Source organism: Nomascus leucogenys, chromosome 2 (assembly GCF_006542625.1).
Source record: "Nomascus leucogenys isolate Asia chromosome 2, Asia_NLE_v1, whole genome shotgun sequence".
NCBI lineage: Eukaryota > Metazoa > Chordata > Mammalia > Primates > Hylobatidae > Nomascus > Nomascus leucogenys.
The window spans coordinates 76,523,535-76,588,351 of record NC_044382.1 but is presented as its reverse complement, the minus strand read 5'-3'; the positions used below and the strand labels follow the sequence as shown (position 1 = coordinate 76,588,351).

General features: G+C 47.5%; 2 protein-coding genes and 1 non-coding gene across 3 annotated transcripts; 2 read left to right on the top strand and 1 right to left on the bottom strand.

Annotated features, from left to right (window-relative positions):
* The first annotated feature begins 30,140 nt into the window (after positions 1–30,140).
* Positions 30,141–30,244, top strand: LOC115831997. Its single transcript, XR_004027479.1, has one exon. It is a non-coding gene; the product is annotated as a small nucleolar RNA U13 (small nucleolar RNA).
* A 7,656-nt stretch (positions 30,245–37,900) lies between these two features.
* Positions 37,901–63,280, bottom strand: LOC100582820 (eukaryotic translation initiation factor 3 subunit C). The gene is made up of 21 exons (XM_030799026.1): positions 63,125–63,280; positions 62,856–62,986; positions 60,868–60,933; positions 60,536–60,725; positions 60,188–60,313; positions 59,944–59,998; positions 59,706–59,815; positions 59,197–59,324; positions 50,334–50,493; positions 50,106–50,209; positions 49,181–49,322; positions 48,861–48,986; positions 48,632–48,725; positions 46,856–47,046; positions 46,406–46,630; positions 41,459–41,822; positions 38,916–39,075; positions 38,752–38,817; positions 38,576–38,663; positions 38,312–38,474; positions 37,901–38,218 (listed from the first exon to the last, which is right to left on the bottom strand). Exons 2-21 carry the CDS (start codon positions 62,954–62,956, stop codon positions 38,136–38,138), a joined length of 2,742 nt encoding a protein of 913 aa, XP_030654886.1. The 5' UTR covers positions 62,957–62,986; positions 63,125–63,280; the 3' UTR covers positions 37,901–38,135.
* Positions 51,760–53,105, top strand: LOC100605093 (histone H3.3-like). Its single transcript, XM_012505323.2, has one exon. It carries the CDS (start codon positions 52,184–52,186, stop codon positions 52,592–52,594), a length of 411 nt encoding a protein of 136 aa, XP_012360777.1. The 5' UTR covers positions 51,760–52,183; the 3' UTR covers positions 52,595–53,105.
* Positions 63,281–64,817: the final 1,537 nt, after the last annotated feature.

Sequence of the window (64,817 nt, the reverse complement as noted above, 5' to 3'; positions counted from 1 at the left end):
TACCAGAGATTGGGAAGGGTAACGGAGGCGGGGAAAGCAGAATGGTTAATGGGTACAGAAATATAGTTAGATAGAATAAATAAGATCTAGTATTTGTTTGTAATGACTTCTGGATTAAGCATTTTAAAAAAGATCTTAGCTGGGCATGGTGGCGCACGCCTGTAGTCCCAGCTACTCGGGAGGATGAGGCAGGAGGATTGCTTGAGCCTGCTGGGAGGTCAAGGCTGCAGTGAGCAGAGATCACGCCACTGCACTCCAGCCTGAGTAACACAGAGCGACCCTGTCAAAAAAAAAAAAGAAAGATTAAAAAAAAATTACTTGATAGCACAACAGGGTGACTACAGTCAACAATAATTTATTGTACGTTTAAAAATAACTAAAAGAGGGCCGGGCGTGGTGGCTCACACCTGTCATCCCAGCACTTTGGAAGGCCGAGGCAGGTGGATCACTTGAGGTCAGGAGTTCGAGACCAGCCTGGCCCACATGGTGAAACCCCGTCTCTACTAAAAATACAAAAATCAGCCAGGTGTGGTGGTGGGTGCCTGTAATCCCAGCTACTCGGGAGGCTGAGACAGGAGAATTGCTTAAACCTGGAAGGCAGAGGCTGGGTGTGGTGGCTCACGCCTATAATCCCAGCACTTTGGGAGGCCAAGGCAGGTGGATCACGAGGTCAGGAGTTCAAGACCAACCTGACCAACATGGTGAAACCCTGCCTCTACTTAAAATACAAAAATTAGCCGGGCGTGGTGGCGCACACCTGTAATCCCAGCTACTCAGGAGGCTGAGGCAGGAGAATCGCTTGAACACACAAGGTGGAGATTGCAGTGAGCCGAGATTGCGCCATTGCCCTCCAGCCTGGGCAACAGAGCAAGACTGTCTCAAAACAAACAAACAAACAAACAAAAAACCTGGAAGGCAGAGATTGCCGTGAGCCAGGATCTCACCACTGCACTCCAGCCTGGGCGACAGAGTAAGACTCCATCTCAAAAAAAAAAAAGGCTGGTTGTGGTGGCTCACGCCTGTAACCCCAGCACTTTGGGAGGCTGAGGTGGGCGCATCACCTGAGGTTGGGAGTTTGAGACCAGTCTCACCAACATGGAGAAATCTCTACTAAAAATACAAAATTAGTTGGGTGTGGTGGTGCATGCCTGTAATCCCAGCTACTTGGGAGCCTGACGCAGGAGAATCACTTGAACCCGGAGGCAGAGATTGCAATGAACCGAGATCGCGCCATTGCACCCCAGACTGGGTGACAAGAGTGAAACTCTGTCTCAAAAGAAAAAACAATGGCCGGGCGCGGTGGCTCAAGCCTGTAATCCCAGCACTTTGGGAGGCCGAGGCGGGCGGATCACGAGGTCAGGAGATCGAGACCATCCTGGCTAACACAGTGAAACCCCGTCTCTACTAAAAATACAAAAAAAAAATTAGCCGGGTGTGTTGGCGGGCGCCTGTAGTCCCAGCTACTCGGGAGGCTGAGGCAGGAGAATGGCGTGAACCCGGGAGGCGGAGCTTGCAGTGAGCCGAGATCGCGCCACTGCACTCCAGCCTGGGGCACAGAGCAAGACTCCGTCTCAAAAAAAAAAAAAAAAAAAAAAAAAAAAAAAAAAAAAAAAAAACAAAACAAAACCTAAACTAAAAGAGTTTAATTTGATTCTTTGTAACACAAAGGATAAATGCTGGAGGTGCTGAATACCACATTTACCCTGATGTGATTATTATGCATTGTGTGCCTGTATCAAAATATCTCATGTACCTTGTAAATATATACACCTACTAAGTTCCCACAAAAATTAAAAAACTAAAAAAAGAGATAGTTATCCTTCATACAAGGAAAGTTCTCACTGTTTCCCCAAAATGAGACTTGCTGTCATAATGGTCATTGCACCAGTTGCTGGCTATTTTAATTACTTCTCAAATCAAATCATAGTCTTGAATATTCTGCTACCTAAACGCCAAATTGTAGAGCTAACCTACAATAACTTGTATAAAAAATAAAGACGAGGAGAGAAAAAAAAGAAAGCTCTTTCCGCCATCTTCCCCTGCCACCAAAATGGTGCATATGACTGTCCTGGCTGATGCTCTCGAGAACATCGACAGGCTGGGTGCCGTGGCTCACGCCTGTAATCCCAGCATTTTGGGAGGCTGAGGCAGGCAGATCATGAGGTCAAGAGATCAAGACCATCCTGGCCAACATGGTGAAACCCTGTCTCTACTAAAAATACAAAAATTAGCTGGGCGTGGTGGCGCACGCCTGTAATCCTAGCTACATGGGAGGCAGAGGCAGGAGAATCGCTTGAACCCAGGAGGCAGAGGTTGCAGTGAGCCGAGATCGTACCACTGCACTCTAGACTCTGTCTAAAAAAAAAAAAAAACATCAACAATGCCAATGCCAAAAAGAGAGGCAAAATGCCAGGTTCTTATTAGGCCGTTCTCCAACGTCATCGTCCGGTTTCTAACTGTGATGATGAAGCATGGTTACATTGGCGAATTTGAAATCATCGATGATCACACAGCTGGGAAAATTATTGTAAACCTCACAGGCAGGCTAAACGTGGGATCAGCCCCAGATTTGATGTGCAAAGATCTAGAAAAATGGCAGAATGATCTGCTTCCATCCCGCCAGTTTAGTTTCATTGTACTGACAACCTCAGCTGGCATCATGGACCATGAAGAAGCAAGACGAAAACACACAGGAAGGAAAATCCTGGGACTCTTTTTCTAGAGATGTAATACATATTTACAAATAAAATGCCTATGGACCAAAAAAAAAAAAAAAGAAGGCTAGCATGTACAAATAAAGACATGAATATATTATGCCAAAAGGGGCCAGGTATGGTGGCTCACGCCTGTAATCTCAGGACTTTGGGAGGCCAAGGTGGGCGGATCACTTGAGGTCAGGAGTTTGAGACCAGCCTGGCCAACATGGTGAAGCTCCATCTCTACTAAAAAATACAGAAATTAGCCAAGCATGGTGGCACATGCCTGTAATCCCAGCTACTCGGGAGGCTGAGGCAGGAGAATTGCTTGAACCTGGGAGGCAGAGGTGCAGTGAGCCAATATCGAGCCACTGAACTCCAGCCTGGGTGACAGAGTGAGACTCCGTCTCAAAAAAAAAAAAAAAAAAAAAAAAAGCAAAAAGGAAATATGACAAGCTTCCAAGATCCTAATTTCTGTAATTGGTCATGAGCCCATAATTGGTAACTATGGTTCCTTCTGTAAGTATCCAAAAATCCTTGGGCTCCAATAATTGGGCTTTTTACCTGGTAGGATGAGGCAAAGCTTCATTCCTGAAGGGTCCGCATTGTCCTGTCTTCTTTTAGTTACTACAATTTTTCAGTAGCATGTACTATTGGGCATAGAAATAGTAAGAGGCACTCCAGAGAAACCCAGGGTTCAGACACACCATGCTTTCCCCCATGGTATGGCAGCAACCCAGTTTCCTCCTGGTCATAAGGATCAATAACTCCAGCCAGTAGAGTAACCCCATTTTCTGCGGTTGGTTCAGTGGCCTAAAAAGTCCAACATGACCAGGTGGCAGTCTCATTTTCCAATTCAATGATATCATTGTTGTGTCCCTGATGGAAGAATTCCTCCCTTGAGGACTAAGGCTTCCAAGTCAGCAGAGCTCAAACTTACCAAGACAAGAAACAAAAAATCTACAACGGGTTATTTGGTAGAATAGTGAGACTAGGCAAGGTGGTTCACACCTGTAATCCCCACACTTTGGGAAGCTGAGATGGGAGGATGGTTTGAGGGCAGGAGTTTGAGAACAGCCTGGGCAACATGGCCAGAACCTGTCCACGCCCCCATCAAAAAAAAGAAATACAAAAACTAGCCAGATGTGGTGGCACGCACCTGTAGTCCTAGCTACTTGGGAGGCTGAGGCAGGAGGATTGCTCGAGCCCAGAAGTTCAAGGCTGCACCACTGTACTCCAGGTTGGGTGACAGAATGAGACTTTGTCTTTAACAAAAAAAATTTTTTTGGTCAGGTGTGGTGGCTCACACCTGTCATCCCAGCACTATGGGAGGCCAAGACAGTCAGATTACTTGAGGCCAGGAATTTGAGACGAGCCTGGCCAACATGGCGAAACCCCATCTCTACTAAAAATGCAAATATTAGCTGGGTGGCCAGATGCAGTGGCTCACGCCTGTAATCTCAACACTTTGGGAGGCCGAGGAGGTTGGATCACGAGGTCAGGGGTTCGAGACCAGCCTAACCAACATGGTGAAATCCTGTCTCTACTAAAAATGCAAAAATTAGCTGGGCGTGGTGGCGCATGCCTGTAATCCCAGCTACTCAGGAGGCTGAGGCAGGAGAATCACTTGAACCTGGGAGGCAGAGGTTGCAGTGAGCCAAGATAGCGCCATTGCACTCCAGCCCAGGAGACAAGAGTGAAACTCCATCTCAAAAAAAAAATAAGCCAGGCATCAGCCGGGCACAGTGCCTCACGCCTGTAATCCCAGCACTTTGGGAGGCTGAAGTGGGCAGATCACAAGGTCAGGAGGTCAAGACCATCCTGGCCAAGCTGGTGAAACCCCATCTCTACTAAAAGTACAAAAATAAAATTAGCTGGGTGTGGTGGCGCGTGCCTGTAAACCCAGCTACTCGGGAGGCTGAGGCACTAGAATCACTCGAACCCAGGAGGCAGAGACTGCAGTGAGCCAAGATGGCGCCACCGCAATCTATCCTGGTGACAGAGCGAGACTCCATCAAAAAAAAAAAAAAAATTAGCCAGACATGGCAGTCAGCTACTTGGGAGGCTGAGGCACAAGAATCGCTTGAACCTGGAGGGCAGAGGTTGCAGTGAGCTATGGCACTCTAGTCTGGGCGACAGAATGAGAGTCTGTCTCAAAAAAAAAAAAAGGCCGGGTGCGGTGGCTCACACCTGTAATCCCAGCACTTTGGGAGGCCAAGGCGGGAGGATCATGAGGTCAGGAGATCCAGACCATCCTGGCTAACACGGTGAAATCCCGTCTCTACTAAAAACACAAAAAAATTAGCCGGGTGTGGTGGCGGGCACCTGTAGTCCCAGCTACTCGGGAGGCTGAGGCAGGAGAATGGCGTGAACCTGGGAGGTGGAGCTTGCAGTGAGCTGAGATCGCACCACTGCACTCCAGCCTGGGCGACAGAGCAAGACTCTGTCTCAAAAAGAGAAAAAGAAAAGAAAAGAAAAAAACAGTGAGAAGAACGAGATCTAATATCTCTCCTTGATTCTGACTTATATTCTGGCTATGAGAGAAAAAGCACTACATAACGGTCTCTCATTAAGACAGCAGTGTTGGCCAGGCAAGGTGGCTCACGCCTGCAATCCCAGCACTTTGGGAGGCCAAGGCAGGCGCATCACCCAAGATCAGGAGTTCGAGAGCAGCCTGATCAACACGGAGAAACCCTGTCTCTACCAAAATATAAAATTAGCCAGGCGTGGTGGCGCATGCCTGTAATCCTAGCTACTCAGGAGGCTGAAGCGGCAGTATCTCTTGAACCCAGGAGGTGGAGGTTGCAGTGAGCCGAGATCGTGCCATTGCACTCTAGACTGGGCAACAAGAGTGAGACGCTGTCTCAAAAAAAAAAAAAAAAAAAAAAAAAAGATAGTAGTGTGCATGCTATAAAAAAGAATCCCAGCCTCTGTGTGGGGAAAAAACCCAAACCATTCTTTCTGGGATGTGGTCTCTCAAGTGATGCCTTAACTGAGTCTTTTTTTTTTGAGATGGAGTCTCGTTCTGTTGCCCAGGCTGGAGGGCAGTGGCATGATCTCGGCTCACTGCAACCTTCACCTCCCAGATTCATGTGATTCTCCTGCTTCAGCCTCCAGAGTAGCTGGTATTACAGGCATGCGCCACCATGCCCGCCTAATTTTTGTACTTTTAGTGGAGATGGGGTTTTACATGTTGGCCAGGCTGGTCTCAAACTCCTGACCTCAAGTGATTTGGCCTCCCAAAGTGCTGGGATTACAGGCGTGAGCCATCACATCTGGACTTAACTGAGTCTTTAATAAGTCACTGCACCATACTAGGGGTCATGTTGATTTCTTCTGCTATCTAAAGATACCACATGTGAGGCAGCAGCTGCAATTGGAGTCACCGTCTAAATGAGTTTCCCGTAGTCCACAGTCATTCTCTAAGATCCATCCAACCAGCATATGCCCAACCCCTGTCCATTCAAGCCTCTTTTTTTTTTTTTTTTTTTTTTTTTTTGAGACACAGTTTTGCTCCTTTGCCTAGGCTGGAGTACAGTGGTGCGATCTCAGCTCACCAAAGCCTCCGCCTCCCAGGTTCAAGCAATTCTCCTGCCTCAGCATCCTGAGTAGCCGGGATTACAGGCGCCTGCCACCACGCTCGGCTAATTTTTGTACTTTTAGTAAAGATAGGGTTTCACCATGTTGCCCAGGCTGGTCTCGAACTCCTGACCTCAGGTGATCCACCCTCCTTAGCCTCCCAAAATGCTAGGATTACAGGCCTGAGCCACCCCACCTGGCCCCTTTCAAGTCTTTGAGGGTGGCACTAGTCTCTGCAATTCTCCAGGGATGTGATAATGCTTCTGGTTAACTGTCTTTTTTTTATTTTTTTTCTTTGAGATGGGGTCTCACTCTGTTGCTCAGGCTGGAGTGCAGTGGGATGATCTTGGCTCACTGCAACCTCTGCCTCCTGGGTTCATGTCATTCTCCTGCCTCAGCCTCCCGAGTAGCTGGGACTACAGGCGCCCGCCACCATGCCCGGCTAATTTTTTGTATTTGTAGTAGAGATGGGGTTTCACCGTGTTAGCCAGGATGGTCTCGATCTCATGACCTCGTGATCCACCCGCCTTGGCCTCCCAAAGTGCTGGGATTACAGGTGTGAGCCACTGCGCCTGGCCCTCTGGTTAACTGTCTTGACAGGAAGTGGAAGTTCCAGGGACTTTCCCTTAGCCCTTTCCACCATGATTCGCTCACTCCATGGGTGGGAGAGCCAGTGTAGGGATTTGTCAGTTGCCATAGATGGCTGTTCCTATTATACTCTCAGGAATTTGGAAATAACCACAGGGTGGGACCATAGATCAACTGAGCCCTCTGTGAGTTCGGGCTGAACTAAGACTCCATCTAGCACTTGACCATCTATCTTTGAACCCCTACTTTTAGTGATGAGCCACAGTGGCATTTTGGATCCTCAGGAATTGACATTAATTTAGAGCCAATGTCTAGGAATCCTCAAAAGTTCTGGGTATTTTCTTCTCCCTGATGCACACTCTAGTAAACAGGGCATATAGTTCCTCTCTCTGGGAGAACCAAACTTCTCTCCAATTAAGTGACTCTGGATCTATGCTGACTTAGGTCTAAAATCTGGGCAAGAGACTACGACTCTTCACAGTGGCAACTCAACTTAGGTTTTTGGCTACTAGAGCAAGTTTTTTTTTTTTTTTTTTTTGAGATGGAGTCTTGCACCTGACCTCAGGTGATCCACCCACCTCAGACTCCCAAAGTGCTGGGATTACAGGTGTGAGCCACCATGCCCGACTTGATTTTGCATTTTCTAGAGCAGGGGTTGGCAAATATTTTTTGTAAAGGGCCAAATAGTAAATATTTTAAGTGTTGTAGGACAACAGATAAAAAGTAGTATATTATGGCCGGGCGCAGTGGCTCACACCTGTAATCCCAGCACTCTGGGAGGCCAAGGCGGGCGGATCATGAGGTCAAGAGATCGAGACCATCCTGGCCAACATGGTGAAACCCAATCTCTATTAAAAATATAAAAGTTAGCTGGGTGTGGTGGTGGGTGTCTGTAGTCCCAGTTACTCGGGAGGCTGAGGCAGGAGAATCGCTTGAACCCAGGAGGCGGAGGTTGCAGTGAGCCGAGATCATGCCATTGCACTCCAGCCTGGGCAACAGAGCAAGACGCCGTCTCAAAAAAAAAAAAATTAATATATTATGTAGGTAATTTCCATAATGAGAGAAAACACATTTTTTATTGTTGAAATTAGAAGTATAATAATTGAGTATAATATTTAAAATACAGGTCTATTTAAGAGAAGAATGGAATTATTTTTGTGTGTGTATAACATTTTGCTTAATTGCAGTTCAAAGTTAGTGTTCCCAGGCCGGGCATGGTGGCTTACACCTATAATCCCAGCACTTTGGGAGGCCGAGGCGGGCAGATCACTTGAGGCCAGGAGTTTGAGACCAGACTGACCAACATGGCAAAACCCAGTCTCTACTAAAAATACAAAAATTACCCAGACATGGTGGCGCATGCCTGTAATCCCAGCTACTGGGGAGGCTCAGGCACGAGAATTGCCTGAACTCAGGAGACAGAGGTGGCAGTGAGCCAAGATCATACCACTGCACTCCAGCCTCGGTGACAGAGTGAGACTCTATCTCAGAAAAAAAAAAAAAAAAGAGCAAAGTTAATGTTCCCTATCATCAAAATCTATGACAAATGTTTATCTGTTAATTCTAATCTGTAATGAGATTTGGCAAAAATAGTTTTTCCTGCAGACAGGTATTGCCAAATACAGATAGCAATCCACAAGCATATGATGTCACGAGCACATTCATCATTTGAAAGGCATTTATAGAATTCTATTTGGATTCTGGCCAGGTGCAGTGGCTCACTTAATCCCAGCACTTTGGGAGGCCGACGTAGGTGGATCACTTGAGGCCAGGAGTCCCAGACTAGCCTAAGCAACATGGCAAAACCCCCCTCTCTACTGAAAATACAAAAAAAAATTAGCCAGGCATGGTGGCATGTGCTTGTAATTCCAGCTACTTGACGCACAAGTATCATTTGAACCTGGGAGGCAGAGGTTGCAGTGAGCTGAGATAGTGCTACTGCACTCCAGCCTGGACACCAGAGCAAGACCCTGTCTCAAAAAAAAAAAAAAAAATTCTATTTGGATTGGATTTTTCTCTTGGTATTTGCCTTTTAGCATGTCACTACATTGTGGTTTAATCACTTAAGATATGTCTCAATTTCACTGAGTTCCTAAAAATGCTACTGGAACTGTAGTTTGAGATTGGAAATGTAGCTCCTAAAAATTTATATGGGAATGGACATCTTGCTCCTTGTTTTAACTTTTGATATTATGGGCTGTGTATAAGGCAGCTTGACATCGCTTGTGATTCAAACAATATGCCATCAACAAAGTTACTTTACAGCAGCATATGTTAAACATATATGTGCTGTTTTGCCTTATAATTTTAGGTTGAATTATTAAGAGATATTATCAAGACTGCTTCAAAAGCTAGCTACCAAAGCCTCTCGGTGTTTGACAGCAGTGGTTATGTGTGGTTCTTCTTTTTTTTTTTTTTTTTTTTTTTTTTTTTTTTTGAGATGGAGTCTCGATCTGTCGCTCAGGCTAGAGTGCAGTGGCATGATCTAGGCTCACTGCAACCTCCACCTCCCAGGTTCAAGCGATTCTCCTGCCTCAGCCTCCAGAGTAGCTGGGACTACAGGTGCCTGCCACCAAGCCTGGCTAATTTTTTGTGTTTTTATTAGAGATGGGGTTTCACTGTGTTAGCCAGGATGGTCCTCAAGTGATCTGCCCACCTCGGCCTCCCAAAGTGCTGGTATTACAGGCGTAAGCCACTGCACCTGGCCCGGATCTTATTTAGAAAAATTTCAGGCCGGGTGCGGTGGCTCATGCCTGTAATACCAGCAATCTGGGAGGCCGATGCAGGTGGATTACCTGAAGTCAGGAGTTCGAGACCAGCCTGGCCAACACAGTGAAACCCTGTCTTCACTAAAAATACAAAAAAAATTAGCCAGGTGCGGTGGCGGGCACCTGTAATCCCAGCTACTTGGGAGGCTGAGGCAGGAAAATCCCTTGAACTCAGGAGGCAGAAATTGCAGTGAGCTGAGATTGCACCACTGCACTCCAGCCTGGGCGACAGAGTGAGACTCAGTCTCAAACAAAAAAAGAAAAGAAAAGAAAAAAAAATTCAACCCCAGCCCGGAGTTAAAAACCGTATGGCTGTGTGTGGTGGCTCATACGTATAACCCCAGCACTTTGGGAGGCCGACACAGGCAGATTACTTGAGCCCAGGAGTTCAAGACCAGACCAGGCAACATGGCAAAACCCTGTCTCTGCAAAAAATGCAAAAACTAGCCAGGCGTGGTGGCACATGTGTATAGTCTCAGTTACTTAGGGAAGTAACCTTAGGTGGAAGGGTCACCGGAGCATGAGAGGCAGAGGTTGCAGTGAGCCAAGATCACACCACTGCACTCCAACCTGGGTGACAGAGTGAGACCCTGTCTCAAAAAAACAAAACCATAAAATTTAGCACTGCCAAGACATCAAACTGCTGTATGGCACGGCAAGTCAGGATATTCAGCTTGTATTTCTAACAAAAATTTATGGAACTGATAGTTAAATCCACACAGGCAAATGAAGTTCACAGTTGACAGTACTGGTTCAACATCTTATGACAGATTCAAAAATGTCTGCAAAGTACCTGCTGATGAATCATATAGTTAATAACCATAGGCTTTTTTTTTTTTTTTTTTTTTTTTTTTGAGATGGAGTCTCCCTCGTCGCTCAGGCTGGAGGGCAGTGGCGCGATCTCCACTCACTGCAACGTCTGCCTCCTGGATACAAGTGATTCTCCTGCCTCAGCCTCCTGAGTAGCTGTGATTACAGGCATGTGCCACCATGGCCGGCTAAATTTTGTATTTTTAGTAGAGATGGGGTTTCATCATGTTGGCCAGGCTGGTCTTGAACTCTTGACCTCAGGCAATCTACCTGCCTCGGCCTCCCAAAGTGCTGGCATTACAAGTGTGAGCCACCGTGCCTGGCAACCATAGGCTTTAAACACCTTACATTTGCACAAGCTTTGTAAATTCGTCCAAGAAAGGCTTTTTCTGCTCCATATATATATATATATATATATATATTTTTTTTTTTTTTTTTTTTTTTTTTTTTTTTGAGATGGACTTTCGCTCTTGTTGCCCAGGCTGGAGTGCAATGACAAGATCTCGGCTCACTGCAACCTCTAACGCCTGGTTCAAGCAATTCTGCCTCAGCCTCCCGAGTAGCTGGAATTACAGGCGCCTGCCACCACGACTGGCTAATTTTTTGTATTTTTAGTAGAGGTGGAGTTTCACCATGTTGGCCGGGCTGGTCTTGAACTCCTGGGCTCCGGTGACCTGCCTGCCTCAGCCTCCCAAAGTGCTGGGATTACAGGCATGAGCCACTCCGCCTGACCCAGATATTATTATTGTTTTTGTTACTCTTACTATTGCAAAAACTCGCTCCCAATTTATGGCTTATCTTTGCATTCTATTAAGTGCCTTTCTTTCCCCCCCAAGATGAAGTCTCGCTGTGTTGCCCCAGCTGGAGTGCAGTGGTGTGATCTCGGCTCACTGCAACTTCTGCCTCCATGGTTCAAGTGATTCTCCCACCTCAGCCTCCTGAGTAACTGGGATTACAGGTGCCTGCCACCACGCCCAGCTAATTTTTGTTTTTTTAATAGAGACTGGCTTTCACCATATTGGCCAGGCTGGTCTCGAACTCCTGACCTCAAGTGATCCGCCCGCCTTGGCCTCCCAAAATGCTGGGATTACAGGCGTGAGCCACCGTGCCCAGCCTGGACCACATACATTTTAGAAACGGTACATTGATTTGTATTCTACTCCCTTTCTAAAATCACTTATCAGTTCTTGGAACATTTTTGTAGCTTCCATCAGATATTCTACACATAGATGATAGTGTCCTTGGTGAAAAAAGAGAGTTTACTTCTCCCTGGGAGGGGAAATTGTCTCCCGGTTTCTCCATCTTGGAAGCAGGACTCCTCCACACAATTACATTTTTGTTTTCCATTTGCAGCAAAATCAGTCTTTGGCTACAATAAATAATCGATACTTTCGGGGCTTACCTGAGAATCTTCCTGGTTCCCAGATTGTGACATGCGCTGAGAGTTTAAACCCAAGTTTGTCGGTTTTTTTTTTTTTTTTTTTTTTAGATGGAGTCTCGCTCTGTCGCCCAAGCTGGAGTGCAGTGGCGCAATCTCGGCTCACTGCAAGCTCCGCCTCCCGGGTTCACGCCATTCTCCTGCCTCAGCCTCTCCGAGTAGCTGGGACTACAGGCGCCCGCCACCACGCCCGGCTAATTTTTTTGTATTTTTTAGTAGAGACGGGGTTTCACCGTGGTCTCGATCTCCTGACCTCGTGATCCGCCCGCCTCGGCCTCCCAAAGTGCTGGGATTACAAGCGTGAGCAACCAGGCCTGGCCTTTTTTTTTTTTTTTCAGACAGAATCTTGCTCTGTCACCAGGCTGGAGTGCAATGGCACAATCTCGGCTCACTGCAACCTCTGCCTCCCAGGTTCAAGCAATTCTCCTGCCTCAGTCTCCTGAGTAGCTGGGACTACAGGTGTGCGCCACCACGCCCAGCTAATTTTTTAGTAGAGATGGGCTTTCACTATGTTGGCCAGGATGGTCTCGCTCTCCTGACCTCGTGATCCACCTGCCTTCGCCTCCCAAAGTGCTGGGATTACAGGCGTGAGCCATCATGCCTAGCCAAGCTTGTGGTTTTCTTTCTGGAAGTGATGCAGTGCACTGAGAAGAATCCGTCCCACACCACGGCCCTTACAGTCATCGTTATTGACATCACAGTCAAGTACAGCAGCCACTTGGGCTCCCGGGGCATGTGCTGGAGTTGGTACTTCATAAAGACAAGCTGTAGGCGACAGTCTGATTAACTCGATGCCACAGCACGTCACAGATTACTAACGTCCAGTTCCCATTCCCTTGGAGCTCAGACAAAGCTCAAACCCAAGGGCATGGACAAACCAGTCCCCAAATGCTATCCTTGTGGATCTATCTCCAGGCACCCCTCTTGTAATAATGCTACATCGATCAGGATCCAGTCACAAGGCAGAAACCACAGAGTCATTTAAACAGGGAAGTTTTAACAGAAGAACAATGAACTATTTACAGGCGATTGCAACTAAGTGTGAATCAAAGAGAACTCTAAAAAACACCCATAGGGCCGGGCGTGGTGGCTCACGCCTGTAATCCCAGCACTTTGGGAGGCTGAGACAGGCAGATCACAAGGTCAGGAGTTCAAGACCAGCCTGGCCAACATAAGTGAAACTCTGTCTTTCCTAAAAATATAAAAATTAGCTGGGTGTGGTGGCACACGCCTGTAGTCTCAGCTACCTGGGAGGCTGAGGCAGGAGAATCGCTTGAACCCGGGAGGCGGAGGTTGTAGTGGGCCAAGATCATGCCACTGCACTCCAGCCTGGGTGACAGAGGGAGACTCTGTCTCAAAAACACACACACACACACACACGCACACACACAAACAACAACAACAACAACCAAAAAACACCCAAAGGGTGAGGGAGAGAGCCCAGAGAAAGAACAAACCTGGAAGGGGGTAGCCTCATTAAGGCTCGGGCTCAGACCTCACTGGAGAGAGGTGGCTGCAGCCCACTGGACGGTGAGGTTGGCTGGGTTGCCCCAGGTCACAGCTGGTCCACAACCAGCTGGCCGAGGCTGGTGGCCAGGGTACCACAAGCAGAAACCCCTCCCACTGGGGTTCTGGGTTGCCAAGGTTGTCAGGCTGGGAACCACGCACTGGGGCTGGCAGGCAGGAAGTTGAATGCCACTGTGTGTCCGGTGCAGGGCTGCCTGCCACGGGGATGGGAGAGAGGGGGAACCAGGACAAGCCCCTTCCTGCTGTGGCGTCCCTCCGGCGCCCTCTACTGGCAAAGAAGAAATGTTTGCCAGTTCCACATCTGGTAGCAAGCGGTGCAATGAATGAATGGATTTGGAGCTGGGAGGCAACAGATAGAAAACTGGCACCAGTACGTGCTCATGGTAAAAAAAAAAAAAAAAAAAAAGAAAGGCAAGTTTTGTTTCTCTTTCTTTCTTTCTCTTTATCATTTTGAGAGAGGTTCTTGCTCTGTCGCCTAGGCTGGAGTTCAGTGACATAATCTGGGCTCACTGCAGCCTCAAACTTCTGGGCTCAAGTAACCCTCCCACCTCAGCCTCTCAAGTAGCTGGGACTACAGGTGTGTACCACCATGCCTGGCTAATGTTTATTTATTTATTTATTTATTTTTAAAGATGAGGTCCTCACTATGTTGCCCTGGCTTGTCTCAAACTCCTGGGCTCAAGCGATCCTCCCACCTTGGCCTCTCAAAGTGTTGAGATTATAGATGTGACCCACCACACCTGGCCGCAGTTTCATTTCAGAATGTCCTTGTTGAAGCAGTAAAAATGATCAATTTTATTAAATCTCAACCGTTGAATATATTTCTTCTTAATATTCTGCGTGTCAAAATGAGAAGAATGGATAAAGTGTTTACATTAATCATAAATCCAATGGTTACCTCTGGAAAGGCTCTCAGAGATGGAGTTGTGGGATGAACCAGCCACCACCTGTCATGGAACACCATTTACACATGGAAGAACCAAGAACAATTTATTATTATTTTGAGACGGAGTCTCACTCCGTCGCTCAGGATAGAGTGCAGTGGCACAATCTTGGCTCACTGCAACCTCTGCCTCCCGGATTCAAACAATTTTCATGCCTCAGCATCCCGAGTAGCTGGGATTACAGGCGCACACCACTACACTCCGCTAATTTTTGTGCCTTTAGCAGAGATGGGGTTTCACCATGTTGTGCTGGGATTATAGGCATGAGCCACTACGCCCAGCCAAATTATTATTATTCAGACTTGGGTAGCTGGCAGACGTTGTTTCAAAAATGAACTGAGTCGGTCACATCAAGAAAAACAACCGACAGTGCTACCAATGATGAAATTCTATTTTTTTTTTTTTTTTTGAGACGGAGTCTCGCTCTGTCACCTAGGCTGGAGGTGCAGTGGCACCATCTCGGCTCATTGCCAAGATCTCGGCTTGTTGCAACCTCCATCTCCCAGAAGGGTCAGGTGATTCTCCTGCCTCAGCCTCCCAAATAGCTGAGATTACAGGCGCGTGCCACCACACTTGGCTAATTTCTGTATTTTTAGTAGAGATGGAGTTTCACCATTTTGGCCAGGCTGGTCTCCAACTCCTGACCTCAAGTAATCTTCCCGCCTTGGCCTCTCAAAGTGCTGGGATTACAGGCGTGAGCCACTGCACCTGGCCGAAATTCTACTTTTTTTTTTTTTGAGACGGAGTTTCACTCTGTCGCCCAGGCTGGAGTGCAGTGGCACGATCTCAGCTCACTGCAAGCTCTGCCTCCCGGGTTCACGCCATTCTCCTGCCTCAGCCTCCCCAGTAGCTGGGACTACAGGCGCCTGCCACCGCGCCCGGCTAATTTTTTGTATTTTTAGTAGAGACGGGGTTTCACCGTGTTAGCCAGGATGGTCTCGACCTCCTGACCTTGTGATCCGCCCACCTCCGCCTCCCAAAGTGCTGGGAATACAGGCGTGAGCCACCACGCCCGGCCTCGAAATTCTACTTTTTAAGTGAAATTTAGAACTAAAAAATACAAAAAAAAAAATCTGTTTTCATTAGCCTGGCGGCTGCCTACTACTTAAAGATTTTTTTTTTTTTTTTGAGACGGAGTCTTGCTCTGTCGCCCAGGCGGAGTGCAGTGGCGCGATCTCGGCTCACTGCAAGCTCCACCTCCCAGGTTTGCACCATTCTCCTGCCTCAGCCTCCCGAGTAGCTGGGACTACAGGCGCCCGCCACCACGCCCGGCTAATTTTTTGTATTTTTAGTAGAGACGGGGTTTCACCCTGTTAGCTAGGATGGTCTCGATCTCCTGACCTCGTGATCCACCCACCTTGGCCTCCCAAAGTCCTGGGATTACAGGCGTGAGCCACCACGCCCGGCCTCTTTTTTTTTTGAGACAGAGTCTTGCTCTGTTGCCCAGGCTGGAGTGCAGTGGCTCTATCTCAGCTCACCACAACCTCCGCCTCCTGGGTTCAAGTGATTCTCCTGCTTCAGCCTCCTGAGTAGCTGGGATTACAGATGCCCACCACCACGCCTGGCTAATTTTTGTATTTTTAGTAGAGACAGGGTTTCACCATGTTGGTCGGGCTGGTCTTGAACTCCTGGCCTCAGGTGATCCACTCACCTCGGCCTCCCAAAGTGCTGGGATTACAGGAGTGAGCCACTGCGCCCAGCCAGTTTTAATGTGTTTTATTTTATTTTATTTTATTTTATTTTTTTTTTTTTGAGACGGAGTCTCGCTCTGTCGCCCAGGCTGGAGTGCAGTGGCGCGATCTCGGCTCACTGCAAGCTCTGCCTCCCGGGTTCACGCCATTCTCCTGCCTCAGCCTCTCCGAGTAGCTGGGACTACAGGCGCCCGCCACCACGCCCGGCTAATTTTTTTTGTATTTTTAGTAGAGACGGGGTTTCACCGTGGTCTCGATCTCCTGACCTCGTGATCCGCCTGCCTCGGCCTCCCAAAGTGCTGGGATTACAAGCGTGAGCCACCGCGCCCGGCCTAATGTGTTTTATTTTATTTTATTTATGTTTTTTTTGTTTTTTGAGATGGAGTTTCGCTCTTGTTGCCCAGGCTGGAGTGCAATGGCATGATCTTGGCTCACCACAACCTCCGCCTCCTGGGTTCAAGTGATTCTCCTGCCTCAGCCTCCCGAGTAGCTGGGATTACAAGAAGCATGTGCCACCACGCCTGGCTAATTTTGTATTTTTAGTAGAGACGGGGTTTCTCCATGTTAGGCTAGTCTCAAACTCCTGATCTCAGGTGATTCACCCGCCTCAGCCTCCCAAAGTGCTGGGATTACAGGCATGAGCTACTGCTCCCAGCCAGATGGACTATTAATTATTAATAGACACTTCCTGGCCAGGCATCGTGGCTCACGCCTATAATCCCAGCACTTTGGGAGGCCGAAACGGGCGGACCATGAGGTCAAGAGATGGTGACCATCCTGGCCAACATGGTGAAAACCAGTCTCTACTAAAAATAAAATTAGCTGGGCGTGGTGGCATGCGCCTATAGTCCCAGCTACTTGGGAGGCTGAGGCAGGAGAATCGCTTGAACCTGGGAGGTGGAGGTTGCAGCGAGCCGAGATCGCGCCACTGCACTCCAGCCTGGTGACAAAGTGAGACTCCGTCTGAAAAAAAAAAATTAAAATAAAATAAAATAAACACTTCCATCCATTTGTCTGAGACCTTCTATCTCATATGCAGGCAATTCTAAGAGAGGTTGGGGTTACGAGGAAGTTGAGGGCAATGGTGAGAAGAACCTAAAAGCTTAGGAGTGGTTATTCCCAAGAACTCTCATCTTGTGGACAAAGGAGGGTTGAAGAAATAGAGCCTTTGATTCTATTTTAAAAGGCTCAGGGAGGCCAAGTGAGGTAGCTCATGCCTGTAATCCCAGCACTTCGGGAGGCCGAGGTGGGAGAATCACCTGAGGTCAGGAGTTCGAGACCAGCCTGGCCAATATGGCGAAACATCATCTCTACTAAAAATACAAAAATTAGAGCCAGGCACGATGGCTCACGCCTGTAATCCCAGCACTTTGGGAGGCCAAGGTGGGCAGATCACCTGAGGTTGGGAGTTAGAGACCAGCCTGACCAACATGGAAAAACCCCATCTCTACTAAAAATACAAAATTAGCCGGGCGTGGTGGCGCATGCCTGTAATCCCAGCTACTCGGGGGGCTGAGGCAGGAGAATTGCTTGAACCTGGGAGGCAGATGTTGTGGTGAGCCGAGATCGCACCAATGGGGCAACAAGAGCAAAACTCCATCTCAAAAAAAAAAAAAAAAAATTAGCTGGGTGTGGTGATGCACGCCTGTAATCCAAGCTACTAGGGAGGCTGAGGCAGGAGAACCATTTGAACCTGGGAGATGGAGGCTGCAGTGAGCCAAGATCACGCCACTGCACTCCAGCCTGGGTGACAGAGCCAGACTGTCTCAAAAAAAAAAAAAAAATGGCGGCGGGGGGGCGGGGGGCTTGGGAAAAGTGATGAGAGAAACCTGAGGCCTGACAGGTGCATGAGGAAATCTCACCTGTGACTGAGAAGAGGGTCGTACTGTGCTGCTCTGCGTTTTGCAGGCCATGCTGCATTTTTTTTTTAAAAATAATTTCAACCTTTATCTTACTGTTTTCTTGAGATGGAGTCTTGCTCTGTCGCTCAGGCTGGAGTGCAGTGGTGCAATCTTGGCTCACTGCAACCTCTGCCTCCCAGGTTCAAGCGATTCTCCTGCCTTAGCCTCCCAAGTAGCTAAGATTACAGGCACCTGCTGTCATGCCTGGCCAATTTTTGTATTTTTAGTAGAGACGGGGTTTCACCATGTTGGCCAGGCTGGTCTTGAACTCCTGACCTCAGGTGATTCGCCCGCCTCGGCCTCCCAAAGTGCTGAGATTACAGGTGTGAGGCACCCACCGTGCCCGGCCATATTATTATTATTTTTTGAGATGGGGTGTCGCTTTTTTGCCCAGGCTGGAGTGCAGTAGCTCGATCACAGCTCACTGCAGTCTCACCCCCGCAGGCTCAAGCAATCCTCCCACCTCAGCCTCCTGAGTAGCTGGTGCTATAGCACGTTCCACCACACCCTGCTAATTTTTTGTAAAGGTGGGGTCTCTCTATGTTGCCAAGGCTGGTCTCGAATTCCTTGGCTTAAGCCATCCTCATACCTTGGCCTCCCAAAGTGCTGGGATTACAGACGTGAGCCACCGAGCCTGGTCTCCCAGCTTTTATTTTAGGTTCAGAGAGGCGTGTGTGGGTTTGTTACCTGGGTATACTGCATGATGCTGAGGTTTGGGCTATGAATGATCCTGTCATCCAGGTAGTGAGCTTAATACCCAACAGTTTTTCAACTTTTACTCTCCACTGTCCCTCCCCACTCTAGGAGGTCCCGGTGTCTATTGTTCCCATCTTTATGTCCATGTGTGTATTCAATGTTTTTTGTTTGTTTGTTCTGAGATGGAGTTGCGCTCTGTCGCGCAGGCTGAAGTGCAATCGTGCGATCTCAGCTCACTGCAACCTCCACCTCCCAGGTTCAAATGATTCTCCTGCCTCAGCCTCTCGAGTAGCTCGGATTACAGGCGCCTGCCATCATGCCTGGCTAATTTTTGTATTTTTGTAGAGACAAGGTTTCGCCATGTTGGCCAGGCTGATCTTGAACTCCTGACCTCAGATGATCCGCCTGCCTCAGCCTCCCAAAGTGCTGGGATTACAGGTGTGAGGCACCGCGCCCGGGCAATGTGTACTCAATGTTTAGATCTCATTTATAAGTGAGAACACACAGTCCTCGGTTTTCTGTTCCTGGGTTAATTTGCTTAGGATAATGACCTCCAGCTACATCCATGTTGGAGCGAAGAACATGATTTCATTCGTGTTTATGGCTGGGCATGCTGCATTCTTTCACTGCTTGCTGAGCATCAGCAGGGAAGCATTGCCTTGGGAACAGAACTTGATGGGAGGCCTCCTTGGGACCTCTCTCCTCCTCCGCCTCCTCCTCACTCTCCTCCTTCCTCCTCTTCTTCCTCCTCCTCCATAAATTGGACCAAAACATATCCTGCTGGGGACCAAAACATATCCGCGGTGGCTCAAGCATGTAACTCCAGCACTTTGGGAGGCTGAGGCGGGTGGATCACTTGAGGTCAGGAGTTTGAGACCAGCCTGGGCAACACGGTGAAACCCCATCTCTACTGAAAATACAAAATTGCCTGAATCTGGGAGGTGGAGGTTGCAGTGAGCCAAGATTGCGCCACTGCACTCCAGCCTGGGTTAACAAGTGAGACTCTGTTTCAAAAAAAAAAAAAAAAATATGGCCAGGTGCAGTGGCTCTCGCCTGTAATCCCAGCACTTTGGGAGGCCGAGGCAGGCAGATCACGAGGTCAAGAGATTGAGATCATTCTGGCCAACATGGTGAAACCCCATCTCTACTAAAAGTACAAAAATTAGCTGGGCGTGGCGGTGTGTGCCTGTAGTCTCAGCTACTCAGGAGGCTGAGGCAGGAGAATCGCCTGAACCCAAAAGGCAGAGGTTGCAGTGAGTCGAGACTGTGCCACTGCACACCAGCCTGGTGACAGAGTGAGACTCCCATCTCAAAAAAAAAAAAAAAAAAAAAAAAAAAAAAAAATATATATATATATATATATATATATATATATATATAAAATAGGGGACCAATTTCAGCAGCATATTAAAAGTATTTATTTTATGCGGCTGGGCATGGTGGCTCATGCCTGTAATCCCAGCACTTTGGGATGCCGAGGTGGGCGGATCATGAGGTCAAGAGTTTGAGACCAGCCTGGCCAACATGGTGAAGCCCCATCTCTATTAAGAATACAAAAATTAGCCGGGCGTGGTGGCGCGTGCCTGTAAATCCCAGCAACTCAGGAGACTGAGGCAGGAGAATTGCTTGAACCCCGGGGTGGGGGTTGCAATGAGCCAAGGTTGCGCCACTGCACTCCAGCCTGGACGACAGAGCAAGACTCTGTCTCAGGAAAAAAAAAAAAAGTATTTTATCCATGAACAAGTTGGATTTATTCCTGGAATGCAAAGATGTTTTAACATATGAAAATTAATCAGTCATATACGACATTAATAGAATAAAGGGAAAAATCTTATAATTGTCTCAGTTGATGCAGAAAAAGTATTTGGCAAAATCCAATACTCTTTCAAGATTTAAAAAAAAACACTCAGCCGGGCACGGTGGCTCATGCCTGTAACCCTAGTACTTTGGGAGGCCGAGGCAGGTGGATCGCTGGAGCTCAGGAGTTCAAGACCAGCCTTGGCAACATGGCAAAACCGTGTCTCTACCAAAAACAAAAATTAAGCTGGGTATGGTGGTGCATGCCTGTAGTCCCAGCTACTTGGGAGGCTGAGGTGGGAGGATGGCTTGAACCCAGGAGGTGGAGGTTGCAGGGAGCCATTATCAGGCCACTGCACTCCAGCCTGGATGAGAGAACCAGACCCTGTCTGGAAAAAATAAAATAAAACTAGAACTAGAAGAATTTTCCTCAACATGGTAAAGGCCATACATGAAAAACAGAGTTAACCTCATATTCAATGATGAAAGACTGAAAATTTTCCCCGTAAGATCAGGAACAAAACAAGAACCACCACTTTGGCCACTTCTATTTAACAGAGTATTGGAATTTCTAGCCAGAGAAATTAAGCAAGAAAAATAAGTAAAAGGTACCTGAATTGGAAAGGAAAAAGTAAAATTATCTGTACTTGCAGATGACATGATCTTATACATGGAAAACCCTAAAGCTTACATACATACACAACTTAGAGCTAATAAATGAATTCAACAAAGTTGCAGTGTACAAAGTCAACACACAAAAATCAGTTGCATTTCTTTATGCTAACGATGAATAACCCCAAAGAGAAATTAAGAAAACAACTCTATTTAAAATACCATGCGGCCGGGTGCGATGGCTCATACCTGTAATCCCAGCACTTTGGGAGGCTGAGGTGGGTGGATCACCTGAGGTCAGGAGTTCAAGACCAGCCTGGCCAACATGGTAAAATCCAGTCTCTACTAAAAATACAAAAAATTGGCCGGGTGCAGTGGCTCACGCCTATAATCCCAGCACTTGGGAGGCCAAGGCGGGCAGATCACCTGAGGTCGGGAGTTCGAGACCAGCCTGACCAACACAGAGAAACTCCGTCTCTACTAAAAATACAAATAAAATTAGCTGGCTGTGGTGGCACATGCCTGTAATCCCAGCTACTCGGAAAGCTGAGGCAGGAGAATTGCTTGAACTCAGGAGGCGGAGGTTGCAGTGAGCCGAGGTCGTGCCATTGCACTCCAGCCTGGGGCAATAAGCGCAAAACTATATCTCAAAAAAAAAATATATACAAAAAATTAGCTGGGCGTGGAGGCGGGTGCCTGTAATCCCAGCTACTTGGGAGGCTGAGGCAGGAGAATTGCTTGAACCCAGAAGGCGGAGGTTGCAGTGAGCCGAGATCGTGCCACTGCAATCCAGCCTGGGCAAAAAGAGCGAAATTTCATCTCAAAAAAAAAAAAAAAAAAAAAAAAGCCATGAAAAGGAATCAAATAGGAATAAATGTAACCAATGAGGCAAAATATTTGTAACTGAAAACTACAAAAAATTAAAGAGACATAAATAAAAAGATATCCTATGTTTATAGAATGTAAAATTTATTGTTTGTTTTTTGAGACAGTCTCGCTCTGTCGCCCAGGCTGGAGTGCTGTGATGCAATCTTGGCTCACTGCAACCTCTGCCTCCTGGGTTCAAGGGATTCTCCCGCCTCAGCCTCCTGAGTGGCTGGAACTACAGGCACGTGCCACCACGCCCAGCTAATTTTTTTTTTTGCATTTTTAGTAGAGACAGGATTTTACCATGTTGGCAGGGCTGGTCTCGAACTCCTGACCTCAAGTGATCTGCCCGCCTCAGCCTCCCAAAGTGCTGAGATTACAGGCGTGAGCCACTGCGCCCGGCCCGAATGTAAGATTTAATATTGTTAAGATGACAGTACTACCCAGAACAATCTACAGATTCTTTTTTTTTTTTTTTTTTTTTTTGAGATGGAGTCTCGCTGTCGCCCAGGCTGGAGTGCAGTGGCGTGATCTCGCCTCACTGCAGGCTCCACCCCCTGGGGTTCACTGCCATTCTCCTGCCTCAGCCTCCCGCATAGCTGGGACTACAGGTGCCCGCCACCTCGCCTGGCTAATTTTTTGTATTTTTAGTAGAGACGGGGTTTCACCATGTTAATCAGGATGCTCTCGATCTCCTGACCTCATGATCCGCCCGCCTCAGCCTTCCAAAGTGCTGGGATTACAGGTGTGAGCCACCTCGCCTGGCCGGCAATCTACAGATTCAATGCAATTTGTATCAAAATCCAAATGGTATTTTTAATATTTTACAGATATATAAAAACTCATCCTAAAATTTATGTGGAATCACAAGGCATCCTAAATAACGCAAAAAAAGAGGGAAAAAAAGGTCCGCAGAAAACAAAGAAGCCAGGAGGACTCTCATTTCCTGATTTCAAAACTTACTACTAAGCTACCACAATCAAAAGAGTGTGGTACTGGCATAAAGACAGACATATAAGGCCGCCTGTAATCTCAACAATTTGGGAGGCTGAGGTGAGTGGATTGCTTGAGCCCAGGAGTTCAAAATCAATCTGGGCAACATGGCAAAACCCAGTCTTTACAAAAAAAACAACAATTAGCTAGGCATGGTGGCCTGCGCCTATAGTCCCAGCTACTGAGGTGGCTGAGGTGGGAGGATCACTCAAGCCTAGGAGGCAGAGGTTGCAGTGAGCCAAGATCATGCCAGTGCACTCCAGCCTGGGCAACAGAGTTAGACTCCGTCTCAAAAATAAAGAAAGAGAGAAAAAAATAGACACATATATTAGACCAGTGGAATAGATTAGAGAGCCCAGAAATAAACCTTCTTCTACATGGAAATTAATTTTTGACAAGGGTTCTAAGACCACTTAATGGGGAAAGAACAATCTTTTCAACAATAGCAGTGGGACAACTGGATATCCATATGCAAAAGAATAGTCTGGGCGTGGTGGTTCACACCTGTAATCCCAACACGTTGGGAGGCCAAGGCAGGCAGATCACCTGAGGTCAGGAGTTCCAGACCACCCTGGCCAACATGGCGAAACCCCATCTCTACTAAAATACAAAAAAATGAGCTGAGCCTGGTGGCATGCACCTGTAATCCCAGCTACTTGGGAGGCTGAGGCATGAGAATTGCTTGAACCCAGGAGGCAGAGGTTGCCATGAGCTGAGACTGTGCCACTGCACTCCAGCCTGGGTGGCACAGCAAGACTCCATCTCAAAAAAAAAACAACCACAAAACCCAAAAAACAGTCTTTACTTATAATAGATCAATTTAGATTTTATATTTCTTTTTTTCTTTTTCTTTTTGAGATGGAATTTCCCTCTTGTTGCCCAGGCTGGAGTACAATGGCGCAATCTCAGCTCACTGCAACCTCCGCCTCCTGGGTTCAAGTGACTCTCCTGCCTCAGCCTCCAGAGTAGCTGGGATTATAGGCACATGCCATCATACCGGCTGATTTTTGTATTTATTTATTTTTGAGACAGAGTCTCACCCTGTCACCCAGGCTGGAGTGCAATGGCACAATCTCGGCTTACTGCAACCTCCACCTCCCCAGTTTAAGTGATTTCTCCTGCCTCAGCTGGGATTACAGGCGTGCGCCACTTGCCTGGCTAATTTTTTGTATCTTTAGTAGACACGAGGTTTCACCATGTTGGTCAGGCTGGTCTCAAACTCCTGATCTCAGATGATCCGCTTGACTCAGCCCCTCAAAGTGCTGGGATTACAGGCGCAAGCCACCATGCCCGGCCTAGATTTTATATTTCTTCTTAATTTTGGTGTTTAAATTCCCCTAGGAATTTGTTCATTTCATCTAATTTGTTGGCATACAACTATTCATAGCATTCCCTGATAATTCTTTTACTTATCTAATGTTGGTAGTGATGTCTCCTCTTTTACTCCTGTTTTGCAGTTTGAGTCTCCTCTGTTTTTTTCTTGGTCAGTCCATCTAAAGTTTCATCAATTTTATGGATTTTTCAAAGAACCAAATTTTGGTTTTACTTACTTCCTCTATTGTTTTTTATTCTCTGTTGCATTTATTGCTGCTCATCTTTATTATCTTTTTTTTTTTTTTTGAGACGGAGTCTCTTGTCACCCAGGCTGGAGTGCAGTGGTGAGATCTCAGTTCACTGCAAACTCCGCCTGCTGGGTTCAGGCAATTCTTGTGCCTCAGCCTCCTGAGTAGCTGGGACCACAGGCATCTGCCACGATGCCTGGCTAATTTTTTTATTTAGTAGAGACAGGGTTTCACCATGTTGGCCAGGATGGTCTCAAACTCCTGGCCTCAAGCTATCCACCCGATTCAGCCTCCCTAAACTGGGATTACAGGTGTGAGTCACCGCACGTTGCTCCTCCTTCTCTTTCTTCTTCTTCTCCTTCTTTCTTTTCCTTTTTCTCCTTTTTCCTTCTTCTTCTTTTCTTTTTGAGACAGAGTCTCAGTCTGCTGCCCAGGCTGGAGTGCAGTGGTGTGATCACAGCTCACTGCAGCCTCAATCTCCTAGGCTCAAGCGATCCTCCTGCCTCAGCCTCCCAAGTAGCTGGGACTACACGTGCACACCACCACACCTGGTTAACTTTTGTTTGTTCGTTTGATTTTGTTTTTGAGACAGAGTCTCGCTCTGTCACCCAGGCTGGAGTGCAGTGGCACTGTCTCGACTCACTGCAACCTCCGCCTCCCAGGTTCAAGTGATTCTCCTGCCTCAGCCTCCTGAGTAGCTGGCACTACAGGCACAGGCCACCACGCCTGGCTAATTTTTGTACTTTTAGTAGAGACAGAATTTTGCCATGTTGCCAAGGTTGGTCTCAAATTCCTGGCCTCAAGTGATCCACATGCCCCTGACCTCCCAAAATGCTGGGATTACAGGCATGAGCCACTGTGCCCTGCCACGATTTCTTTTTTTCTTTTTTCTTTTTTTTTTTTTTTTTTTTTTTTGAGCTGGAGTTTCGCTCTTGTTATCCAGGCTGTAGTGCAGTGGCTCTATCTTGGCTCACTGCAACCTCTGCCTCCCGGGTTCAAGCGATTCTCCTGCCTCAGCCTTCCGAGTAGCTGGGATTACAGACACCTGCCACCATGCCCAGCTAATTTTGCATTTTTAGTAGAGATGGGGTTTCACCATGTTGGTCAGGATGGTCTCGAACTCCTGACCTCAAGGGATCCACCTGCCTCGGTGTCCCAAAGTGCTGGGATTGCAGGCGTGAACCACTGTGCATGGCCACAATTTATTTCTTATAGTAAATTTTGTCTGGTATTAGTATAAGCACTCCAGCTTTCTTTTGCTTATTTCTATCCTTTTACTTTCAACCTATATGTATTATCGGACCTAAAGTGTCTCCTGTAAACAGCAGATAGTTGGATCATCAGGATTTCTTTTATTTTTTTATTATTTATTTATTTAAACTTCCCAGGTAGGCCAGGCATGCTGGCTTACACCTATAATACCAGGACTTTGGGAGGCTGAGACAGGTGGGCTGCTTGAGCTCTGAGGTTTGAGACCAGTCTGGGAAACATGGCGAAACCCCATCTCTACAATACAAAAATTAGCTGGATATAGTCTGGGCATGGTGGCTCACGCCTATAATCCCAGCACTTTGGGAGGCTGAGGCAGGCAGATCACTTAAGGTCAGCAGTTCAAGACCAGCCTGGCCAACATGGTGAAACCCAGTCTCTACCAAAAATACAAAAATTAGCCGGGTGTGGTGGTGGGCACCTGTAGTCCCAGCTACTTGGGAGGCCAAAGCAGGAGAATCGCTTGAACCCGGGAGGCAGAGGTTGCAGTGAGCCGAGATCATGCCATTGCACTCCAGGCTGGGTGACAGAGTGAGACGCCGTCTCAAAAAAAAAAAAAAAAAAAAGTTAATATATATAGCTTCCCAGGGGATTCTGTTTGCAGAGTGTGTCGAGAATATGAAGCCCAGAATTCAAGACTGCATATGGACTGTGAAGGCTGAGGAGGGCTGTGAGGGAAGAGTGGGTAGGTTAAAGGAGCAGAAGCGACTGTCATGCCCTTTGGCTCTTCTATAGGAAAAGTGGAAAGAGTGAGCCTTGAGCTGTGTTTTGTGAGGGAATAGTGCCCTCCCTTTGTGGGGAAGCAAAGTTGGCTCGGAAGATGAAGACAGATGAGTCAAGAACGTCAGGGTGTCGGGGGAGCACAAAAAGAAGGCAAAATATGCCCTTCTACACTCAAACTTGAAGGTATTCGGGGCCTGGTGGCTGGATCTAGGCCATGCTGGGTCCTGAAGAGGGGACCAAAGTCTTGCTTTGTGAAAACTGTCTAGACTGTCCTAGCAATTCCATTTTTTTTTTTTTTTGATGGAGTCTCACTCTTGTTGCCCAGGCTGGAGTGCAGTGGCATGATCTCAGCTCACTGCAACCTCCACCTCCCGAGTTCAAGTGATTATCCTGCGTCAGCCTCCTGAGTAGCTGGGACTACAGGTGCCTGCCACCATGCCCAGCTAATTTTTGTATTTTTTTTTTGAGACGGAGTCTCGCTCTATCGCCCAGGCCAGAGTGCAGTGGTGCAATCTCGGCGCACTGCAAGCTCCGCCTCCCAGGTTCACGCCATTCTCCTGCCTCAGCCTCTCTGAATAGCTGGGACTACAGGCGCCCGCCACCACGCCCAGCTAATTTTTTGTATTTTTAGTAGAGATGGGGTTTCACTGTGGTCTCGATCTCCTGACCTCATGATCCGCCCGCCTCGGCCTCCCAAAGTGCTGGGATTACAAGGGTGAGCCACCGCGCCCGGCCTAATTTTTGTATTTATAGTAGAGACAGGGTTTCACCATCTTGGCTAGGCTGGTCTTGAACTCCTGACCTTGTGATCCACCCACCTTGGCTTCCCAAAGTGCTGGGATTACAGGCGTAAGCCACTGTGACTGGCATTTTTTTTTTTTTGAGACAGAGTCTCGCTCTGTCGCCCAGGCTAGAGTGCAGTGGCGCAATCTCGGCTCACTGCAACATCCGCCTCCCGGGTTCGAGCCATTCTCCTGCCTCATACTCCCAAGTAGCTGGGACTACAGGCACCCGCCACTGCACCTGGCTAATTTTTTGTATTTTTCGTAGAGACAGGGTTTCACCGTGTTAGCCAGGATGGTCTTGATCTCCTGACCTTGTGATCTGCCTGCCTCAGCCTGCCAAAGTGCTGGGATTACAGGCGTGAGCCAGTGCGCCTGGCTGCCTTTTTAAATTAAAAAAAATTTTTTTTTCTTTTTTGAGACACAGTCTCTCTCTGTCCCCCAGGCTGGAGTGCAGTGGTGAGATCCCAGCTCACTGCAACCTCTACTTCCCAGGTTCAAGCAATTCTTCTGCCTCAGCCTCCCAAGTAGCTGGGATTACAGGCACATGGCACCACACCTGGCTAATTTTTGTATTTTCAGTAGCGATAGGGTTTCACCATGTTGGCCAGGCTGCTCTCGAACTGCTAACCTCAGGTGATCCTCCTGCCTCAGCCTCCCAAAGTGTGAGTACAGGCATGAGCCACCACTGCACCTGGCCTCCATTCTCATCTTTTCTGATTGCAGAACTCGGTTCTCCAGAGCACAGAAGTAGCACTTCCTTCCCCTGGTCCCTGGAGAGTAAGCTCTTATTCACATCTGTGCATGGGGCTCAGATCAGGGCCTGGTACAGAGAAAGTGCACAACAAATGGGTGTTTAAGTCTGGGCACGGTGCCTCACATCTGTAATCCTAGCACTTTGGGAGGCCAATGTGGGAGGATCGCTTGAGCCCAGGAATTCAAGACCAGCCTGGGCAACATAGCAAGACCCCAATATCTACAAAAACATAGAAAAATTAGCCAGGTGTGGTGTCACGTTCCCGTTATCTGGGAGGCTGAGGTGAGAGGATTGCTTGAGCTGGGAGGCTTCAGTGAACTGTGATCGTGCCATTGCACACCAGCCTGGGGGACACAGTGAGACCCTGTCTCAAAAAATACAATAAAATAAGTCTAAAAAATAAATGGGGGCTGGGCGCGGTGGCTCATGCCTGTAATCCCAGCACTCTGGGAGGCCAAGGCAGGCAGATTACCTGAAGTCAGGAGTTCAAGACCAGCCTGGCCAACATAGTGAAACCTTGTCTCTACTAAAAATACAAAAATTAGCCAGGCATGGTGGTGGGTGCCTGTAATCGCAGCTACTCGGGAGGCTGAGGCAGAATTGCTTGAACCCAGGAGACAGAGGTTGCAGTGAGCCAAGATCACACCACTGCACTCCAGTGTGGGCAACAGAGCAAGACTCCGTCTCAAAAATAAATAAACATGGGCCAGGTGCGGTGGCTCATGCCTATAAAATCCTAGTACTTTCAGAGGCTGAGGCAGAAAAGTCACTTGAGGTCAGAAGTTCAAGACCAGCCTGGCCAACATGGCGAAACCTCATCTCCACTAAAAATACAAAAATTAGCCAGGCATGGTGGTGCATGCCTGTAATCCCAGCTACTTGGGAGTCTGAGGCAGGAGAATTGCTTGAACCCGGGAGGCAGAGGTTGCAGTGAGCCAAGACTGTGCCACTACACTCCAGCTTGGGTGACAAAGTGAGACTCTGTCTCAATTAAAAAAAAAAATAGCTGGGCGTGGTGGCTCACGCCTGTAATCCCAGCACTTTGGGAGGCCAAGGCAGGCGGATCAACTGAGGTCAGGAGTTCAAGACCAGCCTGACCAACATGGCGAAACCCCATCTCTACTAAAAGTCCCAAAATTAGCCAGGCGTTAGGGTGGGTACCTGTGATCCCAGCTACTCAGGAGGAGGAGGCAGGAGAATCACATGAACCCAGGAGACAAAGGTTGCAGTGAGCTGAGATCGCACCACTACACTCCAGCCTGGGTGACAAGAGCAAGACTCCGTCTCAAAAAAATAAAATAAAATAAAATAAACAAATGAGTGTTTAAATGAATGATGTTCATGGAATCTCTCCCCAGTGCTTTGCTTTCCACAAAGGTCTGCATGGAAGTCTCAATAAATTGTGGTTGAATGCTTGACACTTAGTAATTGTGATGAAAGCAGAATTCACCTTTCATCACCTGGCCAGCAAATGTTTTGCTTGTCTTATATAGTATTGACCAGTAAAATGTTTTGTTTTTTTTTTTGAGCCAGAGTCTCCCTCTGTCGCCAGGCTGGAGTGCAGTGGCGTGATCTTGGCTCACTGCAACCTCCACCTCCTGGGTTCAAGCGATTCTTCTGCCTCAGCCTCCTGAGTAGCTGGGACTACAGGCTCACACCACCACGCCCAGGTAATTTTTGTATTTTTAGTAGAGACAGGGTTTCTTTTTTTTTGAGACGGAGTCTTGCTCTTTCACGCAGGCTAGAGCTCAGCAGCGCGATTTCGGCTCACTGCAACCTCCACCTCCCGGGTTCATGCCATTCTCCTGCCTCAGCCTCCTGAGTAGCTGGGACTACAGGTGCCCGCCACCACACCCGGCTAATTTTTTGTATTTTCAGTAAAGACGGGGTTTCACTGTGTTAGCCAGGATGGTCTCGATCTCCTGACCTTGTGATCCACCCACCTCAGCCTCCCAAAGTGCTGGGATTACAGGCGTGAGCTACCGCGCCCAGCCCGTAGAGACGGTTTCACCATGTTGGCCAGGATGGTCTCGATCTCCTGACCTCAGGTGATCCACCTGCCTCGGCCTCCCAAAGTGCTGGGATTACAGGCATGAGCCACCAGGCCTGGCCAAGATGTCTTTTAAATAATTAAATCCAGATCTTTTTGTAGTTCATAAACGTGATGACTGGGTTTTCATGCTCATGCGTGAGCTGCACCTCCCTCAAATCTTGTTTTGACATTGACACATTATCTGCCTGATGTAAAAATAGTGAAATCCAATATACTAAGATCAGGAGATTTCACAATAAAATCCCAATTTCTGTTTCTTTTAAAAAATCAGGCCAGCCATGATGGCTCATGCCTGGAATTCCAGCACTTTGGGAGGCCCAGGCAGAAGGATCACTTGATCCTAAAAGTTCAAGATCAGAATGGTCAACACAGGGAGACCTGGTCTCAATTTAAAAATTAGCTGGGCATGGCACTTTGGGAGACCGAGGCAGGTGGATCACCTGAGATCAGGAGTTTGAGACCAGCTTGGCAAATATGGTGAAACCTCATCTCTGTATTTAAAAGAAAAAAAAAATTAGCCAGTCATGGTAATGAGCGCCTGTAATCCCAGCTACTCGAGAGGCTGAGGCAGGAGAATCACTTGAACCAGGGAAGTGGAGGTTGCAGTGAGCCAAGATCTCGCCATTGCATTTGAGCCTGGGCGACAGAGTGAGACTCTGTCTCAAAAAACAAACAAACAAACAAGCAAAAAAAAAAAAAACATTAGCTATAGCCCCAGCTATCTGGAGGCTGAGATGGAGGCTGAGAACCCAGGAGTTCGTTCAAGGCCGCAGTGAGCTATCACTGCACCACTGCACTCCAGCCAGGGTGACAGAGCAAGACCTTGTCTCAAAATAAAATAAATACTTTGGGAGGGCAAAGTGGGCAGATCACCTGAGGTCAGGAGTTGGAGACCAGCCAGGTCAACATGGTGAAACCTCATCTCTGCTAATAAAATACAAAAATTAGCTGGGCATGGTGGTGTGCACCTGTAATCCCAGCTACCTAGGAGGCTGAGGCAGGAGAATCACTTGATCCCAGGAGGCGGAGGCTGTGGTGAGCCGAGATCGCGCCATTGCACTCCAGCCTGGGCAACAAGAGCAAAACCCCATCTCAAATAAATAAATAGAAATAAATAAATAAATAAATAAAATGGTTATTTTATGTTATTTCACCTCAATAATTTTAAGTAAAATAAAATTAGATAACTGATAGCCAGGCATGGTGGTGGTCGCCTATAATCCCAGCTACTCAGGAGGCTGAGGCAGGAGAATCACTTGAATGCGAGAGGCAAAGGCTGTAGTGAGCTGAGATCGCACCACTGCACTCCAGCCTGGGCGACAGAACAAGACTCTGTCTCAAAAAAAAAAAAAAAATTAGATAACTGATGAGAAGGTACTGAAGTTTGCCATCCTTTGGAAACGATCCTCTTCATTAGAAAGATGAGGATCCCGAGGCCCTACAAGGGATGTGTCAGGTCAGTGGAAGAGACTAAAAGGGAAGTTTGGTTCCCACCCCGGCAGCACAGTTGCTGCCTTCTCTCAGGTGTGATACAGACCACAACCCGTTCACCATAGGTTACACCCCACATCTAGCTCAGACCCTGGCACTTGAACTGTCAGCCTCCAAGTAGCTGGGACAATAGGCCAGCTCAACAAATGCTCCCTGCTCATAATTTTTTTTTGTAGAGTTGGGGTCTTGCTATGTTGCCCAGGGTGGTCTCAAATTCCTGATCTCAAGCAACTTTCACCTTGGCCTCCCAAAGTGCTGGGATTACAGGCATGAGCCACTGTACACAGTCTTGATGTATTACTTTTTCGATTTTTAAAAAATTTTCATAAAGACGGGTGTCACCATGTTGTCCATGCTGGACTCAAACTCTTGGGCTCAGGCAGTCCTCCCCACTTGGCCTCCCAAAGTGCTGGGATTACTGGCGTGAGCCATGCCTGGCTTGCTTTTTTTAGTTTTTGTTTTTGAGAGGGAGTCTCACTGTTGCTCAGGCTGGAGTGCAGTGGCGTGATCTTGGCTCACTGCAACCTCCGCCTCCTGAGTTCAAGGGATTCTCCTGCCTCAGCCTCCCGAGTAGCTGGGATTACAGGTGTGTGCCACCACACCTGGCTTATTTTTGTGTTTTTAGTAGAGATGGGTTTTCACCATGTTGGCCAGGATGGTCTCGATCTCCTGACCTCATGATCCACCTGCCTAGGTCTGGCTTTTTTTTTTTTTGAGACAGAGTCTTGCTCTGTCGCCCAGGCTGGAGTGCAGTGGCGCGATCTCGGCTCACTGCAAGCTCCGCCTCCCAGGTTCACGCCATTCTCCTGCCTCAGCCTCTCCGAGTAGCTGGGACTACACGCACCCGCTACCACGCCCGGCTAATTTTTTGTATTTTTAGTAGAGACGGGGTTTCACCGTGGTCTCGATCTCCTGACCTCGTGATCCGCCTGCCTCGGCCTCCCAAAATGCTGGGATTACAAGCGTGAGCCACCGCGCCGGGCCAGGTCTGGCTTTTTTAATTAAAAAAAAATTTTTTTTAAGTACTTTTTTTTTGAGACGGAGTCTCGCTGTGTCACCCAGGCTGGAGCGCAATGGCATGATCGTGGCTCACTGCAACCTCCGCCTCCTGGGTTCAAGCGATTCTCCTGTCTCAGCCTCCCAAGTAGCTTGGACTACAGGCATGCACCACTACGCGTGGCTAATTTTTGTATTTTTAGTAGAGATGGGGTTTCACCATGTTGGCCAGGCTGGTCTCAAACTCCTGACTTCGTGATCCGCCTGCCTCAGCCTCCCCAAGTGCTGGGATTACGGGCGTGAGCCGCCATGCCAGGCCTAAAGTACTTTTCATTAGAGACAATACTTTATTCAAACTGCTTCTCTTGGCCGGGCACGGTGGCTCACGCCTGTAATCCCAGCACTTTGAGAGGCTAAGGCAGGCGGATCACAAGGTCAGGAGATCGAGACCATCCTGGCTAACACAGTGAAACCTCGTCTCTACTAAAATACAAAAAAAATTAGCCAGGCGTAGGTGGTGCACGCCTGTAGTCCCAGCTACTCGGGAGGCTGAGGCAGGAGAATGGCGTGAACCTGGGAGGCGGGGCTTGCAGTGAGCCGAGATCGCACCATTGCACTCCAGCCTGGGCGACACAGCAAGACTCTGTCTCAAAAAAAACAAAAAAAACAAAAAAACAAAAAAACTGCTTCTCGTGTTTTTGTTTTGTGTCTTGAGACAGTCTCAGTCTGTCACCCAGGTTGGAATGCAGTGGTGTGATCACAGCTTACTGAAGCCTCAACCTTCCAGGCTCAGGTGATCCTCCCACCTCAGTCTTCTGAGTTGCTGGGACTATAGGCGTGTGCCACCACACCTGGTGGATGTATGACTCTTTATGTAGGAACATCTGTTAATTGTAAATTTCCTCCAAAACCACCCTGTTGTTGCAGAAATGACAGGCTGTGAGCACTGTAGCCACCTATACATTCCTTCCAGAGCACTATGCTTTTGCTCCAAGACATAAGTGGTGGGTCTTGGGGCTGCGGTATGGAGATCTGTCATGGCACCGCCCAAGACCATGCTTTTGTGTCTAAGTTCCTTAATGAATCACCCAAAACTGACAAACTGGATTTGTCTGCCTTTTTTTTTTTTTTTTTTTTTGGCTCCTTTGGCATGAGGGTCACTTGGCATATACGGCCCTTTCATGGAATGCATAGCAACTCCAACAAAGAGAGATGATTCTTTCACAGATGAAGCCACTGAGGCTTGGAGAAGAGAGATTGTCCCAAGGGTGGCAGCTTCTAAAGGAAGGACTGGAATTTGAACCCAGGCGTCTTGACTCGAGCCTTGTCCTTTTGGCCCCTATGCCCTCCCACTTCCCAACCCAGGGCATTAGCTAAAACTTAGGAAAGCAGCTCATGTTATGTAAAGGGAGGGGAGGCCGGGCATGGTGGCTCACGCCTGTAATCCCAGCACTTTGGGATGCTGAGGCGGGCGGATCACTTGAGGCCAGGAGTTCAAGACCAGTCTGGCCAACATGGTGAAAACCTGTCTCTACTAAAAATATAAAAATTAGCCGGGTATCGTGGTGAGTGTCTGTAGTCCCAGCTACTCTGGAGGCTGAGGTTGCAGTGAGTTGAGATTGCACCACTGAACTCCAACCTGGGTGACAGAGCAAGACTTTGTCTATAAAATAAATAAATTAAAAAATAAATAAATAAAATTTCGGAAGGCAGCTCACGTTATGTAAAGGGACCGGAAACAGCAACAGACTAGGATGATTCCAGTCTAGTAATAAATATACATACACCAGAAAGAGAGGCATTAAAATGTTAACGGTAGTTAACAGCCTGGGCGACAGAGCAAGACCCTGTCTCCAAAAAAAAAAAAAAGTTGTTAAGAAAACGAGTGAGAATCCACGTGTGGCCCACAAAGCTTAAAATATATACTATCTAGCCCTGGGCAGAAAAGGGTTTGACAATGCTGGTCAAAGGTCACCACTGGTAGATTGGAAACTGAAAAAGGTATATACCCTGGCATTGGACAACACAATGGCTGTGCCTCCTGCCAAAGAATGCTGAACTGGCCAAGTGAGGTACTTGGTAGCCCAGCCCTGAAATGCATAAGCTCTCCAGCCTTTTCATCACTGCTCCTCCCTGGTTCTTAACCTCTGGGCACTCCATCCTCTGGCTTCCCTTCCACCAAGCACTCGCACGTTGAGTCCAGTCCCTAGCCCTCTCCTCTAGGCTGCCCCCTCTGGAAATGAAAGCAGCATCAGGTATAAGAGCCAGGCACAGGCTGCCTTGACGTGCACCTAGCCCCCTTACTTCCCCGTTGTGTGGACGGTAAATCACTTCTCTTTGGGTCTGTTTTCCCATCTACAAATTGGGAATGACAATAGGGTTATTCTGAGATTAAGTGAGATAAGGTAGCTAAAGCACGCAGCATAGAAGTGGTCAACATGCTGGCTCTGACGTCAGCCACAACCAGACTTCGGGTAACTATTTATAAGTCATTCGTTTCAAAACCTTTCTCTCTTTCTCTTCTGTGACAGACTAATACTTGTGCCCCTTCCCTTCATTTAGAAACAAAATGACCCGGCCGGGCGCGGTGGCTCACGCCTGTAATCCCAGCTCTCAGGGAGGCAAGAGGTGGGAGGATAGCTTGAGCCCAGGAGTTCGAGACCTGCCTGGGCAATATAACGAGACCCAGTTCTCCAGAAAAAGACAAAAAAAAAAAAAAGAAACAAAATGACCCAAGTTTAAATGAACATGTAACTATCCAGCTAGAGGCGTTTTAGTCTCGCATATAGGGTGGTAAGAAGGTGAGACTAAGTTCTGGCCAATGGGATCAGTGTAATTTCCAGGCCCTGTATTTCCGCTTCCTTTGGCATGGGCTTGAACAAGGACTTGGGGCTGGTGAGCTGCTTTAACCACACAGATGACAACCTCGGAGATGCAGGAGCAACACGACAGCACCGCCCTGGGTCCCTAGATGATTTTGCGTAACAGTTGTTGTCTAACCCTAACCCTGGACCACTCACCTCTGAACTGTCACATGAGAAATAAGCTATTTTGCTGAGTCACTGTTTGGGGCTCCTTGTGACAGAAGCTGAGCCTAGAGTCTAGTTAGTGCACGTCAGAAGGCTTCTCTTCAACCTCAGTATCAGTCCGTCCTTCCTATGTGCTGTTCTTGTACTTCTGAACACAAAGAATATTCCAGCTATTTCTTGAAAACAGTCATATTTGTTTATCCTCCAGTCAGGAGAATGTGTCATTCTTGACTCCTTCCACTCCTGAATCCACTGGTCACAGTAGCTTCACAGTTTTTTACATCTGCACCTCTTCAATCCTTCCCCACCTCTGGCCCCAGGCACCCTGACTTCAGATGGTTTTTTTTTTTTTTTTTGCTTCATGCTCTTTGCTTCCAATTTCATACTCCACACAATGATGCTTCATTCTCTTTTTTGAGACGAAGTCTCGCTCTGTTGCCCAGGCTGGAGTGCAGTGGCGCGATCTCGGCTCACTGCAAGCTCCGCTTCCCAGGTTCACGCCATTCTCCTGCCTCAGCCTCTGGAGTAGCTGGGACTACAGGCACCTGACACCGCGCCCAGCTAATTTTTTTGTATTTTTAGTAGAGACAAGGTTTCACCGTGGTCTCGATCTCCTGACCTCGTGATCCACCCGCCTCGGCCTCCCAAAGTGCTGGGATTACAGGCGTGAGCCACCGCGCCCGGCCTATTCTCTTTCTTAAAATGGAATCCATTCATGTTATTTTGTTACCTTTTTTTTTAGAGACAAGGTCTTGCTCTATTCCTCAGGCTGAAGTGCAGTGGTATAATCATAGCTCACTGTACCCTTAACTTAAATAGACCTTAAGCTCCTGGGCTCAAGTGATCCTCCTGCCTCAGTCTCCCCAACAACTTGGACTACTGGCACACACAACCATGTCTGGCTAATTTTTAATTTTTTGTGCCCTGCTACTGGCCTCAGGTGATGGTCCTGCCTCGGCCTCCCACAGTGCTGGGATTTCAGGTGTGAGCCACTACGCCCAGCCCCAGCTGTGAATTTGTTTATAAAAGCCCAGAGCATTGAAAGTTTTAAGAGACGGCCCGGGTAAGTCTCCAGGGCATCTCCTGCACAGGCTCCACATGTGCGTTACACTAATCACGCCACGATCTCACTTCTCCAACCCTTTGAGCTTGTACTTTTTTCCTCTGCCTACATCAGTGCTTCTCGAATGTGGTAAAGGATCATTTAAAAAAAATTTCCAATCTAGACCGGGCATGGTGGTACACACCTGTAGTCCCAGCTACTTAGAAGGCTGAGGTGGGAGGATTGCTTGAGTCCAGGACTTCAAGATCAGCCTGAGCAACACAGCAAGATCCCATCTCTTAAAAAAAAAAAAAAATCCAATCTGTTGTGGACCCATACTTATGTAAAACACAATAAGGCTGGGCGCGGTGGCTCACGCATGTAATCCCAGCACTTTGGGAGGTGGAGGCGGGTGGATCACGAGGTCAGGAGATGGAGACCATCCTGGCTAACATGGTAAAACCCCGTCTCTACTAAAAAAAAAAAAAAAAAAAAAAAAAAAAAAATACAAAAATTTAGCCGGGCGTGGTGTTGGGCGCCTGTAGTCCCAGCTACTTGGGAGGCTGAGGCAGGAGAATGGCGTGAACCCGGGAGGCGGAGCTTGCAATGAGCCAAGATCATGCCACTGCACTCCAGCCTGGGCGACAGAGTAAGACTCTGTCTCAAAAACAAACAAAAAACATAATAAACTTAAATGATCAGAAAACAACCACATGCTTAGACATCACAGCAAAGGCCCAGTCTGTCAATGCACCCTCTTACTGATGGCACCTGTCTTGTTATGAACAGGTAACAGTGCATCTACACTGGTCTAGACCAGCTCTCCCTTCTCCTGCCTGGTGAACCCTCAGGGTCCAATCGTCACTACTGTCTTCACTACATCTTTCCTGATGTTCCACCCTCTGGTCACATTCTCAATACATCCGTGACTTTTTTTTTTGAGATGGCGTCTCGCTTTGTTGCCGAGGCTGGAGTGCAGTGGTATGACCTTGGCTCACTGCAACCTCCATCTCATGGGTTCAAGCGATTCTCCTGCCTCAGCCTCCCAAGTGGCTAGGACTACAGCCATGTGCCTCCATGCCCGGCTAATTTTTGTATTTTTAGTAGAGAGGGGGTTTCACTATGTTGGCCAGGCTGGTCTGAAACTCCCGACCTTTTGGGATCTGCCCACCTGGGCCTCCTAAAGTGCTGGGATTACAGGTGTAAGCCACTGTGCCTGGCCTTTTAAAACACACATTATAACTTATGTTATTACAATTTTCTGTTAAATGTCAAAAAGCAGCAGGCTCTTTGAGGTCAGGAATGTGTTCAATTCACCTCTTCATCTGAGCCTTGTGTCTGTCATGTGGTAGCAGCTCAGAAATATAATCAGTAAATGAATGGGCTCAACACACCTTTGTGGCAACAAGCAGTCAACCAGAACAACTTTAAATAGACCTTTAATGACTGAGGTGTGGTTTAGGACTTCAAGGTTGGATGGTCTAGGCTGGATGGTCTAGGCGCGAGACAGAGTGGAGAGCTTACTCAGTAGGCCGTCTGAGACTGCTGCTGGCGGTAGCCACCACGGCGCATGTAGCCCTCGTTTTTGCGGTAGCCATCCTTCTGGTCTGCAGGAGACACGAAGGAAGGGGAGAGAGTGCCAGGGGAGAGGTGGTGAGGACACCAGGAGCTGGGCAAGGAGAGGAGCTGGAAGCACTCACCTCGGAAGTAGCCCCCGTAGGTGCCCTGCTTGTGGTCAAACACCCGTTCGTTGTTCTCCACGAGGCTGCCCAGCTTCTCGGCCAGCTGCAGAGCCAGGTTCTGCTGGGCAGTGGGCTCAGTGCGGTGCATCACCACTGTCTGCGTCGGCTGGTCCAGGGAGGCCTGACAGGCGCGAGGCAAAGGAGGGGACACGACACAGGTCAGGCCCCTCTGCTCCAATCCCTCCATGGCTCCACCTGCCCGCTTCCCACCCCGGCCCCTACCATCAGCTCCTCATTAATGATCATTTTGCTGATGATGGAGTGCACAGTGGGCAGATCCAGCTCAAACATGTCTGACAGCGTCTCCATGCTGGGGAGAAAGAAGGCAGAAGGCAGGGGCAGTCAGGACCCTTGCCCACAAGGCTGGGGCCCTTCTGTGTCCCCAGGGCCCCGCCTACCTGATGGAGTCATAGACACTGCTGTAGGTGAAGAGGTAGGTCCTCAGTGACTCTTCCTGGATCTTCCTGCGGGAAGAGGGGAGAGAAGGAACAACAAGGCCTCAGGGAAGGGGACCAACCAGTCTCTTCTTCCCCGACCCATCATGGCCTCCCTGTCTGCTCACCTAACCAGCATGGTGCGGACTTTGTCAGCCTCAGGGAAAAGGTCCCACACTTTCCCATTCATCTTCTCATTGATGATAAAACTGTGACAGGTCTTCCAGTCACCCATCTTCATGGCCTTGGAGGCAGCGACCACATGTTCCCGCATGGACTCAGGGGGACCTGAAAGGGTGGGAATGAGACAGGGCCTAGGGAACTTAGGACAAGGACTCCTACCCCATTAGCACTCTTTAAGGAGAAACAGAGGCTGGAGGAGCAAACCATACTACAGACTCTCCCTGCCTCTCCACCAAACAGCCATGCAGTCGCCCAAGCCACTCCATCTGCACAAATGTACTTAGGTCTGACCTCAACCAGTCCATAGATGCACTTCAGGGGACTGCTGAAACCCTCGAAAATGTTGACAAATTGTGCACGTGTCCTCATGTACATCTTCCTAGGAAAAAGGCCCACGGCTTTCATCAGATTCTTTTAAGCTTCCTTGACCTAAAAACACCTCTTCCAGCCAGGCGTGGTGGCTCACGCCTGTAATAATCCCAGCACTTTGGGAGGCCAAGGCAGGCGGATCATCTGAGGTCAGGAGTTGGAGACCAGCCTGGCCAGCATGGTGAAACCTCGTCTCTACTAAAAATACAAAAATTAGCCAGGCATGGTGGCACACGCCTGTAATCCCAACTACTCGGGAGGCTGAGGCAGGAAAATTGCTTGAACCCGGGAGGCAGAATTTGCAGTGAGCTGAGATCTTGCCACTGCACTCCAGCCTGGGCTACAGAGCGAGACTCCGTCTCAAAACACAAAACAAAACAAAATCAAACCACCTCTTCCAGCTCAACTGGAATGGCATTTGCCAACCCTTCCTCACTCACATCACCTTCATGAATGGTGCCATGCCCATGCATCAATTACACTGTTGCCAGCTTATTATTCTTCCAAGCAGCTCACTTCTTTTCCTTAAAAAACTTAGCCCCGGTCAAAATTATCTCTAAAATCACAGGTTTTATGTATTAATTATGAACTCAGGCCGCTAAATACAATCCTAAGACAAGCCAGGAAGTAAGACATGGTACGCCGTAGTAACTGGAATTCAGGGTAGACAAAGTGCAAAAGTTCTACGGCTAGAAATGGGTGGTAGACAGAGAAACACAAACACGCAGACTCCAGAGCAAGAACAGCAAGCTCAATACGTGAACGGGGATCAGGCCCAAATGGAACCACAGGAGCAGGGCTAAGTGTAAGGAGAGGCACACAGCCCTCCTGGATGAACCTCCATTTTAACCATATTAACACTTGCAAAAGGCAAGGTTGGTCCGGGCGCAGTGGCTCACGCCTGTAATCCCAGCACTTTGGGAAGCCGAGGTGGGCGGGCCATCTGAGGTCAGGAATTCGAGACCAGCATGGCCAACATGAGGAAACCCCATCTCTACTAAAAATACAAAAAATTAGCCGGACATGGTGGCGGGGGCCTGTAGTCTCAGCTACTTGAGAGGCTGAGGCAGCAGAATTGCTTGAACCCAGGAGGTGGAGGTTGCAGTGAGCTGAGATTGCGCCACTGCACTCTAGCCTGGGCAACAGTGAGGCTCCGTCTCAAAAAAAAAAAGAAAAAAAAGGAAAGAAAGGAAAGAAAGAAAGAAAGAAAGAAAGAGAAAGAAAGGAAAGAAAGAAAGAAAAAGGCAAGTTTAGGGGCTCAAAGAATTATTTCTCTATAGGCTGAACAACAGTGCAGGGCTGATGGAAACTGGCTTTTGGAACCACTGTAGGGAGAAATTGAGAGGCAGGGACTGTGGAGAAGCAGACAGCCCTTTCCCATCGCTGCTACTTCAGCTCCAGCCAAGGCTAGCTCTGCAGGAAGGCAGGGCCAGGAGTGACAGATTGCCAATATTCTAAGACATGAAAATTCTGATTTTCATGGGAAATTTCCCCACAAAGTAAATCTCACTACATAAGCCAAACTAAATGTGCCTAAGGGAACCTGCCCTTTAGCCCAAACATATACATGACCAGGAGAGAACAAATCTGTAGGGGGATGTGGCTGTGGACAGTGGGCTTAGCTCACTGGTCAAGCTCTCCTGTGGGCCAACGTCACAGGAAGGGCGTGGCTCAATTCCTTTCCAGTGAGTCACCACTCAGTGCAACCCTGCAGGATCTGTCTTTCAAAAGGGGCCAAAGGAATCAATGTTAGCTTCTTGAACAATAAGGCTCTATGACAGTAGGTTTGGCTGGAATATAATGTACATGAAGGGAAGAAAAGGCAAAGAAAGGTCAGAGGTACACATGAGCTGCATTAAACTTGGGCAAGTCACTTAACTTCTCTGTGCCTCAGTTTCTCCACTGGGAAAAAGGGTATTCTAGTACCTACAGCATAGGGTTATTACTAATGCAGATTAAATAATTATTTGTAAAACACTTAGGACAGTGCCAGGCAGAGGAGGTGTCATTAAATCAGATGGAGTCGAGTGGTGGGAGAGTTACTCCCTTCACTTCTCTTAATCCTCATGCGTAATCAGGGAGCGAGGCAGCCCGCTGAACCCTGGAGCTCCACACTCACCCAGCAGGGGCTGTCGCTCGCCCACGCGCAGCTGGTGGTGGAACTGCTTGCTGATCATGCGTCGGCGGGCATCACTCTCATGGGCGGCCATGTAGGGGATCTCCAGGAGCATGGCAGACACCAGGTAGACACACTCCAGCAGCTCCAAGTTGATGTGTAGGTGGAAAGGGACCTGACGGCGCCGCTCCACCTTCTCCTGCTCCTGGTTGCGCTCCTGCAGGCTGCGCAGCAGCAGGCCCTGGCCCAGAAGCTCCTTGGCTCGGCCACTCGACTGGATGTCCAGCAGGGCGTTGTGCGCATCCTTGGTCAGGCCTTGGCGGAAGGCACAGATGCCCAGCTGCACCATGGTGCGGTTGTAAAGAATCTGGGGGCAAAGGGTAATAATGCACTCAGAGATGACAGCTGCAAGACAAGTCTTCATTTATTCCATAACTAAGCCGGGCGTGGTGGCTCATGCCTGTAATCCCAGCACTTTGGGAGGCTAAGGTGGGAGGATCACTTGAGCCCAGGGGTTCAAGATGGGCCTCAGAAACATGTAGATACCCTATCGCCAAAGATAAAAAACCAAAACAAAACTAAACAAATCTACTTCAAGTGCCTACTATGTGCTGAGCACTAGGCTGGGGAGGGAGAACAAAATAGACAAGTCCCCATTCTGCATGGAGCTTATGTCTAGAGGTGGGGTGTGGGGGGCACAAGAGCTGCACTACAAGGATGGTGACTCATGCTCAGAAGAAAAATAAAGCAGAAGACAGAGCCAGGAAGGCACTCTGCACAGTGGTGGAGGCTCAAATGTTCATATAACTACGGAAGGCCTCATTGGTAAAGAATGTTTGAATAAAGACCTAAAGAGAGAGCAAGTCATGCAGGCATCTGGGGAAAGAATATCCTATAAAAAGGAAAAGTAAACGCAGTGATCCTGTGGAAGAACCGGGCCAGGTATATTCAAAAAACAAGGGGCACGGCACAGCTAGGGCTGGGAAAAGACGCCACCACAAGCTGGGGGATGGGCAAGCACCAGCCATTTTATGAGTTTTAAGACAAGAAACCATGCGAAGGTTTTGAGCAAACAGGTGATATGATCTGACATAACTGAAGAGGGTTAATCTGTATTATGAACAGAACAAAGGGACTGAAGGGACACAAAGGCAGATGATGGTGGCTTAGAGCAGAGGGTACAAGCAGAAGTGACAGAAGTGTTCTCATAATGGACTGTGAACAGGAATGGCTGGGGAATCAGATACAGTATATGAGGGAAAAGTTCGAATTAAGAATGACTCCAAGGTTTCTGGTCTAAGCACCTGGGAAGAGGGACTTGGCACTAATTAAGACAGGGGAGACGGTAAGTGGTACAAATCTTGGGGGAAAAGACTAAGTGTAGTCATAACAACAAAAACATGGAGATCAATACCAGTCATAAGCTTACATGCAAAAAGCCTTAAAATGTTAGCAACAGAATCCAGCAATATATAATATAAAAGAAACAATATACATAACCAAACTGGATATACTTCAGGAATAAAAGGTTAGTATAAAAATGTAATGAACTCGGCTGGGCATGGTGGCTCATGCCTGTAATCCCAGCACTTTAGGAGGCCGAGGTGGGTGGATCGTGGGGTCAGGAGTTCGAGAGCAGCCTGCCCAACATGGTGAAACCCCATCTCTACTAAAAATACAAAAGTTAGCTGGGTGGTGGTGATGTGCACCTGTAATCCCAGCTACTCGAGAGGCTGAGGCAGGAGAATTGCTTGAGCCTGGGAGGCAGAGATTGCAGTGAGCCGAGATCACGCCACTGCACTCCAGCTTGGGTGACAGAATGACACCCTTTTTCAAAAAGCAAAAAACACAGTAACGAACTCATAGTTATTCATTATATGAATAGAATGAAGGAGAAGTAACTGGGTATTTCTTTTCTCTTTGAGACAGTCTTGCTCTGTTGCCCAGGCTGGAGTGCAGTGGCGTGATCATGGCTCCTGCAGCCTCGACCTCCTGAGCTCAAGCAATCCTCCTACCTCCTAGCCTCCTGAGTAGGTGGGACTACAGGCGTGCACCACTATGCCTGGCTAATTTCTGTATTTTTTTGTAGAGACAGGGTTTTGCTATGTTGCACAGCAATGAAGATAGTATGGGACTTGCATAAGGACAGACAAAAAGATAAATGAATGGGACAGAAGGGAATGACCTGAAAAACACCTACTCTTATAGGTAATGTGGTTTTTCATATTGTTTTCCACAAAGACACCAAAGCGATACAATAGGGGAAAGGAAGTCTTCTACAAATGATGCTAGAACAACTAGGTATCCATATGGAGGAAAAAGAAACCCTAATCCCAACCTCACCAGATGCAAAAATCAAACCAAGACCAACTATAAGACTAAATGTAAAAGCTAACACCCATATAGCCACTTACAAAAAAAAAGAGAGAAATTTTAAAAATCTTCATGAATTTCAGTTAGGCAAAGGTTTTTCAGACAGGATCCAGAAAATAATTACTATAAAAGAAAAAACCAGGCCGGGCGCAGTGGCTCACGCCTGTAATCCCTGCACTTTGGGAGGGTGAGGCGGGCAGATCACGAGGTCAAGAAATCGAGACCATCCTGGCCAACACGGATACTAAAAAATAAAAAAATTAGCTGGGCATGGTGGTAGGCACCTGTAGTCCCAGCTACTCGGGAGACTGAGGCAGGAGAATCGCCTGAACCTGAGAAGCAGAGGTTGTAGTGAGTCGAGATCGTGCCACTGCACTCTAGCCTGGCGACAGAGTGAGACTCCGTCTCAAAAAAAAAAAACCAAAAAACACAACAAAAAAAATTGATACATTAGACTTCATCCAAAGACATGGTTAGGAAAACGAATAAGCCAACCACACTGGAAGAAAGTATTTTCAAGAGGCTGGACGCGGTGGCTCACACCGGTAATCCCAGCATTTTGGGAGGCCAAGGCCAGTGGATTACCTAAGGTCAGGGGTTTGAGACCATCCTGGCTAACATGGTGAAACCCCGTCTCTATTAAATATACAAAAATTAGCTGGGTGTGGTGGCACACGCCTGTAATTGCAGATACTTGGGAAGCTGAGGCAGGAGAATTGCTTGAACCTAGGAGGTGGACATTGCAGTGAGCCGAGATTGCACCACTGCACTCCAACCTGGGCAACAGAGTGAGACAGACACTGTCTCCAAAAAAAAAAAATATCTGACACAGGACTAGTTATCCAGGATAGATAAAGCACTCCTACAACTCAATAAAGTGAACAATCCAATTGTTTTAAATGGGCAAGAATTGACTAGATATTTCATATTTCATGAAAGATTAATGGCCAAAAAACATAAAAAAGTAAAAAAATAGCCAATATCAATAGTCACTAGGGAAATGCAAACTAACACCACAATGAGATACCATTAGACAACCAACTAAAATTTAAAAGACCTTTGAGTGGCCGGGTGCGGTGGCTCACGCCTGTAATCCCAGCACTTTGGGAGGCTGAGGTGGGAGGGTCACCTGAGGTTCAAGACCAGCCTGGCCAACATAGTGAAATCTTATCTCTATTAAATATACAAAAATTAGCCTGGTGTGGTGGCACGTGCCTGTAATCCCAGCTACACAGGATCGTGAGGCAGGAGAATGGCTTGATCCTGGGAGATGGAGGCTGTAGTGAGCCAAGGTTGCACCACTGCACTCCAGCCTGGGCAACAGAGCAAGACTCTGTCTCAAAACAAACAAAAACATACACACACACACACACACACACACACACACACACACACACACACATAAACTAAAACATCTTTGAGACCAGCCTGGGCAACATAGTGAGACCCTGTCTCTACAAAAAATAAAAAATTAGCCAGGCATGGTGGCACATGTACACTCCATAGTAGTCCCAGCTACTATGGAGGCTGAGGTGGGAGGATCACTTGAACCTGGGAATTTGAGGCTACTGTGGGCCATGATCATGCCACTATACTCAGTCTAGGTGACAGTGCAAGACCCTGCCTCAAAAAACAAAAACAAAAAAAAGTTTAAAAGACCAATACCACTGCTGGCATGATGGCTCACTCCTGTAATCTCAGCACTTTGGGAGGCTGAGGCAGGCAGATCACTTGAGGTCAGGAGTTTGAGACCAGCCTGGCCAACATGGTGAAACCCTATCTCTACTAAATTACAAAAACTAGCCGGACATGGTGGCGGGCACCTGTAATCCCAGCTACTCGGGAGGCTGAGGTAGGAGAATCGCTTGATCCTGGGAGGTGGCAGTTGCAGTGAGCCGAGATTGCACCACTGCACTCCAGCCTTGGCGACAGAGCAAGACTCCCTCTCAAAAAAAGACCAACACCACCAAAAGTTGACAAGGAACTCCCAAACACTAGTAGGAGTGTAAAATGGTATAACCACTTTTGAGTTTCTTACAAGAATGTTCAAAGCAGCTTCATACATCAGAACCAAAAACTGGAAATAAACTGGGTGTCCGCCAAGAGGAAAACAGATACAGTGATATGTTCATACCATGGAATAAAAACACAAACAGGAGGGCTATTTAAAAACCAGCATTACCCCCAGACAGGTTCACCAGGTGCTCTACACATAAACATTTCCTAGTTGCCTCAAATATACTTTTACATGATCTACACTTCCAGACACAGTTTTTTTTGTTGTTGTTGTTGAACACAGTCTTGCTCTATTACCCAGGCTGGAGTGCAGTGGCACAACCTCGGCTCACTGGAACCTCTGCCTCTTGGGCTCAAGCACTACCAAGCCTGGGTAATTTTTTTTTTTTGACATGAAATTATGTTTACATGCAGGAGGAATGCAGGATGCTGGCATCCGGGAAAGACCAAGTGTCTACTTAAATTTGCACTGGCCAGACAGGTGGCTGTTCTGGTTAAGCCAGTTTGCCAAGAGGCCAGGGGCCTGGCATCTCCTTCACCTCCAAGGCCTCCCCATCCTACCTGCACTGGCGGGTCTGCATGCTGAATATTGTCCTGCAGGTGGCTCATGAGCATGAGGTCGCGGGCCTGGTACCAGCGGGAGTGCAGAGCATGGTGGTAGATGTGGCAGAGGATGGCGCATGTGCGGATCCGGTCTGTGCGGTCCTTGGCGTAGATGTACTTGCATAGCCTCTCCATCAACACGGCCGAGTCCTCGCCCTCATTTTCTGCCTGGTCTTGCTCAGACTGGGGAGGAAGGGAGGTTATTTGCAAAGGAGATCCAGCTTTAAAAGGCACAAGCTCTAGCAACCAAAGATGAGACTCTATCTAGTCTCATTCTAATACCTCAGTTTCCCTCCCTGCTCCACCTGCGGAAGTCTAGAGAGTAACAGATTTGCTGTCAAGTCCTGACAGAAGTGGAGGACAGGCGGACACACCCATTCCCCTCTGCCATGACTGCCACGTGCTCACCTTTGAGGAGCCCTCAGGCGGGGTCAGCTGCCGCTGATGGGCCTTGTAATCAAACTTGTAGTAGGTGTGCAGGATGCGCAGCAAGTAGATGCGGCAGACCTCCTCGGTAGTGCCCTTCTCCTCCAGGTAGCGCTGAACACGCTCGATGATGGCACACACCTGGGCCTCATCCTTCAAGTGCTCCACGTACTCTGGCAGGGAGAGCACCCACCCTCATCTCAGCTGGGCAGCCAGGCTTTCCCATCTGTCCCCAGTCATTCCAGTCAACCTGTCCCTCTTCTGCACCCGTTAGAAAAGCCTAGTCAGTGTGCCCCAGAAAGGCCATCCCCCACTCCCAGGACCGAGAACCTTCCCGTCCCACAGCTTAGGAAAAAAATCCCAACTGCCAACCTCTGCCAATAAGGGTCTGCCAGGACTGGCCCTTGCCTGGTCTCCCACGATTCTCCCTCTGCCTTCCTGTGCTGGAGTCACACTGGCCTTTTTACTCCTGGAACATCAGGCTCGCTCTCTGCTCCTCCTGTCAGGCACTGTCTTCAGCTGATTCTTCCCCTAACTCCTCCTCATTGGATCTCACCTCAGGTGGCCCTTACTTAAGGGTGCTTTCTCCAGCTGTTAGCTACAGCAGCCACCCCTCCAGCCACTTTTTACCACAGGGCCCTAGTTTAACTCTGAACTTTACATCATCTAGAATTACTATTATTTTTTGAGATGGAGTTTTACTCTTTTGCCCAGGCTGGAGTGCAGTGGTGTGATCTCGGCTCATTGCAACCTCTGCGCCGCCGGGTTCAAGGGATTCTCCTGCCTCAGCCTCCCACATAGCTGGGATTTACAGGCACATGCCACCAGGCCTGCCTAATTTTTGTATTTTGAGTAGAGCCGGGGTTTTGCCATGTTGGCCAGGCTGGTCTCAAACTCTGACCTCAGGTGATCCACCTGCCTTGGCCTCCCAAAGTGCTAGGATTACAGGCGTGAGCCACTGCACCTGGCCCAGAATTATCTTAATATCATACTATTTTTTTTTTTTTTTTGACATGGAATCTTGCTCTGTCGCCCAGGCTGGAGTGCAGGGGTGCGATCTTGGCTCACTGCAAGTTCCGCCTCCCGGGTTCAAGCCGTTCTCCTGCCTCAGCCTCCCGAGTAGCTGGGACTATAGGCGCCCACTACTACACCTAATTTTTTTTTTTTTTTGTATTTTTAGTAGAGATAGGGTTTCACTGTGTTAGCCAGGATGGTCTCGATCTCCTGACCTCGTGATCCGCCTGCTTTGGCTTCTCAAAGAGCTGGGATTACAGACGTAAGCCACCACGCCCGGCCATATCTTACTACCATTATTTGTCAAACTGCCTTTCTCCATCCAGCACAAAAGGTAAGCTTTAGGCTGCCTTGTTAATCACTACACCCTTGACTTGATGGGCACATTCACACTTCTACTGAGTAAACTATGCTGCACTTTCACACCCCAATGCCTCTCATCCAAGCTAAACAAGAGAAGTGAATAGACGCCTTACCTCAAAGGTTCTCAAAGTATAGCCCTGAGACCAGCAACCTGAGAGCAGGCTAGAGGTGCACGTTCTCAGGCCCCACCCAGACCTACAGAATCAGAAACGATGGGACTGGGAGCCAGCATCTCATCAGGCCCTTCTGTGTGAATGCTGGGTAAGTTGAAAGGCTGGCTTTTCAAGCATTCTGACTTAGTATAATCCTTACAAAGCTCTAAACCTAGTAATATTCCCTTCAATTTTCCTCTCAGCAAAGCCCACACTTGCTCAGGATCACCTTGGGAGTGAGGGTCAGTATTTTGCATTATTTTGGTAAATTCTTCATCCATTCGTTCCACCAGAGTTAGGATGCAGCCACGGACACGCAGTGGCTGAAAAGGAAGGCGAAGGAGGAGTCAACAAATTAGCCCAGATCTCAGTCTCAAACCTCAACCCTCGGGTCCCACTGAGCCTTCCCAAAGCATAAAATACACACCTCCAGTTATCCTGCCAACTCCTCCCTTTACCTGGTCAGCGTTGTGCAGGTTCTCACTCTCTTCCAGAATATTCTCTCCAACAAAAATGTTGGGATTTGCAAACAGGATGTCCATCAGCTCATTGATGCAGTCCAGGCACTTCCCCCACATCTCTGGCTGCCAAGATTTCAGGCCACAGCAGAGTCAGAGGTATGAAGGTAGAGTAGGCGGATGCCTCCCCCTTCAGCAGGAATCGTGGGGCCTTCCACCACCAAGACTGCTTCCATAGCCCCTGAGTCTTAAGACGCTAGGTACCTTTCTCGCCCAACCCACCAGCTATGCCCTGAGATGCTCCTCTTCACTGCTCTCACCTTCATGTAGGTTGCCAGGTTGGGGTTGTAGTCATAGAGAGAGGCGATGATATTGAACTTGATCTTGACAATGACGCCCTCTCCCAGGTTGTTTTCCGCTGCAATCTGAACCAGCAGTTGCAGCAGCTCAATCTGGGCAGCACTAGAGGGCCAGAGAGCTGGGTGAGGCTTTGGAGACAAATCACAAAGTCTCCCCCAGGATGCCTTCTTCAGATAACACGCCCTCCTCACCACCCCTATCCCTGCTTCTCCTTTATAAATTCCAAACAGAAGCAACAATAATCCCAACCATCCTGGAATGCTGTGAAATGCTTCACACCTACCACCATCCTCTGTTACCTAATAACTAAAGAAGGTAAACACTCTTTTAGTTTTTTAATCTTAAAAAAAAAAAAAAAAAAAAAAAAAAAAAAAGGCCGGGTGTGGTAGCTCATGCCTGTAATCCCAGCACTTTGGGAGGCCGAGGCAGGCGGATCACTTGAAGTCAGGAGTTCGAGACATGGTGAAACCCTGTCTCTACTAAAAGTACAAAAATCAGCCAGGGATGGTGGCGGGTGCCTGTAATCCCAGCTACTCAGGAGGCTGAGGCAGGAGAATCGCTTGAACCCAGAAGGCAAAAAGGTTGCAGTGAGCCGAGATTGCGCAAGTGCACTCCAGCCTGGGCAACAACGAGACTCCATCTCAAAAAAAAAAAAAAAAAAAAGAGGAGAACATTATCTCATTGTATAGATGGGAAAACAGACCCAAAACGTTAAGTGATTGGTTTTAGGTCACAAGAAGAGTAAACAGCAGATAATGGACTGGGATGCCCCACGCATACCATTCCCTCTACTACAGCCACACATAGACCCTCCCAATAATCCCTTCCCCCAACCTCCACCCTCTGCCACCTTGCAATCCCACTGCCCAGGCCCACGAATCTTACCGATCAGTTCCCTTCTTGCCTCGTGCCTGTAGGATCTCATTCAGTTTCTTGATAACGACAGCGTGGGTGATCTCGGTTCCCTTGGCAAACATTTTTGGCTTCTCCTGTATCAGTACATATCCCGTCATGTGCATGCCAGCAGGAACCTGTCCTTGCCTTTTCCCCACAAGGGGACCTTTATGCCCTCCCAAACTGTTCTCCAATTCATTTTACCAGTGAAACCCTCACCTTAACCAAGGGCACTCCGCCCCGGACCCTTTCCCACTCCCCGCCTTCATTGTCCTCCTCCTCCTCATCCAGGCGCTTGGATTTCCTGTCGTGCTTCTTCTTAGCTTTGTCCTCCCGTTTCTTCTCAGCTGCCTTCTTGTCCTCATCTGTGGTGGGCGCCCTGCCAGCAGACATGGGAGAAGATGACAGATCAGCCCGTCCCCATCTCTAAGGCTTCTTCCTCCCATCAACTTCCTCTTTTCCTCCAACAGCTCCTGGGTCCAAGTTATGCTCTATAATAATGACCTACAGGGCACAGTTAACCATAACCATAGCCATCTCTAATAAGACAGAGTACTAACCAGGCCACTGCAGACATATTAATAGAAACAACCTGTCAGCTACGCATGGTAGATCCACTTGATGTCAGGAATCCAAGACCAGCCTGGGCAACATGGTGGAACCCCATCTCTACTAAAAGTACAAAAATTAGCTGGGCATGGTGGTGCACGCCTGTAGTCCCAGCTACTTAGGAGGCTGAGGCACGAGAATCACTTGAACTCGGGAGGCAGAAAAGGCTGCAGTGAGCCACAATCATGCCACTGCACTTCAGCCTGGGTGACAGAGCAAGACTCAGTCTCCAAAAAAAAAACAAACAAACAAACAAAAAAACCTGTCATTTTGCTCCAAAGCTAACATCTACAGTTTTCCAAAGAATCCACAACTTATTTTGATACCAGCTGCTTTCTCCAGACTGACCAGCTAATCAATGAATCAGTTTCCCCAAATATATAAAGATTTTTTTTCTTTTTCACTATTCCTAAACTGTTTTATCCCTTTCTCTCCTCTCTTGACAACCGATTAATCTAAATTCTGAATTTAAAAAAAATGTTCACTATAAAAAAGGTCCCCACAAAACAGAAAAAGATCACCAGCTATGCTGAAATGGTCTTAGGCTACTGGATGTTGCCTGAAGCCATCTCCAGACTTGAATATGTATTTATGGAACAAAATACAAACAAAATGGCAAAGACAAATTAACTTCAAACTTTGCACAGATACTGAAGAATAAATCTTTCCAGAAAGACTCAACATTTTTGAAACCTCATATGTAATTATCATAATCTACCATTTGAACATTTATAAATAAATTTCATTTTCACTGCTTAAAAGGTTTGAATACGTTTTTGGAATAGTCTATAAGTTTACCAGTTAAATTAAGTCTTCCCTTGCCAGAAGACCAGTGTCATAACTCTCAACAAAAGTGTATGGACTGGCCAAGCATGGTGGCTTAAGCCTGTAATCCCAGCACTTTGGGAGGCCGAGGTGGGCGTATTGCTCGAGCCCAGGAGTTTGAGACCAGTCTGAGTGACAAGGTAAAAAGCCCGTCTCTATTAAAAACAACAACAACAACAACAACAACAGCTTATGGCTCTTTGCCCCGTACCACTGCAAGACTCTAATGATGACTCACTTTATAGGTAAAATCATTTGCAAATATGCAAAGTATGTTCATTAAACTAAAACCTCTTTGTCCAAACCATCTGCATAGCTCTGAGATCAGAAGAGCTAAAGCTATTTTTTAAAATGAATGCTTCAAAAGAACTTAAACTTCCTTGGCTAAAGTATTACTCCTAGCACTAAAGATAGTACGATACACACCTCAAAAGGGAAATGTACTATTGTACGAAATTCTAACTGAAAGACCTAAGACTTGGCTTGACCTCTCCTATGACAGACTATACTCTGGTATATTCATATCTTTTTAGAAATTATCAGATAACAGGTGTTCGCAGCCGCCGTCGTGCTGCCTCTCACTCGCCGAGCTCCAGCCGAAGGAGAAGGGGGGTAAGTAAGGAGGTCTCTGTACCATGGCTCATACAAAGCAGACTGCCCACAAATCGACGGGTGGTAAAGCACCCAGGAAGCAACTGGCTACAAAAGCCGCGTGCAAGAGTGCGCCCTCTACTGGAGGGGTGAAGAAACCTCATCGTTACAGGCCTGGTACTGTGGCGCTCCGTGAAATTAGATGTTATCAGAAGTCCACTGAACTTCTGATTCGCAAACTTCCCTTCCAGCGTCTGGTGCGAGAAATTGCTCAGGATTTTAAAACTGATCTGCGCTTCCAGAACGCAGCTATCGGTGCTTTGCAGGAGGCAAGTGAGGCCTATCTGGCTGGCCTTTTTGAAGACACCAACCTGTGTGCTATCCATGCCAAACGTGTAACCATTATGCCAAAAGACATCCAGCTAGCACGCTGCATACGTGGAGAACGTGCTTAAGAATCCACTATGATGGGAAACATTTCATTCTCAAAAAAAAAAAAAAATTCTCTTCTTCCTGTTATTGGTAGTTCTGAACGTTAGATTTTTTTTTTCCATGGGGTCAAAAGGTACCTAAGTATATGATTGAGAGTGGAAAAATAGGGGACAGAAATCAGGTATTGGCAGTTTTTCCATTTTCATTTGTGTGTGAATTTTTAATATAAATGCGGAGACGTAAAGCATTAATGCAAGTTAAAATGTTTCAGTGAACAAATTTCAGCGGTTCAACTTTATAATAATTATAAATAAACCTGTTAAATTTTTCTGGACAATGCCAGCATTTGGATTTTTTTAAAACCAGTAAATTTCTTATTGACGGCAACTAAATGCTGTTTGTAGCATTTTTATCATACAGTAGATTCCATCCATTCACTATACTTTTCTAACTGAGTTGTCCTACATGCAAGTACATGTTTTTAATGTTGTCTTTTCTGTGCTGTTCCTGTAAGTTTGCTATTAAAATACATTATTAAAAAAAAAAAAGAAATTATCAGATAACAAATGTTTGTATCCTCAGCTATATAATCAACAGATGCAAGCAACATTTCTAAACGAGTATTACCTCTACTTAATGCATAGTTAAGAGACTAAAAAGACATTATTAAGAGACACCAACGGAAGTCAGGCCTAACTACACTGCAAAGGACCACACCATTTTCCCATGCCTTCCCAACCACAACTACTGATGGAAAGCCCTAGATGTATATACCCTTGCTTAGGATCCTAACTCGGACATTTGGTCTCACTAGACATCCTGGGGTTCACTTAAAAAACAAAAACAAAAACAAAAAAATGCCTCCAGAATCAGGTAACTCTCTTAGAAGTAGACAGCAGCTCTGTAAGAGTTCACAGGTCGCTGGGCGCAGTGGCTCACGCCTGTAATCCCAGCACTTTGGGAAGCTGAGGCAGGCAATCACGAGATCAGGAGATCGAGACCAACCTGGCTAACATGGCAAAACCCTGTCTCTACTAAAAATACAAAAAATTAGCCAGGCGTGGTGGCACATGCCTGTAATCCCAGCTACTTGGGAGGCTGAGGCAGGAGAACTGCTTGAACCAGGGAGGCGGAGGTTGCAGTGAGTTGAGATTGCGCCACTGCACTCCAGCCTGGGCAACAGAGCAAGACTACATCTTAAAAAAAAAAAAAAAGAGTTCACGGGTCAATCATGACATCAGGTATAGATGAACTTCCCCCTAATACCTTCAGATCACCATAAGACAACAGATGGCCTTATCCCACATCAAAGAGGCTGAAGCTCATGGGAATAAACTCACTCCTTTACAAGCTTGTTTTGACCAAAAGATGAAGGCTGAGAAATGCTGATGAGGGAAAGGGTATATTTAGACTGGCTGAATCTGGAGTTGCTGAAAACCCTTACTGGCAGAGGGCCTATCGTGTTTTCTAGATCATCCACCAACCTTGGGTGGCATACTCAAGGAGAGTTATTATCAGAGTTTACACAGAAAAACGGGCAAACAGAATCCACTGTTCTGTGGTTTTGCCCTCTCTCCTTGTGTTCCTCTTTCTCCTATATAAATCCTGCTTTTGCTCGGTTGGAAATTAATCTGAAAATCTGTCTCCCTTGTTATACAAGTGAAATAGTGTCTGTGAATTATTCTTCTACACTACAAAGCCACAAACTCTCAATGTCAAAAAGCTTCTGACACTTGAAACTCTAACTTTATTTTCTCAAGGGTTTTCCTCAGAACATTGATTCAACTAATTTTAGATTTTTTTGATTAGGTATACAAGTTAGTTTACAGGTTAACAAAAAAAAATTTGGCTGGGCGCGGTGGCTCATGCCTGTAATTCCAGCACTTTGGGAGGCTAAGGTGGGCGGATCACGGGGTCAGGAGATCGAGACCATCCTGGCTAACACAGTGAAACCCCATCTCTACTAAAAACACAAAAAAATGTAGCTGGGCATGGGGGCGGGTGCCTGTAGTCCCAGCTACTCAGGAGGCTGAGGCAGGAGAATGGCATGAACCCCGGAGGCAGAGCTTGCAGTGAGCCGAGATCGCGCCACTGCACTCTAGCCTGGGCAACAGGCTAGTGTCTCAAAAAAAAAAAAAAAATTCAAGGATAACCTCTAAAAGCATAGCATGTAACTCCCAAACCAGCAGAGAAAAACAAAATGAATAATAAGAAAATACATATAATCTAGAAATGGGGGAAAAAAAAGAGGATGAGAAAATATATGTAGGCTAGGTGTGGTGGCTCATGCCTGTAATCCCAGTACTCTGGGACGCTGAGGCGAGCGAATCATCTGAGGTCAGGAGTTCGAGACCAGCCTGGCTAACATGGTGAAACCTTGTCTCTACTAAAAATATAAAAATTAGCTGGGCGTGGTGGTGCTCACGTGTAGTCCCAGCTACCCAGGAGGCTGAGGCATGAGAATCACTTGAACCCAGGAGGCAGAGGTTGCAGTGAGCCAGGATTGCACCACTGCATTCCAGCCTGGGCAACACAGTGAGACTCCTTCTCAAAAACAAAAACAAAAAACAAACAAATAAAAGAAAAATAAAATACAGGTTGAATATCCCTTATCTGAAATGCCTAGAACCAGAAGTGTTTCAAATTTCAAATATTTGCATATATATATAAAATGAGGTATCTTGGGAAGGGCTCCAAGTCTAACTACGAAATGTGTGTGTTTCATCTACACCTTATACATACAGCCGGATGGCAATTTTACCGAAACAAAGTTTTGACTGCAACCTGTCACATGAAGTCAGATGTGGAATTTTCCACTTATGGCGCTCCAAAAATTTCAGACTTTGGAATTAGAGATGCCCAATCTTTAGAAGACAGAATGAATTTCAAAATAATTATGATGAAAGAAACTACCCCCTCCAAATTATATACCGTTGATTCCATCACATAAAATTCTAGAAAATGCTAACTTACCTAGTGACAGAAAGCAAATTAGTGGTTGCCTAGGGATAGGGTGAGGAAACTGAGGCAGGGGAGAAGTATTACAAAGGGGAAGGTGGAAATGTTTGGGTGTGAAATTTTTAGGATATTATGTTTTGATTGTGGTGAGTTCTATGGGTGTAAACATATGTCACAACTTATTAAATTTAAGGCCAGGCGCGATGGCTCATGCCTGTAATCCCAGCACTTTGGGAGGCCGAGGCGGGTGGATCACGAGGTCAGGAGATTGAGACCATCCTGGCTAACACGGTGAAACCTCGTCTCTATTAAAAGTACAAAAAATTAGCCAGGTGTGGTGGCGGGTGGCTGTAGTCCCAGCTACTCGGGAGGCTGAGGCAGGAGAATGGTGTGAACCCGGGAGGCGGAGGTTGCAGTGAGCAGAGATCGCGCCACTGCACTCCAGCCTGGGCGACAGTGCAAGACTCCGTCTCAAAAAAAAAAAAAAAATTAAACAAGTGCAATTATTGTATGTCATTTACACCTCAATAAAGCTATCACAAAATTTAAAATAAAGAGGATAAACAGAAAGTATAAGATATCATAAAATGGTAAGAATACATTGATAACCACAATAGGCTGGGCGCAGTGGCTCACGTCTGTAATCCCAGCACTTTAGGAGGCCCAGGCAGAAGGGTTACTCCAGCCCAGGAGTGCGAGACCATCCTGGGCAACAGGGCAAGACCCCGTCTTGATAAAAACTAATTATGTAGACACATATATAAATAACCATCATATATATGTAAATAACTATAATAAACATAAATGAACTAAATTGCCAGAGAAGCAGAGATCAAGTTCTGGTGGTCGTTGCACAATGTGAATGTACTAAATGCCACTGATTTGTACACTTGAAAATGGTTAAAATGGGAAATGTTATGTATCACAATAAAAGAAAAAAAAGCAGAGATTTTATGAGATTAAAAAAAAAAAAAAAAAAAAACCAAAAACCTAGCTGTGCTTAAGAGACACTCTTTTTTTTTTTTCCCCTGAGATGGAGTCTTGCTCTGTTGCCCAGAGCTGAAGTGCAATAGCGCGATCTCAGCACACTGCAACCTCCGCCTCCCAGGTTCAAGCAATTCTCCTGCCTCAGCCTCATGAGTAGCTGGGACTACAGGCACAGGCCACCACATCTGGCTATTTTTTTTTGTATTTTTAGTAGAGATGGTGTTTCACCACGTTGGCCAGGCTGGTCTCGAACTCCTGACCTTGTGACTTGCCTGCCTCCGCCTCCCAAAGTGCTGGGATTACAGGCGTGAGCCACCACGCCCAGCCAAGAAACACTCTTAATCATACAGCATGGCAGAGTTAAAAATAAAAGGACAGGAAACGTCCTTTCATAAACGTCCTTTATCAGGTAGAGGGAAGCTCCCTTCTATTCCTAGCTTCAGTCTTTTATCAAGAAAGAATATTAGGATTTTTTTCAAATGCTTTTTTTTGCATCTGCTGAGATGACTCTATGGCTTTTGTCTGTTATTCTATTGATACAGTATATTAGTTGATTTTCATATTAAAACATCCTTCTATTATTGGGGTAAACCTTACTTGGTTATTAAATTTTTTAAAAAAACTTTTTTGGGAGATGAGCCCACCCATCCTCCATCCCCCTACAGGCAAGAAGGGGGTGCTCCCATATAATCCTTATTGTATGTTGCTGGGTTTGGTTTTCTACTATGTTGTTGAGGACTTTTGAGTCTATATTTATAAAAGTATAGCTTTATAGTCTTATAGTTTTCTTTTTTGTTGTTTTTGTTTGTTTTTTTGAGACAGTGTCTTGCTCTGTCGCCCAGGCTGGAGTGCAGTGGCACGAACTCGGCTCACTGCAACCTCCACCTCCCAGTTCAAGCGATTCTCCTGCCTCAGCTTCCCAAGTAGCTGGGACTACAGGTGCCTGCCACCATGTCTGGCTAATTTTTTGTATTTTTAGTAGAGACTGGGTTTCACTGTGTTAGCCAGGATGATCTCGATCTCCTGACCTCGTGATCCACCCGCCTCGGCGTCCCAAAGTGCTAGGATTACAGGCGTGAGCCACCGTGCCCAGCCTTGATGTCTTAAGTTTAATTTTAGGCCCCACTTGCTCCCTCAGACAGGAGCCTTTGTGCAACACACATGTGCAGTGCACATCACACACCAGAGTCCACACAATGGGAGACTTCAATACACAATTATTCAAAGACAAAAACGCAAACTACAGTGGATATAAAAGATCTGAACCAATAGTAACACTGATAGTTCTGTAAGATATCAACAGGTTAAAAAAATGAGTTTCATGATCAAGCAAGTTTTTAGGATGGTTAATAATACAAAGTTGGGCATATTTATTCTCATGGAACTTTCCAGAGGTGGTTGTAAACCCTCCAAGAATGGGTGTGATAGACAATGCGGCCCAGACCTTAACCAGTGTTCCCTGAAGCACTGGACAAAAAAAGGCTTCTCAACAAAATGCCCACCAAGTAAGTTGTTCAGCCTGTCTAGACCTCTAGAGGGCTGGAAACTCACTACCTCCCTAAAGCAGCATGACCACAACTTTTAAACGCAGGAAAGCAACCTCGAGAGCAATAATCTTCCTATTAAAAGGGTACTATTTGTCTGGGTGCAGTGGCTTACGCCTATAACCCCAGCACTTTGGGAGGCTGAGGTGGGAGGATTGCTTAAGCCCAGGAGTTCGAGATCAGCGTGGGGAACATGGTGAAATCTTGTCTGTATTAAAAATACAAAGAATTAGCCGGGTGTACTGGAGTGTACCTGTAGTCCCAGCTACCCAGGAGCCTGAGGTGGGAAGATCACCTGAGCCCAAGAGGTTGTGGTTGCAGTGAGCCAAGATTGCGTCACTGCACTCCAGCCTGGGAAGAGCGAGACCCTGTCTCAAAAGAGCACTATTTATCTGTAGTTTGCGCAAACTGGCTAAGAAAAAATAAATAAAAGCACTATTTTTAGTGAGCTTGAGATTTCACTCCCATGGGATACAAAGGAGCAGGTATCACTTTTATTTCAAAGGGAGAAACTGAGACTTAAGGTCAAGTAACTTATACAATGTTGTACAGCTGACAAAGGCTGGGAGACAGAATCCACACTGGGATCCTCCCCCATTCTGACTGTCCCAGTAAAGGTCATGAACACTTGCGGCAGTCTGTATGCTGTATGTGTACTAAGAAGTTATCAGGAAGGGTAACACAGTAGCAACACACACTGAGGGCTCACCACACGTCAGTCTTAGATGAACTATTTTCTTACATCACACCTCCCTGTATTCCTGCAGCTATTCTGGAAGGGAGGGTTCCCTGCCTTATTTTACAGATGAGAAAACTGAAGATTAGACAGGTGAAGTAGTTTGTCCAATGTCACACAGGTATCGGGTGCCAAAGTGAAATTTGCACCCAATCCACACGCAGTGAGTAGGGCTGTGGGTAAATATTTGGACTCTGGAGCCTTCAATTCTCAACTTTAGGACACATTAGCTTTGTGACTTTAGCCAACTAATATACTTGACTCTCTGATCCTACTGTAAAATGCTAACAGTTGGCTTCTCCAACCTAAAAGGACTCCATGGAAGAATCAATAAACTTCCAGACAATTAAGGGCTTTCTACCAGTTCCAGTGTAACCCTAGGTCCCACTACTTTCCTTACTTTTTAAGAAATCTTGAGGCCAGCGCTGTTTGTTTCCCTTCTTCCTCCTCTGAGTCGGAATCGGAAGATGTGGAACCTGTGTCCCAGTCTTCATCATCTTCGGAATCTTCTGAGTCCTCATCTTCATCCTTAGAGGGGAGAAAAGAGGATCAGCAAGAAGATAGGGAGATTGACTGGTGTCTCTACCCTCCTTACTAACGCATGTTCGAGATTTATTTTCATGAGCAGAACAAGAGTGGCTACTCATGGAATCAAGATACCAAGGGCTGGAACTGACCATCAAGTCCCAGAGTGATGCTGCAATTTGGCCGCAGGAACACACACAGCTTTTCCTGGCAGAGCTGGGCCCAGATCCCTGTTTGCCCACTGCTCTGATGTAAGAGGAAGCCTGTTCTCAACTCCACCAAATTCCACCCCTCCCAACCCTAGGGTTTGAGTCTTGTCTTTCCCCCCCAGGGACTCAGGAACTACCTCTGGCAGGAAATCACCCATCTAACCCTGGCTCTTACATCCATCTTTTTGAGGAACTTGCGACTCTCCCCAGAAGGAGCTTCTGATTTCTTCTTCAAGAAAGTTGCAGCACTGACTCCGTCCTCATCCTCATCCTCATCTGAAGAGCCTAGTGGTAATGGAGGGAGAAAAAGATCCTGAATGTTGAAAAGCCGGATTGGAGGGCAGTCAAGAAACCAGGCCAAGGGCAGCACTAACTCTGGACTTCCTATTTGCAACAAAGGTTCTTTTGCTCACCTTCTGAATCCTCCTCATTTTTCTCAGCATCTTCATCCGCAGACTGCTCGGGGTTCTGGACAGAGAGGGAAGTGACAGAACAATCATGGATGCTCTCCAGCCATCAGCCCACCCCACCCCTCCACCCCAGACAGTTCTGTCATCTTCCCGCTCCAGTCACACCTCCCACTAGCAATTCCATCTTTGGGTCTCAGTCACGGGGTCACTGTTCCCAGTTCAGTAAGTGTGCCTCTAGCCTCCCTACCTGCTTGTAGCTTGTGATATGGGACTCGAAATCACGGTTGTATTTTCGGATCTTCTGGCGCAAGGTGCTCAGAGCCTTGGCATTGTTCTTGTTCATCTTCTTCTTCCCTTCCTTATCTTCCCAAAGCTAAAGAGAAGAAGAGGAAAGAAAGAGAGAACAGTGATTTGAAACTAAGTAACATTTCCTAAACTCCAGGCTTCTTCTCCACTTTTGAGTCTTGCTATTGGAACACCGCTGGTACTACTTATTAACCACATCTGTTAGCTTATTTTGAAAAGATCATATACATCCCACCACTAAAAGTACAAAACCATGAATAAGTGGTGGTAATAAATATAGGCATCACACCTCATTAAGATAGTCCTCTAGGTCAGCCAGGATGCGGATATAGAACCGGGGGACACCTTCTTTGTCCACAATGCTTTTGGCCTTCCCATATGCTTTTCCCAAGAGCTCAAACTCTTCCAGGCACTTGGTGACATCACGAATCTTCATGGCATTACGGATGGTCCGGATAAGGTTGGTCAGCTCCTCAAACCTGGGTTGGGAACCCGATACCACATTGAATATGCCCACCGAGGGAAAACTCACCACTGCTCCCAGAGACTCGCATCACCCAGCCTCCCCACAGCTTCACTGCTCCCAGAGACTCCCATCACCCAGCCTCGCCATGGCTTCACCTCTTGTCCTTGGCACTGCGGACAACTCTCTTGGTATCTTCCTCATCCTCACTCAGCAACAATGGCCTGTTTGGAAGGAACAGAGACCATTAACCTCCTTTCCCAGTCTTTCCAAGAGATCCCTATTTCCCTACTCAGGACAGGTAGAACTAAGTAATCCAGGCCATCCACACCACACTCATCCTCTTTTTGACTCCTCCTCAGGGCCACTTCGTATACAACTCAATCTTTTAAGTGTACATTAACTAAGGCCTTTTGCTCAGTGTTGCAGCAAACACAAAGATGACATTCACTATCCTCTCAAAAACCAACAAATAAAAGTGCTAATTTACTGTGTAACTAATGACATAGAGACACAAGTCACCACAGAAGTACTGAAAAAAAAAAAAGAGGTAGAGAAGAACAATACTTGAGCTATAATGAACAGAAAAGGCTTCAGGGAGGTGGTACCTAAACTAGATCTTAGCAACATTTCCCAAAGTATGAGAGGCCAACAGCAAGGAGAAAGTCTCAATGGCATTAACACCTCCACTGCTAGTATTTTTCTATGATATTTTTCTATGATAGTAAGACCAGACCACAGGCTCACAGTCAGCAACAGTATCTCTGTTCTTTTTGTCTGTTAAAAGATAAGGTCTCACTATGTTACCCAGGCGGCCTCCAACTCCTAAGTTTCAAGGGATCCTCCCACCTCAGCCTCCACAGTAGTTGGGACTACAGGCATGCACCATCTTGCCTGCCTCTTTTCCCTTTTTATTATTTTTTGGATTATTTTGGGGATGTTTTTTGAGGTGGAGTTTTGCTTTTATTGCCCAGGCTGGAGTGCAATGGCGCAATCTCGGCTCACCGCGACCTCCGCCTCCAAGGTTCAAGAGATTCTCCTGCTTCAGCCTCCTAAGTTGCTGGGGTTACAGGCACATGCCACCACGCCCGGCTAATTTTTGTATTTTTAGTAGAGACGGGGTTTCACCTTATTGGCCAGGCTGGTCTCAAACTCTTGACCTCAAGTAATCAGCCTCCCAAAGTGCCGGGATTACAGGCTTGAGCCACCTGCCCAGCCTGGATTATTCGGTATTTTATGGCAAATGACATTGGTTTCCACCTGTGGAAGTGATACGAAACCATATGCATATTGGCATATACATGTGCAATACATACTTTTAAAACAGTAGCACAAGCATGTGGCAGATGTTTAAGAAACACCATTCCAGTGGGGCACAGTGGCTCATTCCTGTAACCCCAACACTTTAGAATGCCGGGCGGGAGGTTCACTTGAGCCCAGGAGTTCAGAACCAAACCAAGCAACACAGTGGGACACCTTCTCTACAAAAAATTAAAAACAATTAGCCCGCCGCGATGGCGTGCACCTGTAGTCCCATCTACTTGAGAGGCTGAGGTGGGAGGATTGCTTGAGATCTGAAGGTCGAGGCTGCAGTGAACTATGACCCCTCAAAAAAAGGAAAAAGAAAAACCATTATATTGTTTCAGAGGGGGTAAAAAAAAATTAATGTACAGAAATGGGGGATGGGTATTTACGTAGAGGTGAACAGGCATATAAAATGTTTAAGCACCTGCGTACACAGCAGGTGGCCAGACTTCAGAGTCACATCAGGGGGCTCCCAGATACCAATCAATCATTTTGCATTTCCTTCTGTGAGCAGTGAGAAGTCACTAAGGACTTCTCGGCGGTTAAGATGAGAAGAGACAAGTAGAGGCTGTAGACTTAAGGCCAGTTAGAAAGCTGATGCAACAGATCTGGCCTGGGAAACCTCTGTGATTCTATCCCTTGTGCCTGGTGGGTGGCCTCCCGCTATCATAGCCCTCTAAGGCTGTCTCTCTCCAACACCGCTCCGATCCTGCAAACTCTGGTCATTGTCCAAACCCGCTCTCCCCGCCCTCACCTCCATCCCTCCCATGTGCACTGCGTTCCACAGCCTGCCTAACCCCGCACTCCCAGAATGGTCACAGCCACAACCCCTGCAACTCACTGTTTGCCATAGTTGCCTCCGACAGGTTTGGTGACGAGCTCCTCCCCGGACAGGGATGACTCGGACTCGCTGTCCGAACCGGTGGTGAAAAACCGCGACATGGCGACGGCGCGGAGGTGCTACGGCCGGACCTGCGGGGAAGCCAAGGCGTCACTGGCCATGCGAAGAGGCCCGAGCCAACACCTCCCGACGCCCGACCCCTCACCGGCCCCACCCGGACCTCGACCCGGGTCTCCCACCACGAAGCACAAGGCCCAAAAAATACCAACCAGCTGAGCCCGCGAGTCACACCGCAAAGCCGTGACAGCGGAAACGCCGAGAGAGAAGGCGGGTCCTCGCGTCACTTCCGGGAAGCGCCGACTAACTACACTGGGAGACTACAACTCCCAGTGGCCTTCGCGCCATACGGGGGCGGGGACAAGCCTGAGGGAACTGGGCGCTGAGACCTTTGGCTGCAGGCGTCGCGAATCCTACCGCGCGTTGGTGTCGGGATTTAAAACACGAAGATCGGCGGGGCGCAGTGGCTCACGCGTGTAATTACAGCATTAATAGGCATTAATAGTATAGAAGTAGATAATCCTGCCGGGTGCGGTGGCTCACTCACGCCTGTAATCCCAGCACTTTGGGAGACCGAAGCAGGCAGATTACCTGAGGTCGGGAGTTCGAGACCAGCCTGACCAATATGGAGAAACCCCATCTCTACTAAAAATACAAAATGAGCCAGGCGTGGTGGTGCATGCCTGTAAGCCCAGCTACTCGGGAGGCTGAGGCAGGAGAATCGCTTGAACCCGGGAGGCGGAGGTTGTGGTGAGCCGAGATGGAGCCATTGGACTCCAGCCTGGACAAAAGCGAAACTCCATCTCAAAAAAAAAAAAAAAAAAAAAAGGAGACAATGCTAGCCAGGCACAGTGGCTCACTTCTGTAATTCCAACACTCTGGGAGGCTGTGGGCGGATCACCTGAGGTCAGGAGTTGGAGACCAGCCTGGCCAATATGGCAAAACCCCGTGTCTACTAAAAAATACGAAAATTAGCTGGGCACGTTGTCACCTGCCTGTAATCCCAGCTACGTGGGAGGCTGAGGCTGGAGAATCACTTGAACCTAGGAGGAAGAGGTTGCAGTGAGCAGAGATCACACCACTGCACTCCAGCCTGGGTGACAGAGCCAGACTCTGTCTCAAAAAAAAAAAAAAAAAAAAAAGTAGATGATGCTAGATCTTGCAGGTCTTTATAGGCCTGTGGTTTGGAGCCGCCATTGGCAGAGGTTTTAGTGCAAGGGACTGTGTTACATTTTTCAAGGTGGTTTTGATATGGGAGCGGGACAGGGAAGTGCTGGGAAGGGAAGAGCATGGTCCCTGGCTAGGGTTTCACCTCGGCGCCTGTGCCCATTGACCTAGGTGAGGATAGGCATTTCTGTTTTTGTGCCCAAAGGTTGCATTTCCCAAGACTACCCTGGCCCGCCACGCCCCCATCCTGTGCCTATAAAAAAAAAAAAAAATCCCAAGACCCAGCCAGGTGCAGTGTCTCGTGCCTGTAATCCCAGCACTTTGGGAGGCCGAGGCGGGCGAATCACCTGAGGTCAAAAATTAGCTGGGTGTGGTGGCACATGCCTGTAATCCCAGCTACTTGGGAGGCTGAGACATGAGAATCGCTTGAATCCAGGAGGCAGAGGTTGCAGTGAGCCAAGATTGCGCCCCTGCACTCCAGCCTGGTGACAGAGCGAGACTCCGTCTCAAAAAAAAAACAAGGCTGGGCGCGGTGGCTCATGCCTATAACCCCAGCACTTTGGGAGGCTGAGGTGGGTGGATCACCTGAGGTCAGGTGATCGAGACCAGCCTGGCCAAGATGGTGAAACCCCATCTCTACTAAAAGTACAAAAAATTAGCTGGGTGTGGTGGCAGGCGCCTGTAATCCCAGCTACTTGGGAGGCTGAGGCAGATAATTGAACCCAGGAGGCGGGGGTT

Bases quoted from the DNA above. Each gene is read 5' to 3' on its own strand.
- LOC100582820 (XM_030799026.1), bottom strand. From the start codon at position 62,956: ATGTCGCGGTTTTTCACCACCGGTTCGGACAGCGAGTCCGAGTCATCC. The intron at 59,999-60,187 runs GTAGGGAGGCTA...CTCTCTGTCCAG, and splicing joins ATATCACAAGCTACAAGCAG to AACCCCGAGCAGTCTGCGGA. The intron at 59,816-59,943 runs GTGAGCAAAAGA...CATTACCACTAG, and splicing joins AAATGAGGAGGATTCAGAAG to GCTCTTCAGATGAGGATGAG.
- LOC100605093 (XM_012505323.2), top strand. From the start codon at position 52,184: ATGGCTCATACAAAGCAGACTGCCCACAAATCGACGGGTGGTAAAGCA.